Source organism: Thalia democratica, chromosome 1, assembly GCF_965202585.1.
Source record: "Thalia democratica chromosome 1, ktThaDemo2.hap1.1, whole genome shotgun sequence".
NCBI lineage: Eukaryota > Metazoa > Chordata > Thaliacea > Salpida > Salpidae > Thalia > Thalia democratica.
The window spans coordinates 36,245,196-36,317,284 of NC_139165.1; the positions used below are offsets into that span (position 1 = coordinate 36,245,196).

Here is a 72,089-nt window from a genome sequence, read left to right on the forward strand (position 1 = left end):
ACTTTTTAAATTTTAGAAATACTTAAAGTATTGCATATTGACATTAAATAATGTTGACATTGTTTTGAGACTGATTCTAAAGATTGGATTCGATTTTATATGTGCACAAAAACCAGAATTTTGGGTAGTTTTTTTTGAGATGTAAAATAAAGTGGAGTATTTAAAACTTTTTTCTTAAAATTGAAATTTTTAAATACTTTTAACGCAAAGATCTTTTTAGGTGTAATAGTTTTAAATAAAGAAACAATCGTTGAATAAACTTTTTATAGTTGGTATTGAGCACTCTAATTCAAACAATTTTCTATATTATACCTAATAAAGACATTGTGAAAGTTAATTTTGTTTGTACAAAAATCAAAACTACGAGCATATTGTTTTAGAAATAGAACAAAGCGCAATATTTGTTTTTTAATTTTGGTTTACTTCTTTTACAATTTTTTTTTTAATTGTAGTAGTTTTGTCTTAAACTTATAAAAAAATTTCAATACACCTGGAATTTTATTATTTTATTTTTCACACATTTCCCAAAACAATTTAATACGAGTTAGTAACAGTATTAGAGTGTATATCAGACTTAATTAAAGTATGTTCTTTTTGCATCATCATCACAAGTATTTAAGCAAAAATAAAAGCAGTATTTTAACATTTCACGTTCAAAAAAACTTATACGATAAAGAAAAAGTTTTACAAAACTTTTTCTTTAGTTATAACTACTGACGGTCGTGCTGTGATTACTAAAACTGTATGTTCAAAGTATACTAATTCAATTAGAACCTTTTCAACCTGAATACTAGAAATTTGCAAATTATTTTATTTGATAGTAAAAAGTGTTCGTGCTAGTCATACTAAAATTAAAGTTTGCTTTTTTTTACAAAACCTAAACTTATTTAATACATATTTTAGTATGAATTAAATTTTATGATCTAACACTTGCAACCTATGACTTTTTTCACTTTTTAATTTAGAAAATAAATATCTTACCCGATTTCACCAATCATGTAATCAGGATCTTTAGTAACAATGTTTTTTCCAAAAACGTTTTCATTGAACTCTTCTTTATACTTTTCTGTGATGGCAATTTTTTGTTGTTATAGATGAAAGAAGCTTTTACGATACATAATAAAAGTGGTAAATTCAAAATTTAAAAACAAAAAGATCTCACTTTATCAGTTAATTTGAATTTCAAGACATGACTACTATAATTAATTTTTGTCGTGTCAAAAACTAACAAAGCAAAAAAGTAGTTCATTGTAAAGATTTTTAACAGTATGCTTTAACAAAAGACACAAAACTTGGACATCTTGGATTAAGTTTTAATAAGTAATCAAGATATGCTTTTGAGGATCTTGTAGTCATGATTGAGCTTTAATACATCCATCAAATGTTTATCATCCTCATCCATTTGTTCGTACGTGGTTTGGCTGTATTGGTAAATCTTAATCGACAAGTTTGGAGGTTCTAATTTTCCAGACGGATTGTAAACACCTGGGCAGTTAAATACTTAAAGCAAGCAGAAAAGCTTTTTAAATATTCTTGAAAATTCGAAGCTTTACTTTAAGCAACAGTTGAAAATAGTATGCATTGTTAAATTTTTTATTTTTCATTATATTTAAATCAACAGGCAAGTGACTACTTTTAAATTTCGAAAGTTTGCTGCATAGATTATAGAATAAAACATGTCTAATAAAATCAATCTCACCAAACTTAAAGTGCGGTTCCTTTCGCGTTGTTGTCTACCGGAAGCTTTCCATCTACAAATATGACGTCATCAACGAGCAGCCACCCAAATGACGTCACGTCCCAATGGGGTCCGTCTTGTTTCTGTTTTTTTCACTCGCACAACTTGATGCGCCACTCAACATTGTTTCAACCGCCGATGTTCAGCTTCGAAATGGGTTGTTTCAGCAAGATTCGAGCCTTCAAAAGCCTTTTTATATTTTAGTAAAATACTTAAAATGTATACTATTTACTGTTGAGATTACAATACAAAGTTCTCGACTTAAAAGTAACTAGAATAATATAACTTAATTAACAATAATCAAACTAATTAAGAAAGTTTTTTTTTTGAGAAAAACTTTTTTATTAAATAACATCTAGGACTGTACATAAGTTTAATATTAAAACAAAAGCAAATAGTAAAAATAAAAATAGTTTTTTTTATCTCGCAAAATACCTAGTGACTGTATTCAATCTAATTTGTTATATCTAATTAGCTTAATACTTTGAGTGCAAACAGAAAACTGCAAAAAAAAACATTTATTATTTAAGTAATTTTGTTAGATTTCTGATGATGCTTTTAAACAGCATAAAACTTTTACAAAGATTCGTATTTTTAACAATTTTTTCTAAAACTTTACAATGTCTCAGCCTAAATTTCTTTTTTTTTTTGATTTTTGATATTTTTCATACAAACATAGCTTAAAACCAATTAATAATCTTCTGTATAAAAAAAAAACTGTTTACTTTGTAACCAGAAGCCTGAGAAAAACACAACACAAACTAAAGCAAACATAACCACAAAATAAAATAATTATAAAACTTATAAACTTTCAACTAAAACTACTTATTTTTGCAAACACTGGTAAATTTGTTTTTAAATTTACCTGTAGTTCTGTGGTAAACATAAGTTTCTTAAAAGCTATAATATGCAAACTCTAAACAAACTAAAGTCAAGTCTCGCTGTCGAATATAATAAAGAAAGTTCAATTTAAAAAAAATAGATATATTTCATAAACTCAAAATATAACTTGCCTGTAGCAAATCTTAAAAAGGAAGACATTAAATATATGTACTATTTCACAAACAAAGTTATCTATTTTAATTAGGCAATTGTTTATATTCCATTTCTTTTTGAAAGTTTTTAGAATAAATAAGTACTTGAACTAGTGATGAACACTTGTTAATGCAATTATTAATTTTTTCAATGGTTGAAGGTATTGTAATAGAAGACCAAAAGATATTGCAATAAACTCTCAAATCAGTTAATTCAGCTAACTAAGAAACATTAAAGTTCGACCAGAAGTATTGCAAAAAGTCTAGTTGTGAAAAATTTTATTTCCTCATCAGCATTTGTTGTAGCAACTTTTAATTTATTTAGCCAGAACTTAGTGAAATAATCAAAGACAGAAGATTTACGATAAAAATAGCAAGTTTTTTAAGAAGTCAAAATAAAACGACAAGATAAAATATTTAAAGAAAACTAACCCTTTAAAATGTTTTAAAGAAGTAACAAGCATGATTAATGCAGTTGCTCTGACAAGTTTAGAAAAAAAAACATCTTTTTATCAATAGTTTATCACTCTTTTAGTTGTAGCATAGTTTTTATCAAGTATTGAAACGCTAAAGGGCTACATGTTTATCTACAAAACTTGATGTTCAAAACTTAATTTTTACAATGAAAAACTTTAACAACTAAAAGTTGTTAAAATTATTATCACGGAAAAGTTTTTAGCAGGGTTGAGCAACTTACGGCCTGCCAAGCAAAATTGTTTAGCTTAAAAACATCATATGCAAAACAAATAGAAATATTGTTTTATTAAATTAATTATAAAAGTCCTTTTAGTTCAAATAAGAATTTCTCAAAGTGGGCCTAGTGGCCTTAGTGGGGGTCATGAGCAGTAAAGGGGCAACAGGGAAGTCATAAGGTCGTAATATGAAAACTATACTAGATATTCCTAAGTTTATAATGAAAAGTCATGGTTGTTTTATTGTTTAATTTTATCGGATTGGGCAATAGCTTTTTTAATTTCTTTAAAGGGGTCATTATTACCCCTTTAAAGTTTCGTAAACCTAGATTTAAACCTTTACACACTAGTGCTAATTAATATTTATTTTATATATACTTGGTAAAACAACAAAGCCTCCGCTAGGTATTTTCAAAACTCAGGGTTTGGTAAATCTATCTGGCTGATTAAAAAACTTGCCCATTGATAATTCAAAGGGACACGTTTAAATTATTAATCGCTTAAAGGGAAATAAACAAGCTAGTCTCAAAAAAATAGAGTTTCATGCAATTAAGGTGAGATCAAAAAGAAAACCTCTATTTTTTTAATATTAGAGTTTCACGCAAATAAGGTTAGATCAAAAAGAAAACCTCTAATATTAAATATCAATCAGATATGAAACACAGCTCACACACTATTAAGTTATCTAAATCCAGCTACTGTACCTAATGAATACTCTCAAAACAGAATACTACTTCATAAGTTACTTCATAGAGTAACTTCAGAGTACTTCATAAAGTTTTTTTTTTAAGTGACCAGCACTAGGTGTATAGATTTATAACGTAATTATTCATGTTTTTATGCACCACAAAGTTAACTGTTGATATAAATTCTTAATTAGAACTTTAATAACTTTGGAGTCGAAGAGGCGAAGTTCTTATAATAACCATGTAGTTTTAGGTACGAATTTCATGGCAGCTTTAAAGAAAACAGAACCTTTTTTGTTTTTACATTAGATAAATGCATTAACTTTTTAAGCAGAACCTTGTTGGTACAATTTTTTTACAATGCCAACAAAAAATTCACTGCTGACCTTAAAGTTATAGAAAAATAAATATAAATGTATAATAATGGGATTATGCAGCAAATGAACGAAAATGTGGCTAACGTTTACAAAACATTGTATACTGTCAGTTATCACTACTGATTTGCACGTGAATCTACTGATAGAAGATATCCACTTCTTAAGTTTTAGCTTCTCCTTTCTCAATACCTTTGATGTAAAGAACGTTGTTGCCTGAGTAAAAATTATATAATTGTGTGCACACACTTTTGTCCAGTTATTGATGTGCACAGTTTTTTTAAAGCTTGAAATCACCTGATGGATAAAAATATTTATTGTAGTTCGAAATTTGTGAGCTTAATATGCAGGATAAGCAGCCAAAACTAAATCGGCTGGCTCTTAAGCGCACACTTTTTTTCTAAACTAATTAACCTTAAGCAACTATACTATGTAATAAATAAGCAGATATTTTTGCCTTCAAGCGACCAATTAGTTTGTGTCTAATAATGTAAGTACAACGGCAATAAGCTTCTTCTTAAAAACTGATGTCAAAAAAGTTGAAACATTTTAAAGCTATAATAATTAAAACTTCAACTATCGTGGCTTTTTTTTTAATAAGTCATAAAAAAATTCGAGAACAAATTAAGATGATTCGTACTGGCATGTATGAATTCAATTGGACACTAAAACTATGATCTTGATTTTAAAGTTAGAGGTAATTCTATTAACATTGCAAAACATATCTTTATATTTAATAAAATACAACTTTAGTTGTTTTTAGTTTTTATTATTATTAGTGTTACATTTTTTTTTCAAAAATAGTTTTTATTATTATTAGTGTTACATTATTAGTGTTATTTTTAAAATTATTATAAAAAACTTTAAAGTAAATCATATAATTAAAATCAAATTAAATAATAGACTGTTTTTTTTTTCGTTTGAAATATTCTTTATCAACTAAATGATCGGATGTTAATTAAGATTTTATGTAAATATACACAACACAAAGTGGTTTTATCAAATTAGGAATAAAATGCACAAACAGTAAAAAGCTTAGAAATAAGAAATGCTTTTTAAAAATAATCAAAAGTAGTGAGTCTAAAATTTTAAAACAACAATTACTATCATGGTTTACAAAACAAAAGTATGTACCAGGGTTTTCCAAAGTGGACAATACCACCCCCTTAACTACAATTATTTGCTCTCAGGGGTAATAACTAGTAAGGCGGCTAAGTAGTAAATTAATACTTGTAGTTAATACTTTGCGATTTCTAATAAAGGGGGCAATTACTATATAATCGTGTGAATGTAGATACTATGATTTGTTTTTGAGTAATCCTGGTTTTAACGCATAAGAATTATCAAACTGAGAAAATTCACTTAAAAGTTTGTACACGCAGTTCTGTTGTTACGTCACTATGCCTGTATTATGCGATATAAAATTGTGTCGCATTTTTACTATTTACTTGCTTTAAAGTTTTTTTATTATAATTTTTTCCATTTTTCACTTACATTTAAACAACAATTTCTTTAAAAAGTATATAACAGAACCTGCCTTATTATTATTTTTAACTATATCTTACTTTAAATATGCTTTTAATATTTTTACTTAATAGTTTAGTTTTTTATTCTAAATAATTTGTATTCACCCTTTTTTAGTTACATTAAAGATAATTTGAAGTTTTTAAGCGTAAAAAATAAAATAGAAATAAAATAAGGCAAATAAAGCTTTTGCTCAAATTTTGGAAAAATTTAGAAAAGCATAGTTTACAAAATTTAATTGCTTGATGTTCGTAACAAAAATATATCAAGTAATTTAGAATGCTTAAGTGATTAAAGAAAGAAAATGTATCATATATATGTTAATTATTAATACGATTGACGATTAATCATTTTTGATATTTTTTAGTAAATAACAAAGTAAGGGTAAGAATATTAATGATGTTGTAAAAAAACAACTGGTTTATGATGATGTTTTTATTTCTATGAATTAATTTTAAACAGTTAATTAATTAATTAAATCATTTAATTTCAGTTCTATTATTTTGATTATAAGGTTATAAAAAACAATTACTTTCTTTTTATTAAAACTTGTACAGTATAATCTTAACATATAAAAAAGAAAGATTTCTTACGATTAAACTTTGAGAGCCGCTAAAAAAAACTACTTTACTTTAATAGTTATTAAACTAAATAAAGAATGTTTTTTGAAATGATAACAAAGATTAAAAAACTTAAAATTAATTGTTATTCGTTTTTTTCCATATTATAAATTGAAATAACGTAAAACTTATTATAGCTGCATATGTCAAAAAATCTTCTTAAGTGTTTACAAGACATTTTGGTCAACAAAGTTTACCGCTAACATGCTTGTTAAGCAGCTAGGTGCAACAAACTTTCATCAGCCAATACAAGTTGTAAGATGCTTGCACAAGTTTTGTGAGACATCAAGCTGTAACAGACTTGTTCAGCATGCTGAATGTTCAAGTCTATCACAGCGATTGGTTTAACTTTTAGGTAACGTTTTGTCACCTTTCAAATAATCCCACCCGAAGATGAATTACTATTTTGTACGTTATTTTTTCGTCGCTACTTTTGTTTATATACCAAAAATTTCTATGTAAATTGCTGTAAAAAGTTTACGTCACTAAACGAGAGGCTTATTTTCAAGTTTTTTTTAATTCTCTCGGGTTCATTTCAATCGTTTTGTTGAAGTATTATAATTTTCTACAGTTATTATATAAAAAAAATATTGAACCTCCATCTATAACTTTAAATTATTTTCACTTTACAATTTTTTTGTAGTTTTTACTAGGTGTGATGATTAAAACTAAATAATAATAAATATATAATAAAAGTACAGTTAACTTCGGAGTAAAACCAGAGAAAGAAACAAACTCGAAAAAATCGAATAAAATATATTGGTATGGATTCAAACAATATTTTTTATGTTCTTATTTTGCTTTAATATAATTTAAAAAGGACTGATTTATTTTTTCAGTTTTATTAAATGTTTTTACAACTTTTGTTAAATAATATTTTAAACTTTATTTACAATTTTTCACCCCAATAAGATTTTGTTAGGAATTACATGTATTATAACATTTGTAGTAGTATAAATTAATGTTGTAGTTAATTTGATGTTTTACAAGTTTATATTGGTAAATTATATATGTTTAGATAAATACTTTGTACTACTGCTAGCAAAAATATTACTTTATAACTATATATAGCAAAGAAAACCTTTTTTCATAACAATAAAAGCAACAAATATCTTTACATAAAAAGAATCTTTAATAAAAAGTCGTGTCTTATAAATAAATCTGACAACAGTTATATCTCAATGCAAGGTAATAGCATTTAACAAAATTTTTCACTGAAAATATGTAGAATTTTTATACAAAAAAACTTAAGATTGATAATTTGGATATTTTTTTAAACCAAATATAAAATTGTGATTTTTATAGAAATATGAACCTACTTACATTACAGTACCTTGGTGTAAAAAACTAACATCTTTAGTTGTTTAAACATATAATACTAGTCTAGTTTAACTCTTGCACTGAATATAATATAATCATCTTGGAAGATAATAAGCATACTTTTGTGTTGACCATATATTGTAACACTAAAATAATGTTCTCTATTACAGTTGTGTTAAATTACTTTTGACTTTATTGAAACAAGCATAAAAGTTGCAACAAAATATACTACGATAATGACTAAACTGCTATAGGAACATTTTAATTTTTGAACACTGAATAGTATCCGAAAAATAACTTAAAAGCTTTGTCGCAATATGGTAAATTGAAATAAGAAGTCAAAACAGCAATTTTAAATATATGATCAATTAAATATGCTTTGCACACTCTTCGTTCTTTTATACAAACAATTTACAAATACTACCTACCAGTGGTGACTCGTTGTATTTTGTTAGAAATAGCACAAGGTTAAAAAAAAATTCTAATTCCTACATTTCATACTTTGTAAAACTAGTTTAGTGACCCCCTGGCGGTTATTTAAAAACCAAGAATATATACATTTAGTTGCACCTTCTCTGTATGCGTTCATACAACTCAGTATAGATTGATAGTTTTGTTCTGACATCGTCAACAATAAATCGACTTCCCAGTCCTTAACGTTCGCGTTGCTAACTTGCTCTTTCTTCAGAATCTTCTTGACTATTTTGAAAACATCAACACCAACTAACGCTCCTTTTCCAAACCAATAAAAAAAAGTTCCACTTAACGAAAGAGTAACCAGTAAAAATGTTAGTAGTTTTTTTAAAGTAATTTTGTTTTTATATAAGAACTTTAGTTAACGTTTTTTTATAAACAAATATTCTAATTTTAAAAAATAATGATTTTTACTTTAATAGTCTATCTCATTAAGAAGTTTCAAAACATATATTTTTCTAGATAAAGTAATACAAAGCTAAAAAACCACTTATTGTAAAGTTGACTGATGTTTTTTTTAATCTTTTACTATTCCTAATAACTACACTTTACATAAAGCCTTCTTTTATTAAGTAGAATTAATAATTAATTAAATTAAACATTTAAAACAGCTCTTTGATTGTTTTATATGATACTCCTAGTATTATAAATAAGAAATAAAGCCAATTTCTTAAGAACAACCAAAAAATTCTTCCTAAGTGCATTCACCTCGACAAAACGGACTTTTAGAGTTCGCATCCGAGCCGCTTTCGGGAATTTTCAGCCCATTTTTCTGCGCAACACCTGCATAGGAAATGGTTGCACTGTAAATAGCATATAAAATAAGACGAAGCAATATAAAAAGATGTTTTGTCTTCAAAGTTTTCTGGCGGCCCATACTATTAAACCAGAACTCGTCAATTCTACCTAATGATACCTAAGAGTCAAAGTAATCATCAATTCTTCTGTAGCCCTAGGCCTGAGTAGGAACTACTTTTAATTTGGGGAAGCTCCCTATTTTCCCAAAAATTCCCATCAAAGCTTTTAGCTCTTAAAGCTTTTACTGAGTTTACCTTACTCATTAGGTTAAACTTAGTAATTAATAAATAAATAAAAAACTTAACATACACAATTTTTTTAATGAAGTGAGTTTATTGAAAATGTGATATTAATATGTTAAGTAGAAAGTAGAATCGATAAAGCAGCTAATGTATTACTAGAATAAAACTGCAGAAATAAGCACAACAAGTAAACACAAAGTTCTACAAATAAAAATGTTCTTAATAATGTTCTCAAAGTATCTGAACGTTACAACCTTAAATACAAAAATAGGTCTTGCTAGTAATACAGAGTCTGAATGCACATGCACAGCGATGGCTTAACTGAGCACTATACAATAATACAAACAAACATAAAGATCTTATAAAAAACCATAAAAAAAGTTCTTAAAATCATTAAGTGTCTTAAAGTCTTACAGTTGATGTGCCTTCCGCACGGTTTTCTAGCTAACTGAGAACAAAAACAAACGTTGTTAAAGTTTTATTGTGTGATTTGATAAAGAATATTCTAACGCCCCCTGGCGGTTATTTAAAAAACAACAATAAGTACATTTAGTTACACCTTCCTTGTATGCGTTCTCGCAAATCAATATAGTTTGATAATTTTGTTCTGACATCGTCAACAATAAATTGACTTCCCTATAAACCCTTAACATCCGCGTTGCTAACTAACCCTTAACGTCTGACTAAAAGGCTCCTTCTTTAACATCTTCTTGACTCTTTCAAAAATCTCATCAGTGCTCTGACGTTCCTTTCCCAAACCAATCCGCTTGTCGTTTCTTCTGACGCACATTATGAAATCATCCATCTTGTAAAACTCCCCGTGCGGATTGTTTTCTGCAAAATCGATTGAAAATTGACAAACTAATTGAAAAAGTATAAATTAATTTTCGCGAGCGTTAATAACTTTTTTAATCCATAAAAGGTTAGATTAAAAGAACTTTTTAAAATATTGTTATTATTTCCAGCTTTACATAGGGTCAAAGTAGAAAAAAATCAAAAATATGCTTACATACTGCTAAATGTGTTGCGTTCAAGTAAAAACAAGTTTGATTTAAAAAGCTTTTTTAGTAGTAAACCACTAAAATTCGGATAATAATATTGATAATATAAAATATAAACCGTCCTGTGTTTCTGCTTAGTAGTACCATATAGCAAAAATGTCTCCCTGCAATTTTATTTTCGTGCAATTTTATCCCCTCGTGCAAATGTATATTCGTGCAATTGTGTCCCCTCGTGGAAAAGTGTCTTCGTGCAAAAGTATATTCGTGCAATTTTGTCCCCTCGTGCGAACTTGACATCTATTCTTATTTTTAGCTTAATATAAGATCAAAGTAGAAAAAAAAATAAAAAATACACTTACATACTGCAAAATGCATTACGTTCTATTAAGAGCAAATTTGTTTTAAACACCTTTTTTTGGTAGTATACCTCTTAAGTTCAAATTATGCTACCTAATAAAATGTTAACCGTCCTGTTTTTATACTTAGTAATACCATTCAGCACCATTTCTCACTTGTTTAAGCGATTAAAACAATAGAAGAAATTTAGTTTGAAAAGTGTATGGTTTTTATCATACGTTTTACATAAACTGGTTCATAAGTTAATTTACACAAGTAAATTATGTTAAAAAAACGCTTTATATACGAATATTTTTACTTGAAAAGAATGACTTCCAGTGAAAAAAGTATTCAACTGAGCCAGATTATAGTGTTGACTCTGCTGAACTAAACGTAACAAATTTGACGTTTTACAAGATTAGTTTGCAGTTTTATAAAGCGTTGACTTAAAAAGTTATAATTAAAATTGCAAAAATTTCAAGACTTCAAACTTTACATAATCAAGTATGTTATTTAAGAATATTCTTTTAAAACAAATATGTATATATAATTATATATGAAACAAACTATAACTTAAATAAGTTATTTTTTAATATTATTAATAACCCATTTCACTTATAGATTAAAACTACTTACCAAAACTTTCAACTTTTTTTAAAAAACGAAATATCAGTTTTTCATTTTCCTTGTATATAAATAGGTAGGTATTAACTTGTTCAAGCTGTTAAATATTTTGTAATTTTTTTTTTGAAAATCTAGCTTTAGATAAAGCACTTTATAATTACAATTAAGAGTTTTGTTAAGACAGAAACTACCTTAAAAAATAAAACTAAACAGTTTTGTAGTAACCTAAACAAAACTATTAAAGTGCATAATTGTTTTTAATATATTATACTTACACGCTCTTTCATTTAAAAAGATATCATTTCAATAACAAATAAGCAAACAAGGACTTGTTTTGATTTAAAATAATCTCCATTTGGGGAAACCATAAGCATGTTCTTTTTAATTGAAAACATGCAATGTTGTTTTGTACTGTGAAAACATTTTAACTTTTAATTTAAAGTTAATAATGTTCGTTTTATAATATGTCTTTAGTAATATGGTTATACTTAACATCGTATTATAAACTTTACAAAAATCTAACTTACGAACTAGTTTGAAAATTAATGAACTAAATTGATTTTATGCATAATCTTAAAGTAAATATACTGTAACATAATAAGTTTTAAAAAATTCAATGAAACAAATCTCATTCTTGCTTGAAAACGTTTAAAAAAATCCGATGTTGTAAGAATAGTCAATGAAACACACTTATTTACTAAAAAACAAAACATTCTAAATAGTTTTAACTATATTTAATCGTCCCTTAAAGTTTTAATCAAGTCAATACCTAACTACGTAAATTTAATTTCTATATTTTATTTTAGCTTAAGCACTTTTTTTCTTAAAATATAGGCTCAATTTTTTCTCTTAACGTCTTTAAGCTCGTGTAAATACACATTATAAGATTATTTAATTTTAGAGTAATCAATGAACATAAATATAGTGTAAATCATGTATTAACTCATTAAAAAGTCTTCTGATTAGTTTCCTTGTAGATAAAACATAAAATCGTAACTCACAGCAGTTATTTCTACAATAAATGATAAAAAATTGTATACCGAATACTGTTTTTTAAATATCAAAATAAGTAAAGCACGTTTTCGAACCTTTTATTTAGACAAAACTTACTAATAGAATATCTAAGGCTGCGAAACCGTAATTAAGCTTTTTGCTTGCAAACATATTTAAGTCGTTTAATAAAGTTGCGTTAAAAAAACTATTTACTTGATATGAATATTATTACTTGAGTTAAATATATAGTTATAGTTACTTAAAGAAAAGATAAGTTTTAAAATATTTTTATTTTATTTGAATGTTTTTTGTTGAAACGAATTTTAACGGTATTCATTCTCAATGCGCTTTAAAATTTATTATAAAATTGCTTTGAAAATTAATTTACCAAAAAAACTAACATAATCTAATCAGTCAACCGTAACTAGTAGGTAGTTTGTTACTCGTTTGTAGTTGCAGGAAATTAAAACTACGGTATTACTTTTACTTGATAGACCAGTTTGTTTATTATTAAACTTCAATAAACAATAAATTATTAAATTAAATAAATAATACTTTCAACGCTTAATAACATAACTATAAATTAATGAATGAAGTTTACAACCATTTAAGACAATGAATTTATTAAAAAAGACAAAATATCATCATAAATAGAGCATTTATACAGCGATAACAAGTAGTGATAATACTACAATTACGAACAAAGTAAATGAAAATGAGCTGACAGATAACTAAAATGAGCTGCGCATAGCGCGAGAGCTAAAAATAAGCGAGTTAGTTTTTACTTTTGTTTACATTTCTTAAACTAGACTTTTAAGCTGAGTTATTTAATCATATATTGCTAAACATCAAGTCTTTAAAATAAAAATAAAAAGCACTTTTTGAAATTACTTATATACAAACAAAAACGTAGGCTTATTATAGTTTACAAAAATTTTAATAAAAAGAAAGCTATATGTTTAACAGTATAACCTTCAGGGTGTAAAAAACAACTGTTAGTGAAGTATATATACAAAAAAAAACGTTATCACTAAATTACATTAAATGGAATTGAGACAAAAAAAACGATAAAATCAATTAAAAGTAGTTTTAATTGTACAACTTTTAACAATAAAAATTTACTACTCATTAAAGTTTGTTTCAACAGTATAATCATTTCTAATCACATTAGCGTTTACAGATGAGCTCATTGATAAACACTCAAAGCATTTTTTCTCGAAAACGTAAATTCTAAAAACGATCAAAAGTATGCAAACTACCACTTGATAAACATGCTGAAAAAAATAAGGAGGAAATGAAAAAACAGAAATATTTTCAAAAGCATCGATTTCTACAGTCTTCATAACGTAATAATGAATAACAAAAATTGGAAGAAAAAAAAACAAGAATGCTATAAACGTCTTGATCTGCTTTTTAATGTTACGAAAAATAATATCTACTTTACTTTTTAAGCCCTTTGTCGAGATTCGCGTATTAGAAATTCTTAGTTTGTATTTAAGTCTATAAAAGTATTCCGACTTGTATTGGTTTGTACTGTAGAGAAAATAAAGTTGAACAAAAATCATAAGTATAAAAGTTACGAGCCCTGAAAGTTGCGACATTTTTTTAAGAATTTCGTAAACACCAACTTTTTTTCCAAAGCAAACACCATTTCGAAATATAAAGACGGTGTCTAAATTTATTTTGAAATGAAGTGAAACACTAAAAGCTATAAAAAAACAAGGAGCCAGTTTTAGAAAAATTTCATTAAACAAGCCTGAGTTTAAAAATTTCAACTCGTTTTGCTTAAACCAAATATACTGCATTTGAAACACGATTCCAAATGATAAAGCTTTTAAAGTCAGATGCAAGAAATGAAAAACAAAGTTGAGAGAAGAGCATTTTGTTCCAGTCAAAACATTATCAAAACTTTGAAATATACTCAAGCATACAAAAGACTGAATTACTAAAACAAGTATTAAAATAGTAAAAAGCAAGTCTAAAAACCTTGTCGTCTTCTTGTTTCCGAATATTCTGTTGTCCTTCTTGTAAACAATTCTGAAGACGAATCCAAGCAGCAGAAATACTTCAAGAAAAATAAAAAACGGAAAAATTTCCTCCATTGTTTCGTCTCTGATATCGGATTTGTTCATTTTGATTTGATTTAAAGAAAATTCTGTGAACTATTTGTAACTTAATATTGTTATTTTAAGTTAAATTGATTATTATAGCTTGCTAATAGTTGTTTCTATTTATTTATTTTTCAAATATTTTTTTTTATTTAACTTTATTTTTTTACAAGTTTAATAATGTTTATTTTTATCTTGTATATCGACTATTTTGATAACCTTTCGAAGTATTTAAAAAACTAAAGCTCTTTATTTTTGTAAGCAAATACATAAACATTTGTTTAAAAACAGAACAAACAAGTGTTCTTATGTTTAATAAAAATATTTTGTTTAACTCTAACTTTTGCTTGAAACATACGATTAAAAGAAAATAAATAGTTTGTACAGAAACTTTTGCACAAAAATACTATATTAAATGATGAACTCATTTTATCAGTTTCTACAGTTTTATTTTATGATAAAAAATAGTTTAAAAATTTTAATAATACGATTTCAGAAACTTGTAAATTTATCTAGAAAATATTAAGTAGATTAATTTCTTGTATTTCTTTATTTATGTTTGGTTATATTTTTCTTATCAAGTCATCCTAAGCTAGTTATCATACTGTATTTTTTTTTTATGAAGTGCGATTTTCTTCGTATATATTTAGGTTTTGTTAAATGAAAGACTATTAATGATAAATGATACATCTTTGTTTGTTTTATAACAACGAATCGACAAGACAAATAATTGATGTGTAGCTCAATGATCGGAAGGTCTTTTTGTACACTAAGGCCTTTGATGGAAATATCTACATTAATTGTTTACTTTGTTCAATATATAACTAATTTACTTATCTGTTTAAGTAAAAAATTAATTTTAACTTTTAAGTAGATTAAAACAAAGCAACTCAATTGTAATCCATCTAACTTACAGTCTAGTGTGTTTATTTTAAGACATATAAAAAATACTACTTTGCATTTTCATCTTTAACATAAAACTACTCTTTCAATAAAAACTAGTTTGTGCTGATTTGTAAAACTGGCTCAAGTTATTATCAAACAACAACACTTTATTAGAAGTGTGCTTCAATGAATAAAATAAATTTTTACTTCAGGCAATAACGGTTTTACCTTATAAAGAAAGAAATTCTAAACACTTTTTTGTTAGTTAAAAAAAGTAAAGTTTCATGAAACACTTCAAATACCAATAAGCAATGATTTAACGCTATAAGAATTTCAATGACAAGCTTACTCAGTAAAGTCTTTAAAAACTAGACAAAAACACTGAAAACAAAATATTTCTTTCTCATTTAACATAAAAAATAAAAACAAAGTTTTAATTAAAGTTAAACAAAGCGCACGACATAAATCAAAGTCTTTCTTATTATTTTAAATTTATAGTATAATTAACCTAGTAGAACTTAATTATAAAAATTTTATGCTCATGTAAATGCAACAAAAACCAATAAATCAGATTGTACAATTTTAAAACAGTTTTTAACAAAATTTAATAGTACAAATATGTTAAATTGATGAAATATACTTATAAAACATTTTTAATCTAAGAAAACAATTTATATGTCTTCAAATCTGTATTAACGCTAACCCTAGATATACAATAAAGAATTTGAACTACCGGTGTAGATTTGTTTACTTTTATTAAAAGCTAACTGACTTCTGAGGTAAATTCTACAAGTAAATAATAAATTTTATTTTTAATTTTAATAATATAAACCTATGTTGAATTCTGTTTTTTTTTTTAATAAGTATGTCGATACTTATAGCAGTAAAAGTTTACTTTAACAGTTTTAAAAAAAATAGTTTACCTCTCAGTTCAATCTTATTCAAATTTAAAATTTCACAAAGCATCATAAGTAACGTTAAAACATATTTTACATTGCTTTGTGACGTAGCTTACTCGAATAAAGGTAAACAATTTTGACAACATCACATGAGACTTAATAAGCTACATAGAAATGTTAGCATTAAACATGAGAGCTTTGGTAGTTTTATATCTGTAGACAACCAAACTTTGACTTAATTACCTTGTAATAACTTTATATATGTTATTTAATTACAATGAAAAAAATTTGTCAGCTTTTTGTTTACCTTACTTTACTACAATGTCGCAATTCGCTGCTCAACGAGACTAGAAATGGGAAAACTGTAACCCGCAGGCTAAATATTTCAAGCATATATCTCTGTTCCGCGTCGTATTTTTAGTATGAAAGTAACTTCATTAAAACAAAAATAAAAAAGCGTTTTAAAAATATATACTTTTGAAGTGTGCTCCGAATTTTCTTTTTTATAAACACTAGTATTTATTATAAAACTATTTTGTTACACTTTTTATTCATTGTTTATCATATCTGTATATACTTTTAAAACTACAAAACACATGAAACTAATTTTCTAGTGAGTCTTTCTCGCCGACTAGAAACATTTTTTTGAATTTAGCAAGAAAGTTCTTATAAATTGTTTTACATTTATTTTAGTAAAATGTAATTATTGAAAACGACTACTCCGAACTATCTAACTTGTTTTTATCTAAATGTAGTTTTATGCACCTGTAACGTGATTGCCATTATTAATAAAAATCACTCACATATAATAAAAGTGTTTTGTTCCAAGTAAGTTATACTTTTTACTTTTTAAAAGTAGATATACTCGTTAAAGTAAGTTCAAGTATTTAGTGATTGTTAAAAGTCTTTCTAACTGTTTATCCTTATTCATGTTGAAATTTTTCTAAATAGAAATGGGTAACGTACGGGCAGTGGATCATTTCAAAAAACGTGCGATGAATACTTTAATTCGAGAACAAGTTCAACATAAAATTTAGCTTGACACGTTTATTAATACATCTTATCTTAACTTTACTTATATTTCAAGTTACAGCTTAATAGATAAGATAAAATCTATAATTTAGAAAAAAAAACGAGACTCAACGAGACTGGACTAGTAATGGACAACCCGCAGGATTAATTCGTCATTTCAAGCATAAATCTCTGGTCTGCGACGTATTTTAGCTTGTAATTAATGTGAGCAAATAAAATAATTTTGATATTTTTATTGAATAATGTGCTACTAATTTCTCTTTTAGTTGATAATAATACTTAAAAATGATTTTCTTCAATTGTTAACTTGCTTTAAAAACAGTCCTATTTTTGTGGCCTGCAGAGATGTTTCTTAACAAGTTTGTCCCGCGAAAAACTTTGCTAGGTAAATCTACCTATAACAACTATATTAAAATAAAAACGAGACTTAACGAGACTAGAAATGGCCGAACTGCAACCCACAGGGTAAACTCGTCATTTCAACATAAATATCTGGTCTGAGACGTATTTTAGCTTGTAGTTCACTTAAGCAAATGAATTAAGTTTGAGATTTTTATTAATTTATGTGATACTAACTTAACTTTTAGTTTATATAGACGCTTACAAATGATTTTTAACCTGCTTTAAAAATAGTACTATTTTCGTTGTGGCCTGCAGAGACGTTTCTTAACACGTTTGGCGCGTAAAACTTTTAATGGTAAATCTTCCCAGCAAACTGGATCAGATGCCCGATAGAATAAAAATCCATAAAAAAGTTTTTGATATTTTATACAAGTTGTAAAACTTATGTATTTTTCCATAAAACGTTATTGTTGTGTACAGTTGACCAGTTTATAACTTTTTAAACAAAATGAAATGTTCAAGTTTGAATTTTAAAGTTTGATATTTTGTTTGTCAAGACTTTATGTTTAAGTAAAATTGTACAAACAACAAAGATTGATGATCTTCAATTGTTTTTTAAAAAGTTTTTTGTTTAAAGTCATCAGATGAAGTAGAACTACAGGTGTTTTTTAAGTTGTAACATAAAAAAAGTTTGTTAATGTGCAATTACAATTATTTTATTGAAAAACTGTTTGTAACAGTAAGTTTAAATTTAAAACTATCTACACAAGTTGTAAACTTTTATTTAATCACAAATAAAAAGTTAATAACTTTGTTTTTTTTTATAATTTTAACTAAGTAGCACTATTCATCTATCAAATACAACGCCAGTTTTATAATTTAACTGTAATTAATCACTTTTTAATTATAAAAAGACTCAATAGTGAATTTCTATGTAAAAAAGTTATTTATTTTACTAATTATTTAATTAAAAGGTAATAAGTTAGAAAAGTTTAAGGTTCACTAATAGTTTTTAAAATTAAAGCTCTTATAACAGTTTTAATTATTTTATTAGTATTTGGATTAAATACAAGCTGTATTCAAGACTTTTACTATTGAAGTCAACATTCTGAAAGTAAGGTATGCTTTTTATATAATAGTAAAAATCTTTTTTTAAAAAGTTTTCAAATACTTGAATACTTTATATCATAACGTTGATGAGTTAGTATCATATGTTTATCTGCTTGGAAACTTTTATAAAACAATTTATGTAAAGTAGCTTTTACCATTAAAAAATTTACAATATCAATATTTTCTTATAAAAGTATTTGCTTCAGTCTAAATAACAATTTAATTTACTTAACAGTTGGTAAAAAATTTAACGTTATCTAACTTGGTGTTATTTTAAACTCGGTCAAAGTTTTAGACAGTAGAAAGCTATTTGCTTCTATTTTTGATATAAAACTTTATCAAAATAATTTTTTTGGTATGCAGATATGAAGTTCCATGCACATAAGATGCGTCCATCTCAACACTTTTACCATCAAAACATGCAACTCATGTATGAGAGCACTTCAATTCTCAACATGAGTTATGATGAATGCTGCAGAATAGCACCCGACCTCGTATTCAAAAACATCAACCAAATCGAAGTGTCGGCAGATCAGCTGTTCAAAAAAGTCGGAGATGGTGTGATTGTTAGTTTTGTTTTCATATTATGATAATAAACATTTTGTTGGAATACCAATATTATTATTTTAAGCATATAATTATAGTATGTAAGTTTAAGCTCGTACGTATGATGGGTACTTTAGTTAGCATAAAACTAACATTCACTTTTTGAAATAACTTTTGAATTAAGTATTCAAATCAAAATGATAAAAAAAATCTATTTTAAGTGTACTTAAAATGTTATTTTAAATATCAGTTTGAAAATAACAATGTTAGTTTTATGTTTTTGTTAACCTTTTTTAAGACTTGAATAAAAAATATTTTTGATAGTTCTTTATTTCAAATAATTAATTAGTTTATTTATTTCTCGGTAATTAAGTCACTATTTTTATCAAACTTTATCGGCAGTTTTAACTAACAAGTTGTTAAGTAATAAGCCATAACTGTTACATGTTTTATATTTAAAGAGACAGTTTTTTTATTGATTTAAAGTTATATTTAAAGCTATATATAGTAAATTTTATAAACTTCAATCTAAATTACAGGTGGAACTTATGCACAAAGAGAGCTGGGTTCAACTGAAAGACATTGGAATAATAGAGCAAATCACCAACGCAAAAGCAAGACAACTTTATCCTAAAGTTGCTATAAAGTTGCACAATTTGGATGAAGATAGTAAATATTATGTTTACTTGACGCTTGAAGACAAGGACAATAAAGTGTAAGCAACTTATCATATATGTCTAATTTGTTTGTAAAAACTAGTTTTATTTACTGTTTTGTACTAGATAAAGTTTAAAGCTTATTTTAATAAACTGATGGGAGTTAATTTTTTTATAGTTAAGTAATTAAATAATACGCCTTTAAAAAACTCTGAAATAGCTTAGAAAAAATAAGAAGTGTTTAAATTCATACAACCGTTAACTACTTTATGTGATCAATTTAAGATTTTTCATTTGAATTGTACTACCTTGTTTCAACGACATAAATGAAGATAACATTTAAATGATATATATACTTACTTGAGCAATGCCCAGAAAAGTGATATATTTTTTGAATAAAGAAAAATAAAAACTTTTAATGCAAGACTTCCTGTTTTTTTTTTTTTGTTACATGTGACCTAAATTTAAACTTAAAAAATTTTAGTATACAAAAATGCTAAACTATAAATCATTTTTATAAATCTATAAGCATGAGATAAAATAAAAAGCTAGAAAAAAGTTTTATATAAATATAAGCATCTAAACTAAGTTCCGTATGCATCTTCGAAAAGTTATAAGTTGTTACATTAAATTAAAACCAGTTCGTTTTTTATCTATTAACGATAAGCATTAAAATAAACCACCATCAAGCTCAGATCATCGTGAAAACGAGTTTATTTTTAACATTTTCAGTTTTTATATTAGTTTAAGTACATACCTAAACATATATTAAAAACAAAGCGCATAGTAAATTTAAACATTTTTCTTACATTTAATTTAAATCATCGGGTAAAATAATACAAGCTATTGTGTTATACAACCTATTAAAAAATTACAATTTTATTTCAAACAGGCGCACTTTCAGCAACTTCAATAACGAATGGAAGGTTATTGACGTCACACCGCACAAAAGTACAAGCAATATACAAATAATGGAGGCGACAGTGGAGAGCAATAGTGGTAAATATTTGGAGGGAAGAGAGATCAGTTTCACCAAGATGACCATCGTTAACAACCATCGAAAATGCCAGCCCTCCGGTACTATTTCTAAGGAAAATGTGAGTCATTTTTTAAAGTTTGTATAATGAATGTATAGTTATCATGTTTTTTTTTTGACACATACTTTAACAAAACCTTAAATTTATTATTTTTGAATATTTTCATCTTGATAAACAAATAAAAAATAATTGTGTTTAAACATGTTTTATCAAATTAAATCTATGATTTTGTTAGAAATATTGCCAAATCGAAATGGTATGTTTTTAATAAAAATGTTTTTTATAAGAACATTTTTCTCCGTAAAAAAATTTCCAAATTTTAACGTGGAAACATTTCAAATATTATTTTTGTCTCAAACGATTGCTAAATTAACCATACTTTAATGTTTAAACCATGTCCAATCAAAAATAATTTTTAATCAGAATATGTTACCGGTCGAGCAAAGAAGAATATACAAACCAAAATAACTTAATTACTAAATTATTTAAAAAATTTTTAAAAATTATTGCCAAATTATAAATATATTTTTAATAAAAACTTTTATTATAAGACTATTTTTTATTAGTAAAAACCTTTCATTTTTTAAAATGAGAAACACTTCAAATTAAATATCTTGTTTCTAATTAAAAACAGTACTTAAAACCACGTTCAAACAAAAATAATTCTAAAACAGATTATGTTTCCGGTCGAGCAAAGGAGAATGTACAAACCAGTAGTTATTATTACTAAGAACGAAAAGCTAACAACAGTAGAACAACTAAACAACATTAACCACTATAAATGCGAGTTTAAAATACTCGAGTTTATAGCTACTGTTAATGCTAAGAAAACTCAGGTTAAATTATTTGTACTTATATAACATTAGAGAATAAACCTTTTTAACAATAGTGTTACTTTTAGGAATAAAAAAAATACTAATGAAATATACAGTAAAAGGGTACTTTTAGTTAAAGATTTCATTTCACTTAAAAATTCCAGTTAAAGGTTTTTAAAATTAGTTGCAAAGTTGTTTTATTTATAATTTGTCAAATTAACTTTTCTCTTAAACAGCTATATACTTACTTTTGTTTTTAGTTTTGAATATCGAAAAAGTTTTGACTACCATAAGCTTAATGAAAAAGAAAATAGAAGTTATCAAAACTTGCTACTTGTATTAGTATTTTTTTTATAAAGTATTATTTCTCAATAAAAATATATTTGTAAACTTCAACAGACTAAACTATATTTGCTTGAAACTAATTTATTATATTTACATTTATCAAAACTTACATTGTAACCAAATCTTTAAAAAAAATTATTCTAAATTTTCGAAGTTTTAATAGCCTAGTTAAACTTTATAAAAGTAATAAACTGTTACTATTTTCAGATGAAGGAGATGAAAACCTCACTAAATACTAAAGCTAAGGGACAGTTGAATGGAAGGTAAGGTTGTTTTATTTATTGTTTTAATAAGTTTTACGTATTATAACTGATTAACAGAAACAAGAACCGTGGCGTCCATCGTGACTTTCAAGGATATAAACAAGAAACATGGACTGGTAAGATTTTTTTTAAATAAGTAAAAGTATATCAGTAACACTTTTGTATAAAAGTGTAAGCATTTACAACCCATTAATTTATATTTTTTTGTTTGATTTGTCGTAGCATTTTTGTTTTGTCTTTATCAAAAACAATCATAAAGTTAACTTATTGTTTTTATTATACAGCTTTCTTGATACATAAAACTTACAAAAATAATTTTAAATTAAAATATATTTATTTTACAGTTTGGTCCAAAATGGTCGACGGTTGGTTTAAACAAATTATGAGCGGAAGTGTAGATGACTTTTCAACACTTGTTCACAGTAAGTTTTCTTTTGTTTGATTATTTTATTAAAACTCATTTCTAAATAAAATTTTAATTTTTAAGAGCCATCAATTAACAAAAGCGATGGTTCAAAAGAAAATTCTAAAAATGTAGCTGATTTACCAAGCAATGGTTTTATCTACCCCCCACAAAGTTGTGTAAACTACCAACAAGTTCAAAGCTCAAACGGTTTTAACAACTTTAGTGACTACAAACTGAACTCAAATATGGGCCACCATCAAGTCAACGCTTACCAAGCACCTAACACTCAAGTACTTCCACAAGCACCAGGATTCAATTACCAATGTGGTAACGTAAAGACCGATGTTTTGTACCAAAACCAAACAAATGCACCCGGTAAGATATTAAACAAGAGACTTAGAGGGGACTTAAAACCGAACTTGCATACTTACCGTGAGTTTTGGCTTTTGTTTTTAAACTATAGTAAGTGGAAAGAGTATTTAACGAGTATTATAAAACTAGAGTGTAATATTATATTTTTTATGTTTTTGGTATAATAAAGCTTTATTGAATTAGGCTTTTGCTTACTTAGACTGAAATGCATGTGTTTTGTATTAAACTTAAATTTATAGAATTCCTTTATTCTTTTAGTAAAAAAAGCTTATAAGCAAATGATTTTTTGTCTTTTTAGAAAAGTAAAATGTTAGCGTTTTTTCTAAGTAATATTAAAAGTATAGATTTGAGTAAAAGCTTAACGTTGTTGGGAAAAGTGTTCTTGTTTAAAACTAGTTAGTAATCATCTATTAAACTTAAAGTAAAAACATATTCTTGTAAGGTAAATTTTTATATATGTCACTATAAAACCCTCTACAACAAACTATTTTCACAGACCCATACGTTACGTCTCATGATGATTATCATTATTTTAAACTGCATGGTACCACTAGCCTCAATCAACATCTACCTCAACACAAATTTTTTAATGTTGGACAGCCTTATGCAAACGGTATACCTTTAACACCTTTATATTTTTTACTAAAACTATTATATAATAATACGTAAAAAAAAGAAGGTATATAATAAGCGAAAACTTTTGTTTGAAACTAATTATCTTGTAATTTAAATCACTGTTTCTAAAAAAATAGTTATAGATTTAACCAGGAAAAAGATTAAAAAAGTTTGTTTATATCAAAACTAACTGTTTCTTGATGTTACTTTTGAAATTCTGGAAATGCAAATATGTAATTTTTTTTTATTTTAACCTTAATAGTTGAGAAGTTTTATGAAATTTAAACATATATTAAACTTCTAGCTTCTTTAGTATTTTTTATACGACATATAAACAATCTAAAGTGAATATACATTTAATTCAAAATTTTGTTTGCACGTCTTTATAAAATTGTTTTAATGAAAATAACTTATAAAAGAATTTTTTTTATTGAAAATTTTTATAACATACGATAAACTTCATGTAAATACAAAATAATACTAATAAAATATCAACAAACCACAAACTAACAAACATAATTTTCAACAGCTCAGCAATACGTGATGCCCAATACTAACAACAATGTGACAAGTTTCAACACTCAGTACAAAGTAATATTTTTATCTTTTTATCGCTTTTAATTTTTTGTGTTTTAGTTTTTATAACTTAGTTTTTATTTACCAAAAAATAAAAAGTTCTAAAATAAATCCCATAAACCAAAAGTAAACTTCTGAGCTAATGTTTTTTTTACATATCAATCTTGCTAACTACTTAACTACTTAGGTCATTTAAATTTAACTTTCTTATTTTTATACTCGTTAAGTTTGAAAAAAAAGTTTTTTTTTTAATTTTAGATTCCAGCAGCGCCTAGTCAGAGTTATCAGTTTGTTCACAACATGAATGCTAATTACAATGGAAACAACTTGAATCATTCACACCAGGTATTTTATGAAAGTGTTTGTCTTTTTTTTTTATTTGATTACCAGTTAATAGATCAATAGTATAACTGTTTTAGTTGTATGAACCATCTCTTTTTTAAGCATAAAATTATTTATCAACTTTCTTAGATTAAAAGTGTGTTGTATAAAAATTTAAAAAAATATATATTATACACTTTATTATAATACAGTATTTCTTTTGCTTTACATTTTATTTCAATTAAAGTTATATAGCCTTCTTTAAAAGTATATTACAAGCATTACTTAACCCAATTAAGTTAATTAATGTAAAAACCAAAAATATTTAGTGCACATAAGTCGTTATAAGCAAATATTTTGATGAATGTTAATAAATGACTGTTTTAATTTTTTATGTTTTAGAATGGTGATGTAGAATATATTTTAACCAATTTAATATAAATATATAAATATAACTTTTTTATTACACTTAAGTAGTAATAAGCAAATTTTAGTTTGTTAAAGTTAATAACTGTTATTTTTACATAATTAAAATTAACTTCTTATTTTAAAGTGGTAATAAATGTTAACCAATTTAGATGGCACCCCAGTCAAGTCACATGGTGAGCGCTCAACCAAATTATGACGTCACACAAGGAGGTATGAACAATGTCTACAACCCAAGTTTTGCTAACACCGTGATCAACGCTGACAACAACGGGAACTATATGAACAGGAGAAACTATTAATTTTTTTATAAATTCAGAGTAATAAAATGATGCATTTACTTTAGTTCGTTATAAAGGTTAAGATAAAGAAACTTTTTTCTAAACTCAAAAAGTACAATAAAATGTTACATGAACAAAATAGTAGTTTTTTTATATAAAGTTTGTAACATCTTTAACTTAAAATTACAAATAAAATTACATTAATGGTTTGTAAAATAGTAATGCTAAATTTAAACGAAAAGTTAGTATAGTTCATAAAAATATCAAAAAACAGTATTCAAAATGCGACATTATCTTAACTATTTTAAGTAGATTTTTTTCTTAATATTTTGTTTGAAATTATAGTTAAAGTCCACAATAAATGAATTGCAATTTAAAAACCAGTTTTATAAATTAAAATTGTTTAAAAAATAAGATGTTGATTTAGATATTTAAACTTATGGAGATTTTTTGAGTTATATTCTTTCTACATTCTTAAACCAAACAAAATGAAATGTTTTTTACTAACATGAAATAAATGTTTATTAATAGTTTTATATATAAGTAATACAAAAGAATTAAGGTAATTTTTCAGTTTCCGTTAAGATGATCAAAACTTTTCAAACTTCAATAATGAAACTCTGGACACTTGTTTTAGATAAGAAATGTGTAGAGACAAAATAAATCATTTAAAGTTAAACTAATTTGTTCAAAATAATTAAGATTTGAAACTTTTTTAGTACAGATAACTAAAATTACACTAATAAAGGTTTAGAATATAGTTATAATTTAAATAACAAATATCGATTAACAGTTTAGGTACTAAGGATTTTAGTGTTGTTTATATTTCTAATACAACTAGATTGTAAAATTATGTTAAGGAAGAAGTATATGAGCTTTTAGAGTCATTACAAACATATACTTGTACAACAAATCAAAATAAAAGTAGTCGCTACAAAAGTTGTCGCTGTAAACAAGTTTGATTCAAAAAATACTCAAGAATAGCATATAAAAATAGTAAACTAAAAATTGGGGTCAAGATGAGATTGACATTTTTGGTAACCAGAAAGTAAAAAAAAGCTGTGTACATAGTTTTATGAAACTGAACTTAAAGTTTTTATTTTTTATTTTATTTCAGCTTCAAATATTTTAAAAAACATGTAAGTTTTAATTCAATGATATTATATATTTTTAGCTAAAATATAACTTAAAATGCTTATTAGTTTTTTGCACGAAGTGCTTAGAAAAACTGTACAGAGTACTTGAAATACTTTTTTATAAATATCATTGTCTATATTTTACATTAATATAGTATATAGTTAAAATCAAAAAATCGATGAGTAGTTTAAGAATTTCAAGTTTTAGAATTTTAATTGTTGACCGCTGTCTTTTTATTAGAATAATTTTCTTAGGAGGCTTTGAAATAATGCTTGCAAAAACCTTTAGAAATAGTTTTGTTCGAATAAAAAGATTTTTTTAGATTCAGCAATTACACCATCGATTATAATGTTTGAAACTGCCTGAAAAAATCAGTTTAGACTAATTTTTGAAACTTATAGAGACTCAATATACTTTTAAATTGCCTTAAAAGCACCCTAAATGTTTTAAATAAAACTTATTTATTTCAAAGAAGTAAAAATATCAAAGGTTTTAAATTTTTAAATAAGTTTCATAGTTTTCACAAATTTTAAACCTTATCAGTGGTTAAAAGTATCTCATTTTATATAAATGTTTTAAGTACTTTTATCATTTCTAAAATTTGTAGTAAAATTGTGCAAAACTATTCTATATATTTTAACTTGCAAAAATAAAATTATCGACACTTTAATTGATTGAAAGTAACCTCTTACATATTTACGCACTCGTGACGTTACGCTATCTCGTGTACTTACGCATTTTAGAATTCTAAAAAATTCAAAAAATATAGATTTCAATTTTTTTAATATTGCACAAATTATGTTTAATGTATATTTTTAACTTAAAATATGTTTTTAAATGCTAACTCACCTATCTAAATCCATAGACTTCGTAAACTTATTTTCCTTAACTAATTGATAAACATTTAGTTATACCTCAGTATATCAGAATTTTTTTTTACAGTAAGAGATTAAATTTAAATTTCGAAAGAAATATGACTGCGTTAAATAATATAATTATAATGGAACAATGAGAGTTTAAAACACAAATAAATAATACCGCACTTATGCCTTGTATATGAATAAACATCTATAAAATAAATCTAATGACACTTCTAAGCAAATAGTTGCAGTGATACTTAATAAATACAAAGCTTACACTTAACACAAATCTCAATTGTTTTTTTCAGAAAACAAAACACTAATTTTCATTTGACGTTTTTTTAATTTAAATTCTTCTTCTGCTTTGCACAGCAAGCGTTAAAACTTTTCGCACGTTGCCTTTAATTCTTCGTAATGCTCATAGGCACCCTTTTTAATATATGTATATTTTTATCTTTTGTTTTCATATTCATAAATAAAGTAAACAAATTGTTGATAGTGGAAAAGTCCCCAGTCTGCTTGTAATTAGAAGCAATATCAAAAAACAGTCTTATAGTAAATATATTTGGTACATCTCGTATCTTTACGATCTCTCGTATCTATACGCATTTTTTCTGTGACTTTTTAATCATTAAAAATGTTGGTGTCCACCAACCAGCCCACTGTGTGTGAACTTAAACGAAAAAAGATATTTTAAAGTTTAATTTTAAAACTTTTTGTCTATTAAAAACCTGGGTATTAGTTCCGAGCTTTCTCAACTCAAGCAGATTAAAATCACTGTGCGTTACAAATTATTACTTATGCTACATATATATTTTTAAAATTCAATTTAAACGTATAAATAAAATATGTATAAATAAAAAGAATACAAATACGTTTTGTTCTAAATTAATTGTATTGTCACACAATCTAAACATATAATCAGTTAGCATTGTTTTCTTGATGATTGATAAGTCGAAAATTAGCGGGACCATGATCTAAAACAGGGGTCGGCAAACTGCGGCCCGCGGGCCAACTGCGGCCTTCGAAGTGTATATATGCGGCCCGCGAGCATGTTTTTTATTTAAATGGAATGCGGCCCGCGAAAGAAAAAGCTGCGGCCCGCGAGCACTTATATGTGGCATTCGAGCATGTAAATTTTGCTCGCTAAACAAAACTGTATTTTAAATTGATGTTTTCAAAAAAACACAGTATTTTAAAAAGTTTTGTTTCTAACTTCCTTGATATCATTAAAAAACCAAAAACCATTAATCATCTTCACTGCTTAAGCTTAAATATGTGAAAAAATACATACAGTAGTTTAAGTATTTTTCTATTTTAAGTTTAGATGTTTCTTTTACTTTTAAACAACAACTTCTTGAAGTGTTTACAAAAGCTTACGTACAAGGATTCGAGTGTTTTTTAGATTCAGTAAGATGACATTGCAATAATTATTGTTTAGTATAAAGATTTTTATGTGTACAAACACTGTGCAAACATTACAGTGCTTTACTAACTGTGAATTCTTTATCATTTAGGTCTTTGGTTTGACATGAGATTATAAAAATGCTTCTTTCATAAATGTTTTATCACTAAGTTGAAATTTGAAAAAAAAAAACATTTTTAAAAAAATCAAAAAATATTTAATAAACTAAAATATTTTTTAATTTAGAAATTATTTTCTTGAAATGGCAAAGATTTTAATCTTTGATTTTTTTATTTTTTAGCTTCTAAATACACTTACTGGTTTGATGTAATTGATTGTAACTTTTTTGTTTCAAAAGAAAATTAAACCATGAAACTTTAAATAGATTATTAAAGTATTTAAGGGTCTTAAAAGAAAAACTTGCACTATTTAAAATGAAAATGATAATATATGTTTTTTTTGTACTTTAGTTAACTTAACAAAAAAAACTAAAATTTTAAGTATGTGATTGCAGTGTATTGAATATATAAGATTATTTTTAACAACTTAAAATAAAATAATAACTAAATAAACAGAAGTTGATTATATTAAAAGTGTCCAAAGTGATCCAAATCAGTTTTTTAAGCTAATTTTTTTTTCAGATGTCAGTAAAAGTTGCTTGTAAATGACTACGTGAAATGGATATCTACAAAATGCAAAATACTGGAAGAAAGAGAAAAAAACAACACTTAATGATTCCGAACTAAAGAGGAAATGGATATCAAATTTTATTAATAATTTTATTTCACCACTGTATTTGTAAGTCGATCTTTTATTGTTGTGTAATTTTTTTTCAAACACAAAACGTCTAAAAGATTGCTTATTTAATTGTTAAAGAGTTAGGTGGAAATTAAAAGAACAAAACGGTTATTTTAATAAAATAATTTATAAAAATGATAAAAATAACATTGGGGCATATGTATTTTATTAAGTATAAACTTTAGACTCTTAAATTAAAAATACATTCTAAGTAGGACCCCTATAAGTCGCTATATGTGACTAAAATCGATTATAAATAAAAACTGACTAAAACAAAAACTGCGCCCTGCGGAAACTTTTGAAACTTGAAACTTTGCCCGCGAGAACCAATTGCCTGCCGACCCCTGTTCAAACAACTAGTTTTAAAAGACATTTTTTTACCGTTTTTATATTTTAGTTTTATAACTTTTGGTAATTAAATGGCTAAAATAATTAAACTTTAAAGTTCGGCTAGATTATTTTGTAAAATTTTCAGAACTCATAATGTATAAATAAATGAAAAAAAAAAACGATTAATTTTTACAATGAATGTTTTTAGTTAAAACTATCTATTAAGTTAGCAATATTCTTAATACCGTTAGTTTTAATTAAAAGTACAAGGTTTAATAAATCAACTGCAGAAAGTTTTGACTGAAAATATATAAACACTAAACTTAATTGAACAACTAGAAACTTTATTTTCATAAGTTCAGCCTTTATAATAATTGCAGTTTTGAATAGACACCATTTGCAACTTTAGAACTATTGGACATTTATGTGAAACTATACTTATTTCACTTCAATTGTTCATACATCGATGCAACCATTAGAATAAATTTTAAAACTTATTTAATTTATTTTTAAAAGACAAGTTTCAAAAAAATATTAACAACGGTTCTCTAATTTATATTTTAAATTCTACTCGATATTTTTTGATTGACAAAGGCAAAATAAATACAAATTTGTATTCATTAATTGCCATGTTCAAAGCCAGGTGAGTATTTAAAACCGTGCCGAGACACCTGCAGATTCCAACATGCATATTCCAACATGCCAAAACACTTGCAGCCTCAACATGCCAACACACCTGCAATTGTCAACATGTCAAGCAACCTGCAAAAGAGAGAGTAAACATGTTTATAAACGATAAAGCACATCTACAGACAGGTTATTATACCTCAACTACCCTTCGGAGCGGACCTAGGCCGCTTCAACGGGGCGACTCTTCCTTCGTGGAACTAGTTGCAGCTTTTCACGTGAGACTTCGAGGCCGGAGACGTGAATGGCAGTACGATACAAAATAGTTGGCAGTACAAAACTGCACGGCCGCAGAGGTTAACTAGATAACGATATAAAACAGCTTACGTAAGACTTCGAGGTCGAAGATGTACGCTGTGGTACGATATGAAACAACTTTGATAGGATTTATACGTTCATAAATTTGTATTTTCAACCTTTATCGATATTGAAGTTCGTATAAGATTAATGTGTGAAAACTGAAGCGTCGCGCACCACTTTGTAATGTTTGTTTGTGAAAGCAATAAATTTTACAGAGTTTTTTTTGTTTTTTTTTTAACTAAATTAAGTTGCTATACCTATTTATTTCCGTTAAACATAGAGATATAATAATATCATTTGATTTACCAGTTAAATAAATATGGTATGCAATAGTACCAAAGGCATTTTTATAATTGAACTATACCGTTTTATGAGTAATTAAAAGCTTTATTATTTTTATCAGTCGGTAATGGATATATATATTGAAATCATTTAAAAAAAGTTAGCACTTTTTTTTTGTGATTTATAAAGTACAGACATAGAGTATTTGATAAAAGCCAAAGCTTTAATTTATCCAGGGGTCGGCTCAACAAGTCATGGGCCAATTTTATAGAAAAATTATTCTAGGGCCGCTTTGTATAAAAAAATCTTAACTGGTCAGAGTCATTAAAAAAGTAACTAATCCCAAATAATATGTTAACCTATAACAAAACTACCATTACAAAATAGCACAAATAAAGAACAATTATCTAATTTTTAATTGTTGATTTTTATTATAGAACTTTATTTTCCTAATCTTAAAAAAAGTATGTTTTTGACAAAAATATACCTAGAGGGCCACAAGTAAGTTTTTCTTTGAGGGCGGCAGTTTGCCAACTTCTGTGTTAAAAACAGTTTTTTTGTAATAAGTCTGATACTTGTAAAGTCAGTTAACTTTAAACTTCTAATATAAGTTACTGAAAAGTACATAACTAGTCAACAAGTACTTTTATAACAAATAAACTTCAAAATCCTAGAATATTTAAGCTTAAAATTACCTTTTTGTTAATTACACAATAACTTATCATTAGTATCTAAACGTTTATTTTTAAAAACTGAAAACTTATAAGTTCTATGTTTTAAATTTTTATTATCCTACGATTTGTATTGATTTATTATATAATACAAAATTTTAGATCCATTAGATTTTAGAAAATAGGTTTACAACCCCTTAAGTTAAGTAAATAGTGTGTAAGTAAATAGGTATTTACTTAACAAAAAAAAAAGTAAACTTGATGTCCAATTGCAACTACGGTGATAAATAAAACAAATTAATTTTATAAGTAAATTGTTTTTAGCTTTATTGTATAATTTTTCTTATTCTAAACTAAATAAAAGCTCCAAATTAGTATTTAAATAAAAATATGGTTAATAATAAAAAAATTGTTATTTAACAAATCTCAAGTTACACAAAAACAAAACAACAGTTTACATTCAAGTAAAAAAAATCATAACCGAAAAAATATAATAATATGTAATAAGTATTTTTTTAAAGCATTAGAAAATGTTTATGTATAGGGCGAAGTTGTCTTTCTCAAAAAGTTAGCTTTGCTTGCTGTATACACCAACATAAATTACGAGCATAAAGTTATTGTTATAGGAAAATTTATTAATTTTTCAAAAAACATAAAACTTTAATGTCAATTATTTTCCTTATCTTAAAAGCTATCTAAAAAAATTTTTTTTATTATAGAAAACGCACCTTTGCCTTTAATTTAAAAAAAAATTATTTAATTTGGGGTTGGAATTATTTCATGGGGTCCCTCCAAAAATAAAAGTTTTTTTTCGTTTTTTTTTCATCAAATGGTATTAAAACCAAAAATAAATATTTTTTTTTTAATTTTCTTTTTTGATTTCCCTTAGTTTGCATGTTATTAAAACTCGTAAATAGTTATTTTATAAATAATATTAATATCTTTTACGATTTGGCCCAAAATCAAAATGTAGTATATTACACTATCATTTGCCTTGGCCATTTCCTAGATAAAAAATTGAAAAAAGGAAAAAAAAAAGTTAATAAGAATGTGAATTACATCAAACTAAATTAAAATAAAATAATTTAATTAAATTTGTTCTATATTCACATTCTTATTAACTTTTTTTTTCCTTTTATCAATTTTTTATCTAGGAAATGGCCAAGGCAAATGATAGTGTAATATACTACATTTTGATTTTGGGCCAAATTTATAATAAAATAAGATCAAAAACCAAAAAAGGGTGTTTACCCCCCCCCCCCCCCATGCCCTTAACAATTAAAATTAAAGCAAATGGTGCTGACAATATCTCTTTCGAGTTTTAAAATTGAATAATTTCCATGTAGCCACAATAATTAGTAATCTAATAAATTTGGCATTTCAATGAGATAGATACCCTAGTTGTTTAAAATAAGCCAAAATATTACCAATGATTAAATCAGTTATGAAAATAGTTCCTGAAAATTACAGACCAATTTAACTTTTGTCAAAAATAAATAAGATTATTGAAAAAGCTTTATATAGACATTTATATAATATTTTTATCAACTTTAATGTACTTAAAATTCCCAGTTTGAATTCAGAGAGCAACATTCTACTACCCTAGCTTTATCAGAGTTTGTAGAAAGTACACTGTCCTCTTTTGATGGATGTAATGCTGTTTGTGCACTTTTGTTAGATTTGAGTAAGAGATTTGATTGTGTAGGTAGAAAAATATTGTTATACAAATTAGAGTATTAAGGAATAAGAGGGCAAATGCTTAAACTATTCGAATAATACCTATCTGTAAGAAAAAGTTTGTAGATTTTGCTGGGTATGTATCAACTTGTAAAAGTATAGACATAGGAGTGGGACAAGGCCCAGTTTTGGGTCCCTTATTGTTTTTAGTTGACGTTAATAATTTACAAAACAATACAACCCTATGTTAATGACACTCTGTTATATAATACTCTAAAATATAAAACAGTCCTTTTACCTACCTAGCTCTGAAGATCCTTTTTTAGGTGAAACCGGGTTAGCAAGGTTGTAATTTTGACAATAAATTATTAATTAAAATATAAAACATATATCCAAGAGATAATGTATACTAAAACTCACAGTTTGAAAATGTATCAAAATGGTTATTGACAACAGGCTTAAAATTAATGTAAATAAAACAAGGTACATGCTCTTTCAGAGGTAAAACAGAAGTATAAAAAAAAACACAAATTTAGCTATATTAATAGGTAATTCGTCTATATTAACTGTAGAAAATTATAAGTAGCTCAGTGTCACAATTGATAGTAACCTCAGTTGGTCTGACCTTATTGAAGCAGTAAAATCTAAGTTATTGAAGACAATAGGTATTTTATACAAAACAAGGTACTTTTAAATTCTTTGTATTATATCTTTAAATCACTTCTGATGAGTCAGTAAGATATAGTTTGTTGGGGTAGGGCAAGTAAAACTAAAATTACTGAGATTGATAAACTTACAAATAGAGCATTAAGGTGCATTAATTTTAAAGGTTGGAAAGAAAGTGTTAACAGTTTGAAAATTAAAAAGTAAATATTAGATGTTAAAAATGTGTTTAAGTATGAGCTAGGAGTTTTTATCCACAAATTTTAAAGAGATACTTTGCCAGTTAACTTTTAGCCCTACTTTACAAAAGTAAATTAAATTCACAATCATTCAAATTGATTTTCAGAGACAAATTATTATATCCCTCGAGTAAATAGTCTTTATGGTTCTAAAACCTTATCTTATCTTGGATGTCATGTATGAGGGGAAATTTTAGGAACCTAAACGATTAGAGCTACCTTGGAGCATTTCAATCTAGACTAAAATTTGTTTTACTTAAAAGTCAATTAAATAGAATTCAAACTTAATTTTATATTTTTTTGAACAATTAAGATAACTTTTTGGTGTTGGTTTATTTTTAATATATTATTGGGCTGATTAATGGTAGTTTGACTGGGTGTGGGCAGAGATGGCTTGATTTTGTTTTTTTAACTTGGAATTCAGTATTATTCTTTTGTCTCCATTGACAATGTGCCTAAAAACAGGTTTGTTTAGTGTTTATTATAGTCAATTTTAAACCTTATACCAATACATGAAATAAGATATTAGATTTTTTTACAGAGATGCAATATTATATTTAACTATCTTTAATAATTACAAATATATTTACTTTTTAGATAATGATTTCTTATTTGTAATGTGTTTTAATTTATTAATAACAATAAAAAAGAACAGCTGATGAGTCCACTATACAATTATTCAAAATTTTTAAGTATGTACAGTAAAATTTAATAGCCTATTTTATTTTAATTTTTTGTTTTTATTGTGATTTTTTTTACTAATATAATTTTTTCCCTTAATCCATTATTAAGTTAACTCTATAAATTAAGTATTACTTTTTAATTTGTTTTTATGTAAAGTTTATTATATATTAATTAAGTTTTCTTCAAAATCTATTTTACATTTAAATTTAGTATGATTTCTTTTACGTAGATATTTACATTGCCTTAAGTTTTTACAACAATTATAGTTATGAGAGTTAGCAATCATAATTGATTTATAACATATACTAGAAGTACTAGACCTTTTTTTCTAATATATTTAAGCACATATATAGAAAATTAACAGATTTTATTGAAGTATAGTACGATTTGCAGTTTTCGTTTTATACTTATGTTTGTTCTTATTTTTATGTTTAAAGAAAATATATATGAATTTATTTTTTACAGCATCTTTACTACTTCTCCCTTTTTCTATTATTATGGAGCCTTATATTATATTTTTCGTGGTTGTTCTTGTAAAGAGGGCAACAAGAGAAATTTGAACATACATGATCGTAAAAATTTTAATCTAAGGGAGGAAACGAAGTGGTGCCCAAGGTAGATTACAGTTTTTATAGTCAATATTGGCAGAAATGGGAATGAAAATAGTGCACACAATTTTAATTGTTTTCAAATAATTTTGTTTTAAGTTAATTTGAATAATAATACTTAAAAAAACTATTCATTAATAATAATTTTGATTTTTCATAAATTTTAGTTTATTTTTTATTGTTTTAACTAAAACTGCTAAAATTTTTTTATAAAACGTTTGGTGTGAGGCTCAATGACCAAAGGATCTTTTTTTACACCAACCAATTGACCATAATTGTGAGTGTTCACAGTTTTCTTTCTCAAAAGTTTAAAAATCTTTTTTTTTAATAAAATTTAAAAATAATGAATAAAATCTTATCTGTTAATAAAAAAAAAAAAATTAAATGAAATACTTTTTTGATAGAACAACACATATTTTTTTTATTTAATTTGACATTTTACAGAAACTATCAAAGAGAGTTACCAGCCAAAGTCATCACAGCCAAACTCATTTTCTGCCTTGAGAGAAGCTTAAACTAACAAAAAGTTTGGATGATCTTACGACAAGCTCTTAGTAGGCTGAAACTCCATGGTTAGTAGCAAAATTTCAATTTAATAAACCATGGTATCATAGTATTTTTTTGCTTTTTAGTTATAAAATTTTACAGTTTTTCAACAAAACTAAAATTTGTAAAATTTGTCCAGATAATATAGTGTTTTTGTATAATGAGGATATAATGGTATATAAATTTATTATCTATTACATAGATATATTTAATATTAAAGCTATTAGTTATTTATTATTCTTTAGATTAATAGGTAAATTACAAAATGCTTTGAAGCTTTCTTTTGCACATATAATTTTTTAACATGCTTCACAATATACACTATGTTTTTATCTGTTTAGAAGTTTTATAGTGTCCATTTTGAAATTATTTATAAACAATACATATATTGTTTATATATATGATTTTTTTTTTTTTTATGTCATAACTTTCTAACATTAACAAATTATCTTGTCCTTTAGTTTTTTAGCCATCTATCCCAAATTTTTTAGTTTAATTTAACTACATTAACTCAATCCTTATGTAGAAATTTTGTAAGTTAGACTTTTTTTCTTTGAAAAATCAAATTTTTTTCTTTTGGTAATATATTTTTTTTAATTGTTACAATAAGGTTTCTTTTTGTACTGCCACAAATTTTTTCTGAAAATTTAAGGCCAAAAAAAAGCTATATTTTTAGAAAATTTTTCAAAGTTTATAGAAAATCAGCTTTGGAGATCTTTAATTTTATACAGTTGTATTAGATTGTCTGTACAAAATGAGTTATATCACAAAAATTAACGAATTTTTTTTTGTTTCGAAAAAAAAATCTTATAGTGTATACTTTAAGCTTTTTAACATAAGTCATGTTAGTATTTGTAAAAAAAATAAAATGTTGTATTTCCTTGAAGTAAGTATTTAACTCATACTAAAATATATATGCATACACTTGAGTTTTCTACTTTTTATAAGTAGTTTTGCTTCTTTTCTGCTTCAAAAGATACATATAATTTTAAGTAGTTTTTGTCATATATGGTTTGCAAAAATTTCAAAAAATACCAAAAATTTTACCAGTATTTTACCATTATTCTTTGCTTTTCATTATAAAACATTTTAGTTATTAAAAAAAAATCTTTATTTTGAAGAAAACCAATTAAAAAAAAAGAGTTTTAGTTCTTTGAATCAAAATGTAAATTTTTAAAAATTTTTATTGTATGAGTGATAGTCTGAGAAAATAGTTAAGTAAGGTTTTTTGAAAGCCTTATGGATCATGTGACCCAAAATGTTTCCTAAAGATAACCTTTACAGGTTCCATGAGTTTAAAATAAAAAAGAAATTTTAAGAATAATAAAGAATAAATCAGTTTTTGAGTTTTCAACAACATATGTTATTTTTCAATAAGAACTATATCGTAAAGTATGTATAAGTATTTTAGGTATTTGTGTGTTATTGTTGCAAACTTAATTTTGATGTAAAATAAAAAGTAATTTGGGTAATTTTTGAACAGCAAATTAAGAAAAAAGCTGCACTAAATAAATTTACATAATTTATAAATTTGTTTGAAGCAGAAAATAAACAAAAAAGTTTCTAAAACAGTCAACTTAGTCTTAATTAACAATATTTAAATTTTAGTTAAATTTTCTAATAACCAAAAAGGTTTATTACTACTTGCCAGTCCATTGTAAGTAATCAGTAGAACAGTAATCAGTATTTATTTTTAGTTTTTTTTTTTAGATTTCATAGGAAAAGTTTTGAACTTCAAGCAAAAAAAGTAATACTTATGTATTTTTTGAAAAAAAAAACACATGTATTAGATTCAGGGTTGCATATTTACCTGGAAAAACCTGGAATTTTACAATTTAGGCAGAAAAACCTAGAATTCAAGAAATAAAAAAAATCTGGATTTTTGAACAAAAAAACCTGAATTTTAGCAACTTCAACATGTTCAGTAGTAAAATTTCGATTTGACTCAAAAAATCTATCATATAGATAAAAAATCTTTTGTCATCATCAAACATTTTTTTAAAAACACATTTAAAGTAGCTTTACAGTATCTTTACAATGTTTTTATACTACAAAGTTTCTTACCTTAAAATTAACTTTACTGTTTTATTGATTACTATTTTTATTACTGTTTAACTGATTACTTACAATGGGCTAGCTAGCAACCAGTTATTGACTTTTTTGGTTATTAGAAAATTTAACAAAAATTGAAACATTGCTAATTAGGATTGAGTTGACTTTTTTTGCAACTTTTTTGATTATTTTCTGCTTCAAATAAATTTGTAAGTTATACAAATTTAAATAGTGCAGTTTTTAACTTAATTTTCTGCTCAAAAATAACTCAAATTACTTTCTATTATATCTATTTAATGATATCTATCAAAATTAAGTTTGCAACGATCTAAAATACTTATACATCTTTTACGGTATAGTTCTTTATTAAAGAAGTTGCACAAAATCTGTGGTTAGTGGTAAAAGTACTTTTTGAAATTGTATTTATTGTATGAATTTATTTTCAAAAACTTCACCTTCATAACTTTTCAAATTTATTACACTTTGTGTAGTAAGAAAAAAGCTATAACTTAAGTACTACTTATACGATCTGAAATACAATCAAAAAAACTAAAATAAAGACAAAATAAAAATCTTAAAATATATCCTTATTTTTCTATCATTGACAATTTTAAAATTAATAACTAATTCAAAACATATCATTATCTATTATATATAATATATAAATGTTTGAATTAAACATATTACATACTATTTTATTTAATTTTTTCATATATTAAAAAAACAAAATTTGAAAACCTCATTAGTTAAAAGTAGTATAGTAATTAACCCTATTTAAAACATGATATTGAATTATTACAATTTGGATGGTAAAAAACTTTTAATGTACAATAAAAATGGTGTTACCAGCTAAAAAAAAGCTTTTGTGCTTTTATAAATTTTTGAATGTTATTAAGTTGAATATTTTTTTGAATTTTTTTACAATTATTTTCTAGTATAAGGGGAGGCCTATAATTTGCTGTTGTAATATTTTAATAAACAATATGGTTAAACTTTATTTTTTTCAAAAAAATTAGGTCCTAGGCAGTCCCGCATTGTTTTTCCAAAAAAGAACATTGGCCATTCTTATAGATTTTTTAGAATATACTATGAGATAATTTTAAAATAACTGAAAATTTTCAATAAACTATGAAACATAACCCAGTCTATAAAAGAAATCTTATACAACTGAATGTAAAAAAAAAAATTCAAGGTTGACTTTCTCTGAATTTTGAAATAATCATTAAAAGTGTATATCCTCCTTGAGTTTTAAAGCAATTTACTTCAAAATTTAAGGAAATGTTCTTTTTTATATTACAAAAAATTTTTTAGAATGTTTACTAAAAGTTTAATAATAAGTTTTATTAGTAAAAAAAAAATTATAATGGGAAAAATTATTGAAATTATTAAAATTTTCAAGTTGTTCAAAATATTTTATAGTTTAGACTGAAAAATTTTAAAACAAAACTGAAGGAGGGTATAGATTTTTAGTGAAATAGTCTATTTTTGCTATTTTTATAATGCACATTTACATAAGGAAACTATTAAACTGTCTATCTTTAATATTTTGTCATTTAAAAACTACTTTGAATTTTTAAAGACGGTAAAAAACAACTAGTAGCTTAGTATTTATGTAAAAAATAAGATTAATTTTTCATAAAAGTAATGTGTAAAAAAAACTTTTACTTAAATAGTCTTTTGTCGGTCTTTTAGAGTTGCGCCTTTCACTAGAATCTATTGAACTCAATAAATTTGACTCCTTAAATGTTGAATATAACTTTGATTAACCATAAAGAGTTTATGATAACTAACATAATATTTAAAGTAGTAAAAATATCAAGGGAAAACTTTTGTAAAAAACATAGTGAACTCGTTTGTCCTAAAGTGCTTTATGTTTAATGTTTAAATTGAATCAAGGTATAGAAACTTTATTTATGATCAATTAAATATAATTGATCTTAGAATATACTTAAAGTTAAGTCTGATTTGAATATTTGCTGAGTCACCGAAAGTTATCAAGTTGAAGTTTTTGAAAATAAGTTCATACAAAAATATAAGTTTGATAGTACTTTTACCACTAACCACAATTTCTGTGCAACTTCTTGGAAAAGGCCGGCTTTAGCCACAAAACACAAGCTGATTGTTTGAAAAACTTAAGTGCAGTTATACAAAGTCTAAGCACTAAAGTGTGACAACTATGTTATTTTATTTTTGTTTAGGATCATGTATTTATGATAAGATAGTAAAATGCAAATTTATTTTTCGTTTGTTATTTTCATAAGGCAATCTAAAACTCAAACAATGAAAAGTAACCTAATTCAAAAGTTTTCTTTTAATTTTTATCCAATGTTAAGATCTGTTGCGTTTTGTAACAGTGTTGTCAATATTGTCAAATGTATAAAAAATGCGAAAAATTCAACAAAACTGTAAATGCAAATTATAATCTTTTTTAGGGCAAAGTATTAAAAATTAAGAAAAATAGTTATGTATTTCTTTTCCACTGTGTTTATTTTAACGTTTTCCTATTCATTTAACAAGAAATTAATTTTTTACTGATATTAGTTTTGTTTTGCTCAATTTTTAATCTTTAATTTTTTTTAAATGAGCAAATTTAATTATAACCAAATAACCATACTAAAAAGGTAATACACATAGTTAAAATTTGATATCAAGTATTTAAAATTAGTAAAATTATATCATTAATGATATTTCTTTTTATAGTTAAGTAAAAAATGTTATATTATGCAAAGTATATATATATATATATATAAAACACGCAGGTCGCACTCAAACCTTGAGAGGTTGTACGACTTCTTCCCGGCTTCCTCATGCCCGTCTACTTTGCCGCGCACATAGTTGCCAACAACAGCCGCAAAATCCCCAAATCAGAGTGCGAGATGCGGTACGTGTACAAGAGCAATCGGCCGCGGATCCCGCGCTGCCCCTGGAAGAGCTTACTAAGAGATGAGAAAATACTTAGCAAACCAAAATATGTTAGTTGTATTTTTTATTAATTTTTCATTTTGAGCCTTTTAAGTTCTCAATTATTTCTAAGATTTTTTCGCCCTTTCCTAAAAATTATCATATTTGTCAGGAATTTATGTCATTTTCTACTTGTAGAAATTTTATTTATTTACCAGCTCTAAAGATTATGATGACAAACTTTAAAATAATTGCTTGGTAAATTAACACTATTGGAATTATCATTATAGTGCTTTACTTTAGCAATTAATTAAGTTGATTAGTATTCCATGATTTTGTTTCTATAAAATACAACCTAACTAATTTTTTTAAAGTTTCAATGAACCAGCAATATTTGTTTTTTTTTTCAAAACAATTTAAACAAATCATTATTTTAGGGTTGCCACAAAACCTGGAATTTGAGAATTTTTTAGAAAAACCTGGAATTTTGAACAAAAAGTTTGTCAAAAATCACTAAAAAACATGAAATTTAAAACAGTTTTTACATTTTAATTAATCAAGTTTTGGTTTGACACAACAATCTATCATACTGACAAAAGTTTTTTGTCATCATCAAAATGTTTCTAATTTTAAAGAGCACATTTAAAGTATATTTAAAGTTTCATTTCAATGCTTTAATGTCACTTATTAATGTTTTTAACCTTAAACTTAATTTTAAACTAAAAATAAATAAAAAACGTCTACTTTCAAAACCTGGAAAAATTTCTCAAAACCTGGAAAAATTTCTCAAAACCAGTGGCAACCCTTTTATTTTATTAAAAATGTCAGGAATATTGATTGAAAGGTGTTTTAACAGCCCTGTTTAATAAATATTAAGTTATATATTTTTCTTAATTTCTACTTATAACTTCTTTGTTTTTAAAGTTTTAGGTTGACCAAAACTATGTGCAAGTTTAAAAGCTAAAAACAAGTTTTCAAAACTTGAAAATTATTTCTAAAATATTAAAATCAATTGTTACTTTTATTACTATAAAACTTTGTTATTTAACATGCTTGTTTATAGATTTTTAGGTGTTAAATCAAATTTAATAATTCATTTTTAATACCTAGTATAAAATGACCTGGTACTTTTTAAAACTTAAAATTAAGTGGTATAGAATAATAGCTGGACAAAGAACAAAGAGTATTTTTGTCGAAGTTATAATAAAAGTTTTCAGTTAAAATTGATTTTGAAGTTTGGATTTCAGTTCATCTGGTAAATTCAAGTTTATGACATCAAGTTTTTAATAAAAATTAATTCTTGAGACTATTATTAACTTTTTTATTTATTAATTTTATTTTTTTTACTTTTCTTATTAAGTTTTCTTAACTTTTTTATATAATGGTAAAATTCTTCTACTACTAAGTTATGTAATTAATGAAAATAATACTTAAAATTTGTTTATAGCATAAATAAATTGATATTTTTTACATTTAAAAGTTATTTATAATAGATTAAGTTAAGTAAATGCAAAAAACTTGTAGTATTTCTTTTAGATTCAGAAAGTAGAAACAAATATATTGGAGAAACAATCTTATCAACCGAAGGAGGTTTCAAAAACAGGTGTATTTTTTGAATTATGTATATTTGTATTACTATTGTGTTTTAAAACTTTTTAGTAAATGTTTTTAGCAGAACCTTCCACATCTAAAAGTTGGAAAAGATTATGTTTTATTAAAGCTAAATGAATGTTTTGGTTTAATCTTTTATGTATTTAAACTCAAATTTTGTAAATTTAATCTAGAAAAAAATTTAACATCAATTTATTGGTGATTAATTACAAAAAAAAAGCTTAGTTATATTTTTTGTTTACGAGCTTAAAACTTAAGGTTTCCCGTTTTATTAATTTAATTAATCTTATATTTTGAAATAAACTTTAGAATTTATGTTTTTATAATTTTGTCTTTTCTTTTAAAACTTCAGCTACAATACAGCATATTTTGTTTGTATTCTATTAAAAAAATATCTTCAACTATTTCTAATCAGATATTATTTCGAATAAATCAGCTAAAAAGCCACTAAATATACAACTAGTATTACAACTTTATGTTATCATTTTCAAGTAAATTTTTTTTTTTAAATGTTCAAATGTTTAATCAACTAAAAGTTTTTTATTATTTTTATTGATTTGATTCTACTTCTATTTGAAGATTATTTATTGTAGTATTTAAATACGTAATAATATTGTAAACTTATGTTTTTATTCTGAATAAATTTAAAGCTTCATTCAAACTTACCTCTTTTTTTAAGTAATATTAAGATTCTATATTTTTTTCTGAGTTTTTTTGTTTTTCTGTAAAAATATACATATTCACTATAGTTGTTTTGTTTACTATAGCTGCATTAACAGTTGATCTTTTTTTTTAAATATTTTTGATAATTTTTGTGAACTATAATGTAGAAACACTTAATGTTATTGCATAAAAAGAGATTTTATTAAAATTTTGTTTTTAATTTTATAGTTTTAATTTTCCTAGTTGTTTTAAAACACTAGATTTTTATTACAACATAAGTGTTTACAACTATTCTTTTTACTTTTCTATTTTCTTTATGATATCCAGGGTTGCCGAAAAAACTTAGAAAACCTGGAATTAAAAAATTTAAGCTAAAAATCCTTGAATTTGATAAATTTTGAAAAAAAAAAACCTGGAATTTTGAATAAAGATCACTAAAAAAACTGGAACGTTTTTAACATGTTAAGTAGTAAAATTTCGATTTTACACAAATAGTTTATCATATAGATAAAAACACTTTTGTCATCTATAAAATTTTATTTATTAAAAAACATATATCAAGTAGCTTAACAGTATCTTTTGAATGTTGTTGTACTATTTAACACAGTTTCTTACCTTACTCAACTTTAACTTAAAATCGACCCAAAAACGTGTACTTTTAATAACCTGGAGGAAATTTTGAAAACGTTGAGAAAATTTTGAAAAAAATTTGGCAACCCTGTATATCAGTATTCTAATTGTGTACATTTTAAAAGTAAAAAAAAAAGTTTTATACTAGGCATTTCAAAAGTTTTTAAATTATCAAAACTATATATAAATACAACGATTATTTATTTAAAGTTAATAAGTTATAATTAATTGCCAATAAAACTAAGTTACCTTATTCCTAAGATGTAGAAACAGTTAAATTAAGTTTCTTAAATTTTTCTTCATCTCGGAGTTGAACTATTTAATAATTTTTCTCAGAACTAGCTGTAAAAAATATATGCATAATATTTAATATAAAATTTGAATATAAAATTAATAACTATCTAGTTAAAACTAAATTAGTGATTTGGTTTTGACTACGTACCCAACACAGTGGGCTGGCAAGTGGCCATTGACTATTTTCGCGACTAAAAAGTTAAAGCAAGATTTTTATTTAAATGTTTAGAGCGGGGTTTCGTCTTTTAAAAACTGCGTTTGTTTCTGTTCTGCTTAAAGTATACTAAAAATTATGTAAGCTTAATTGTAGCCGAAGTTCGCTTTTTTTAAGTTTAAAAAATGCTTAAATTTTTGTCAAAGCTAAGGTCTACATCTACTGTTAAAAAACACCTTAAAAGCTTTTATACAAATACTTTTTTTAAAGTTTTTTCATTTGTTTGGTTTAGTGTTAATTAAAAAAAGTTAAAATTCTTTGAGTATTTAAATGTAAAAGTATATTATTTCTCATTTAAAAAATCTTCTATTCTCGCCGAAAATTCGTTGATGATTTTCTGGCAATTTAGGGTATTCTTCAGGGTTAATTTTCTCAATTTGCCACCGTAGAACCAACATAATTTAGTAAAAATGACAAGGAATCTAAATACAAATTTACAGACAAATCTATTATTTGGAATATAACTATTTTTTAGGTTTTGAAAACCGATATTTTTGTTAAAAAAATTGATATAACATCCTATCCCTGGTTTTTCACTGTGACAAAAAAGACCATTGTGTATGTTCTAGAAGGTTCTTAATGTGTATAGATTTACTTACTTTTGTTTACAGATCATTTAAGCTCTAAGAATGATGAGAACAGTTAGTATTGGTTAAAACATGGTAGCTTAGTATATGTTTTAGTTATTGAAATAGTTTATTTTTACTATTTTAGTAAATTAAAGGTTTTCTTGAAAAACCGTATCCCACAGGCCATGGTGGAACTTCTACAACAGGTAACGTAGTCAAAACTTTGCTAAACACTAATAATAGGACTCTGCTGACGAAGCATATTTCTAATGTTAGATTAAAAGAAAACATTAACAAAATTATTATGTATGTTTCCATTATTTTATGGCCTATAAATTCTAACAGAAAGATTATTGTAGAGAAATACTCAGTTTTATGTCAAAAAACAATGATGCTGGTCATGTTGGTTAAATGGATTCGCTTTACACTAACTGCGCATACTGTTCTTGCACATAGTGCTGAACTTATTGAGCAAAAAACGGTAGAGGTTTGCTAAATTACATCGAAAGTGGATGGAAAGCTAACAACAAGTTTCTAAGACAGTACAGAATGAACTTTTCAAGGAAAACTTTTCAGTATGAAAATTTAATGATTCTGTTTCAATCGATTGTGGGACAAGACTGACTACGATATTAACAACACTTTAGACAGAATGAATTGCACTTATTGTAAAGAAGTCGAACATACTGCGCGAAGTTGTTTGCAGCTAAATATAAAAATTTCATCATGTAGTTCAGAATGGGAAACGTTGTTATATATGCTTTGTGCTACTGAATAGAGTGTTTTATTTATTTGAGAAACTTAATCTCAAAGAAGTTTGAAGAACCTACTGTTTTACTTATATTTTCTAGTAAATTTATAGTGCTTTTTTTTATCAGAGGCTAAATTATTTTGTTTTTTGCACTGTTTCGCAACGAATAAATGTTTTTATTGTTCAAAATGTTTACGGATTTTTTCTTTTGATAAATTAGTACAAATGTAAGGTTATTAATAATACAAACTTTGATATACAAAGATCAGCCTTAAATTAAAAATAAACTGTATTTATAGTATAGTTTCACCCGGCTTGATATTGAAAATTCATTCATATTTAAACTAAAATGGAAGTAAATGTGACTCTCTTGAGGTAGCCAATTATAATTTTCTTTTTTTCTAAGTTTCTTTCTTTAAAGTTTTATTAAAAATTAAAATTTAAACTATTTTTTAAATAAAAACAAACATTATTCTTATTGTAACACTAAGTGTAACTTTAAATTGTATTATAGTGCTTCTTATGACAGTTTTATGTCAATGGCCGCTTGATCCCCGTTTTCAGCCCACTGTGCCCAACTTGGTCAGATTTAAGGTATGATTAAAACGCACACGTAAGTGTTATTCAAAGTTGTGCTATTTAAAAATAATCAATACGTTGTTATTTAACTATTCATTTAAAATACCAAGTCTATCACCGGGTTTCCCCAATTGGGGCGGTACCGCCCCCCTGAAGGCAATTTTAGTAAGGGGAGGGGGGAGCGATTATGAAACTTTCACTAGATGTTCTTTAGTTACAGATGAAGAGAAACAAATTAAAGGTCTTAGATGTTTTAAATAGTAGTCTTTTTTGAGGGGCAATAGACTTTTTAATCTCTTAAAAGGGGGCAATTTGAAAAAAAAAAGTTTGGGAAACCCTGGTCTAGCAAATATAAATATATAATTAAAAAAAAGTCTTTTCCATCAATATTCAGCTTTTTTAAAATACTCTGAGTAAGGAACTAAGTTTACTAAAAAACTTTATTATATAGTTATAACCTAACAGAATGAATTTTTTACATTTATTAATTATTACTAAACTACAATTTTTTATATAAGTTTACTAAAAAAGCTTCGGGTTGTTCAACAATTGTACTAATAATTTACTTCAGTTATACAAGGACTTAGTTGGAAGTTTAAAAAAAAAGGGGTTTGGTTTTTTATTTATTCAAAAGTAGCGTTCAATTTATTTAAGCCAACAAATTGTAATTTTGATAACTTTTTTTTTTTTTATTGTTATCATTTTAACATAACTGTCGTCAACTTAATTAAAAAATCTTACTGTACTTTATACTGTTTTTATGTTAAAAATGCTTTTTTTTTGGTTTGATAGTTTTAAGAGTGTAAGCTTTATTATTACGCTTTGCAATTGTTTAATTCATGGTTTTATGATTAATATCAAAAACAAATAAATTTTAAGCCCGAACGTTTTCTAAAAATTCTCATTGAGTTTTATAATCTTCAACAAAGAATCTAAATCAGGGTTTCCCTAAAAAGGCCATGCCGTCCCCCTGGGGCCAATTTTAGTAAGTCGAGAGGCAACAACTAGTAAAGGAGCGAAAGAGGGGGAGGGTTTTTTTTAAATTTGGGCAGTCATAAAGTTTTTTGCTTGCTATTTTACTAACTTTAGCTGAGGTAAAACCCTGAGGTCGTAATTTAAAACTTAAACAAGATGTTTTTGAGTTGCAGATGAAGAGCAAGGAAAACAGGTCTTAGGTATTTGTAATGGTAGTTTTTTGAGTAGTCTTGTTTGAGGGGGCCATGGCTTCTCAATTTTTTTAAAGAGGCTGTTGGCTGTAATAATTGGAAAACTCTGATCTTTATTTATCTAATCATAAAAATTTTGGAAAATACCACAGGTAAAATAGTAAAATAAGCACTTTATGTTTAGCAGGAGTCGGAAGCTTTTTATGATACAGGGATTCTAGATTTACTAATAAAAGTTCTCTGGGAGCTACATTAAAAGGTTTTTAAGAAACATAACTGTAGTTTGATAAATATTTATAAGAGAAAATGCGTTAAAAAATAAACCTCTGAGTTAATTCACTAATAATAAACCAAACATATTTATAAACTATTACCATTAAGTATAGAATAATAAAATTCAGGGCTTCTTTATCTAAAATGCACATTGCAAGCTTAATAATTTTGATTGTCACTTGTTGTCGAACCGTGCTTAAAGGTTTTCTAAACTGAACTATATTGGTTATTGGGGTCATTTATTAGTAATAGTTGAAGCGTATGTGTAAAAAAGATGAGTAAAAAGATAGTCGACATTTAAAAAAGTAGGCTATTTTTTCTGAAATTTCTTCTAAGGTGATTAGAAAACCCTGATTTGAAAGTGCTGGTTGTATTTCAAAAAATTGATGTGTGTGTGTTATTACTGGGTTGTATGATGAGATGTAATTTTAGTAAACCTTGTATTGGTCTCATACAAAGTTTATATTGAGCAAAAAACACATTGTTGATCAAAAGTTTCTTTTTACAGCCAAAAAAAGTTACAAGCAGTAGTAAAAATATCTGAATATATTGTTTATTGAACGACAAAAAATGCGCTCAAAATATTTGGTCTTAGGACCTGGTGTACGATAATATTTCGGTTAGCGAGCCGCACACCACAGATACCTTTCAACCTCACTACAGGACAGAATAAGCGTATTTTTAAACTGAAATTATTGTGCTCATGTACTTTTAGACTATACAAAAACATTTATTCTACCAGGCTTGGTATGGCAATTGAGAAGACAAGGTGTTAGTGTGAAGCATATTCGCAATATAAACAATGTTTTTAATAATAAAGAACGAATGCTAACATAAAGTTGGCTTTTTACTCAACGCATGAGCACAACTTAAAAAATTTTTTTGTCTAAATTGGAGAGACACTGTGCTTAATAAAACTAGACAACTTGTTTTTATTTAAAAAGATCTCAAAATGATCAACAGTGTTATTTAGGAGCTATTTTGTTTTTGCCTTTGTTTACATTTAAATTAAAGTTTAATTTTTTAATAGTTTTGACCAAGTCAAAGTTGATTTGTTAATATATTAACATTTAAGATAAACTTAATTGCAGTTTTTTTTTTACCATTTTTCCATATATACTTAATTTTGAAATAATTAAAGATAACTAACAACAAATAAGAATTATTACGATTAAACTTTTGCTGAGTTTTATATTTTATTAGTCTATAAAAATTTTATTATTTACAAAACAGAATGAGTTTGTTGAACAAGTCATATAAGCTTGTTGAGCAAAATTTTAAAGCTTTTCTAAACTTTAGAAATAATAATGTATAAAGAAGGCTTGTAATTTAGTTTAAAAAGTGGTTAACAAAAATTAAATTCTCTATTTTATACACTTATTAACTCGAAAGGAAAAAGTAAGTCTACTGAACAAAACAAAGATGCTTAAAATTTATTGTATGTATGAAAATATTACTCGGTAATCGAATTTGATGTAAATGGATTAAGCTGTTTCTTATCTATCTAACATATTGTAAGATCAGTAAAATATTATTTAGCTAATTGTTAAGACAATAAGACTTAATCCAAGTATTAACAAATCACATTTCAGTATGAAAGCTGTATAGGAAATATTTCTAACCTTTAAGTTCTATATCAGAAAAAATATATAGTTCAAACTGTTAAAAGAAGAAAATATCTTCGATAGTTTAAAAACTATCTGACTCAAGTTAAATTCTATCTCAATAAATTACCAAGCACCAAAAAACTTTTAATTTTTTTAAATAAGATAGAAATAATTAAGTAAAGATTATAAACTGTTGTACATAAAATCAATAAAAAAGTAAATTTGTTACAAACTTTCAAAATATTATAAATGCAAATATACAAGATTACCAAATAAAGTTTACAAAAAAAATGTTAATATTTTAAAAAATTGTATAAGCTAAACTAACTTTACAAGTTATAAGGCCAAAAATAAAATTAATTTACCAATAACTAAAAGTATGATTTCAATTTTACAAGAATGTGCAAATTAAATATTTTATTTACAACCAAGTTTCGGTGACAAGTATTACTTTATAATCAAGTTACGCAAGTAAATTGCGACCTCTTCAAATATAATAAAATAGTAAACTGTAAATAGAGGTCGCAATTTTTTGTCACCGAAACCAGGTTGTAAATATAATTATCAGTTTGCACACCTCTATTCAAATAAGCTCTTTACATTTCAGAAAATTGAGCAATCTTTTTAAGTTAAGACAGATATTTATATAGTTTTAATTTGTGAAAATAGATGTTATAAGACTTGCCTCCCAAAATAATTATCATGTTCAATTTAAAGAGCAGTCAAACGCTATTTTACTAGTTGGCTACCCATTTTCGTCTACACTAATTAATATCCCCTAGTAAGCAGAATTGTTCCCTGTTTTAGGAATTCGAGGATAAGACAATATAAAAAACTATTATAACTTCAAAATTATATTTTCATAAATGATATAGAGTAAGATACAGGACAAATAAACTAACTGATATTAAAAGAAATGTTACAATATATTATATTTACAAACTTAAACAAAACAAGAAATGAAACAGTTAAACAAAGTTTGAAACAAAGTTCAATGTAATTAAAAACACTTTCTTAAAAAGAAACAAAAAGTATTGCCTTTTTTATAAAAACTACAAAATGCTTAATATCTTATATTATTGGGCAATACCTAGTCAACAACTAAAAATGTGGTTGAAATTTAAAGTCAAATTTCAAATGAGACTAGACTGTAAAACCATTTAGTTGTAAAGGTTTCATAAGCATTGCAAAAAAAAACTGAATTTGTTTAAACAGGATAAAGTTGTCAATCTAGGAGACAAAAAGCGTTATATTTTCGATAAAACTTAAAAATAAAAGGTAAATTAACTTATCTTGGTGATATAATCGAAAAATAATTTTATCAAAAGATATTAAGACTAAATAACAAGTGGAATGTATTTACAACTTTATGTAATTATTAAGAATTAATTCGATTGTCTGAGTTTTATTCATTTTATCTACTAACAACAAGATTAAAATATTTTATATTTAGGACAACTGTTATAAAACAATATTATAGCTTATCAGTTATAATTATGTTCTTTTTCAAATAGAACAACGGTTTAATTTTAAATAAAATGTTTTTTATTAATCTCCGTAGTTGAGAACTTTAATTGTTAGATTTTAAACCAGTTTATTGGTACAAAGAAACATTTTAATTGATTAATCCCTTTTTATAGTTTATTTTTATAACCGGCCAATGAAGCATAAATGTTTTCATCAAAAAAGTATGAACTAGTAACAGAAGAAAATCTAATAAGAAAACAGTTACTAACCTCAATGAGCTATTTCCTTAATTAGAAAAACTAATAAAGCTTATCGTTAAGATATAGTATACAGCTAAATCGTTGCTGACATTACACTGATTCCTGTAAAACAATTGCATAAGTAGACAAAAAGGGTTTCGTAGTACAATAATAATAAATAATGTAGTTTTTAACATTCATAAAACGTTTATGTAAACACAAAAAGTTAGTACCGTTACTAAGCTAAAAACAAATTTAATTTAACATTTGCATAATGAACACGTTTGTTCTTAAAAATGGTATTTCAAATAAAACATACAAAAATATACATAAAGTGTTTTAATAGTATAGTAAATAAGACCTTTAATTCGAAACTATTTTTATCTTTATTTAGAGTTCTATGACACCGACAAGAATATAAAGCATATTTTAATAAGTTTAATTTAAATAACCTATTAAAAGGCTGATAAAAAGTTTACCTAAAAAATAAAACTGTTTTTTTTTTGTTTAGAAGCATTTTATCCCTTTTAGAAATTCAGTATCAAACTACTTTGATAGAAATTTTTAAAAGAAAAATGTTTGATATGGTAAAATTGTTTAAAAATTTCAGAAACGGTTTAAAAGTTCTGTTCAAAAAAATAAAAAAGCTACTACAACAGAAACTGTGTGTAAGCATAAAACGTTAAGTGCTAATTATTATTTCTTACAAACATAAGTAAAATAAGTTTTTGAAAAATACTTTAAAATAAAAATGATGTTAATCAAAAGATTTTTCTTAACTTAGACTGTTAAAGTATTGTAAGTACTGATTTAATTAATAAGTTATTACATTTCCAGAAGAACTACAAATTTCGGTAAATATTAGTTATGAAAATATTTTCTTTTGTAAACAAAAAATGGCAAATATTATTTAGAAAAACACAAAATAAAAAACAAAACAGTTTTTCGATGCAAAAAAAAATCACAAACTAAAAAAGTAGAACACTTAGAAACTTGGAGGTTCATAAAAAAAAATTTTTGACTTTTAGCTGAAAATACCTAAAGCAGTAAAAACAATTTGAAAATTTTTACAACTCAAGTTTACAAAAATTCCAATTTTGCCTTTAAGTAAACTGCTGCTACATGTTTAAAAATTATTTAAAAACTGATTTTATTTATTATATGTTTTTCCTTGAAAGTAAAGTATAAGAAGTACTTTGATTTTCCAGGGACTTGTTTATCTTATTTTTGCATGAAAAGAACTTCTTCAGTAACTTGTTGCAACAGTTGCATAGTTTTTAGGTTGCTTTATGAAAACAAATGATGTTATAAATTGAAACTCTTTATTTGACTGCTTCAAAAACCTCATCAGTTACAGTCATTTTCTTCTTTTACCCACATACTGCGTGTTTGAGCTTGATTTTTGGGGTGTTTTCAAATTACGTCCTTGACCTATTGATGTTCGGTCGCGATCCCTTCTCGGCCGTTCCGTAGACCCTCTAATCTAAACCGTCGCGCTCGAGAAATTCCATTCTCGAAGCTTTTCATCGTCTCTGTCGTTCTTCACCAGGCTCCTAGAACCCCGTTGGCCTGCCAACATGTGGCTTTTGAGCACGTTTCGGCCCTTGCCGTTTCCGAGCAACCGCTACCAGCACCGTCACCGACCGTTCCACAGACATTATTGAATTTAACTTTTCCATTATATTAACCAATTCTGAAAATAAATAGTTATATAGATAATATGAAACAAAAACTTATGAAACAAGTGTTGTATTTGCAACCTTCCTCTATTGCTTTGTCATAACTCCTTTTCTATAATAAACTTTTAATTAAGTCTTTTACTCCTCTACTATGTACTAAAAACCTAAATTATCGAACTCTGTCTAATACAAAATTAATTACACCCTAATAAAAGTCACATAAGGGAAAGTTTCACCTACTATTACAATTAAACAAGGTAGGAAATAGCCTTTCAGTTCTGAAGTATGTGTACAATCTAAAATTTATTGCTCTAGACTTTTATATGTCATTCGATTATTAAAGTAAATAAATTAAAACCATTTTAATAATTTTTTAGGGTTCAAATCAGGGTTTCCAAAACATTTTTGCAAATGGCCTACTTTAAATAATTTGAAAATGCCATGGCCCCCTTCAACAAGATCACTCATAAACGACCATAAAAACACCTTAGACCTTTTATTTTTTTTTTCACTTCATCTGCAACTCAAGAATATCTAGAGTAAGTTTCTAAACTACCATAAAAAAAATCACCTAAGACCTTTTTTTAGCTCTTGATCTGCATTTCGAAAATATCTAGTGTAAGTTTCCAACTTACTATAAAAAACACCTAAGACTTTTTTTTTTTTTTACGCTCTTCATCTGCAACTCAAGAGTATCTAGTGTAAGTTTCAAATTATGACCTCATGGCCCCCCTCTTACCCCTTTGCTGCTTTAGCCCACTATAGGAAATCCTGGTCTAAATAGACTTATACTTCATAAATTATTTAAAGTAACTATCTAATTTAATTACAATCAACTAGTTAAATTTGAATATTAATAACCAAGAAAGTCTAAAACGGTTTGATTTATTTGTTATAATTAATAAACTGAGTTATGTGTTAAACGTGCACAAAGGGACACTTTTACACGAAGGGTGACTTTGCACGAGTTGAATTGATTTTTTTTTTATGTCGGGCGAAAGTATCTTCGTGCATATTTAAACTTTCCCCGTCCACAATAGACTGATAAATATTTCCCTACATTTGGTCTTTTTTTTTAATATTACAACAACGGTTGTATCCGTAAATAATTTCTAGCCTTTGAAAATAAATTCTTAGGTCATTGAAGTTCAGATCAACTGTTTTACGTTGTTAAGAATTAAGAACTACAATCAAGATATTGTATACCTAGTCTAAAAACTTTTTCATCAAATTAGAATAGAAATAATTTATTATTTCATACACGTAAAAAGTTTTTTATATCGTTTGGAAGCTTTTAATTTGATGAGCGTACTTTTAATAATAAAACTAGTGTTTCGTAAGTTTAGTTTTGTTCTTAAAAGTTATGTTAACACAACTTAACTGCGCATCTTTAAATAAAAAAGTCTCAAATTTATTTTTTAAACTCAATATGAATTCAATTAAGCTTTATTATTCTTAGATTTTCTAAAACTCGTTTTTATAAAATTAACAATACTATAAGCCTCTTACAAATTTATAGTTTGCAAAGTACTTTTTGAATAACTATAAAAAATGCTTTATTATGTTTAAAACTTTTGTTGATTAATTACAAAAGCTTAATATATAAGATTATAATTAAAACACAGACAAAATTATAAGTTCTTATTAATTTATGTTCTACAGCAGGGTTTCCCAAATTGTTTTTTCAAAATGCCCCTTTAAAGAAATTATAAAAGCTATAGCCCCTTCCGACAAAGATTCTCAAGTAACTGCAAATAAAAACGCCTAAGACTTTTTTTCTCATCATCATCAACAACAGAATATCTAGTATAAGTTTCAAACTATGAACTGATGGTTCCCTTTTGGCCCCAAAGTCTCCAAACCACTTGGCTCAGTTTTGGAGACTTTTTTCTAGAGAAAGACCAGTGGCTCCCAAAATTTTCAAAACATGTCCAAAAAATAAAGGAAAATAGGTTTGTGAACACGATAACTTAAGTAGTATAAAAATAATGTCATTTCTTTTATAATTTTAGTGTTTTAATGTATGAATGATGTGTTGATAACTATAAATTTTTCCTAAAAGCATTTTTTTTTGAAAAGTAAAAATTGAACACTAGTTTTAAGATAATGTTAAATATTTATATTTTTTGCGCACAATTAGCTGAAGTTTTTAGTTGCATACACAAAAAAAAAGTGTTTTTATAAGATTTCAAATAGTTTTATTCTAAAAATTAAAGATTAATAAAAAGTAGCCAAAGAGACACTAATTTTAAAACAAATGTAAAAAATCATTCATAATTTTTGCATACTTTAATATTAAAATAAAAAACTTTCTTTCAATAAACAGTATTAGTCTTTAGCTCTTGTGAACTTTACAGTGTACACAATCAGGAATAACTAGAAATTTAAGATTACAAAGATTCAATTCATTAAACAAATAGTTTAAAAATTAAAGTATTTATTTTAGTATCTAATAGATTAAGTCAGGAAAAGAAAATAACTATCAACTAAAAATATATGGGACTTAAGCCAAATAGTTTTTTATCATTGCTTTATTTAATTCTGGTAATGGATTACAAGAAATTTTAACACTGACAAATGTTTTAAATTAATTTTTAACTAAAATTTGGTAGTGCAGTTTCGAATACCTATTCTATTTATTGCAACATTATAATAAAAAATTTATATGAAAGAAAAATTTTAATGCTACTTACACTATTCTTTATTCGGCTTTTATTTTATAAGTAGTGAAAACATTTATGTCTCTTTAAGCTAAATTTTTCTTGCTTAAAATTTTGTAATCTAATAAGTTTAGACTTCTAATAAAGTGTTGTCACTCTTTGGAACCAACATTTAAGTCTGAGTTTCATCAAGCGAGATAGAGTTTATGATATACTTAAAAAAAATTCTCATAAGCCATAGACTGATAAAAAGTGTCCAACGTAAAGAATAATACAAGTTAATACCGAAATAATAACAAATAATCAAAACTTAGTTTCAAGTCAAATTAAAAAAAAAAAATTCAAAACCTGACATTTATGAAAAAATATCCAAGCTAGGCTGAGTTAAAAAAAAAACAAGCCTAAGTTATTCAATAAAGTATAACCTAAGTAAATATACCAATTATTTTGCATCCCCATTAGACAAACTTGTTTTCATTAAAATAACTACTAATTTTAGTACTTGATACAGGGTTGTCACTCTTTGAGGCAAAGAAAAACTTAAACTGTCATTAGTCACCCTCAGTTTTTTCAAATCTTAATTTTTTTTTTTTTCAAAATCAATAAAATCAAGTTCTTCAACAAAATTTGATATAAACAGGGTTTTCACTTTATAAGTCAATAAAAAATGTCCTGAGTACTATAAACTGTCTTGAGTCATCCTGAGTTTTTAAGTTTGTTTAAGATTTCAAAAAAAAAAGTTCTTCAACAAAATTAGTTATTAACTAATAAACTGTTGCACCTTAACCTTATGCTAAATCAATAAAAAAACTTTTTTAAGATTACAAAAAAAAATCTTAAAATTGTGAGTTTTTTAAATGAGTTATTTAAATTTTAGTTTAAAAACATTTATTTTATTAACAAAGTTATCTTGAGTCAGCCTGAGTTGAAAAAGGCTCAAAATATTTTGAGATTTTTAGAAACATCAAAAGGTCTTGAGTTATTTTTAGTGCCATGAAAGTGTGGCAACCCTGTAAAAATTACAAAATATTGAAACTAAATAACATCCAAATCTATAAAAAAAATTTACCTGAAAAAAATTAAAATTCTAGTATTATCCCTAGCTTTTTATAAACAAATAAAGCTATATTAAGTATTCAGCCTGATTTTGGAAAGAATATTAAAACAAAACAAAAAAAAAACTTCAAAGTATTTTGAGTTATCCTGAGGGTGTGGCAACCCTGTAACTGAGCTAATATTGGTTTTAATGTTTAATAAATTGCTTTTGTTATTTAAACATAAAATATTGGTCTAATTTTGACATGATAAACTACTTTTTTAGAGTTAAACAAGAAGCATTGTTATTATTAGTAAAAGTATATGATTCAGAACTTTGTATTGCTAAAATTAAGGGCATAGGGGGGTTTCACCTTGATTTTTACAAGTTGATCTTATTTTATCGAGTTTTATCTGAGCTATCAGACATTTATAACCGCTTGAAAAAATTTAAAATATTTTTTTAAGATATGAGCGATGAAAGTCGGTGATCTCAATAGGTTCCTAATGGAAGGCGCAAACTAAAAATGTGAAAAAGACCATTTCACTAAAAATCTATCTCCTCCTTCATTTTATAAGCAATCTTCTTAAAATTATTACAGAAAGTGTATTACTAAATTTTTAAGAGATTTAATGCAGGAGTTTTTTTCAATTTTGAAAAATAAAAATTCTATTAAAAAATTACCACCTATTTTTTTGTTTTTTTTATGTAAAATTTTTATTTTTTAATATTTTCAAAATTCAAACAAACAAAGTCTATTAAATTACAAAAGGAACTTTTCCTGAAAGTTTGAGGTCTCTAGCTCAAAAAAATGAAGGAGGAGATAGGTTTTTAGTGATTTTATAAATTTCCAAGAAAATTGACCTCGAAAAATTTGCGGCCCATACGTTTATACGTTTGTATCGGAAACTTTTTATAAAAATTACAATATCTCAAAATTTAAATAATATTTTTTAAATCTATAAAAACTGGCTTGTAGTTTAATTTTAGGCTTTCATTTCAGACACAATATTATTTTTAGTAAAAAAAAATGTCAGACCCCCCTTATGCCCTTAAGTAAATCAATAACAGCAGAAACACAAATTAAAATTATGTAATAACTATTGTAGAATAACCAAGCTACTTTGCTAATTGACTATATTTTGAGGTTTTTAGAAATTTATAGCAACCTAATCATTAATAAAAGTTATATTGCCTTTAAAATTCCTATTATAACAATATCTCTGCTATAAATTTTTGAAATTCACAAAACTCACAAACTGTAAAAATTATTTAAAAAGTATATTTAATATACTGAAATAAAACATAAAAACTTTTGTCCCTGCTTTTGGTCACAAAAATAATTAAATCAGTTAGATCTCGAACAAACTTAAAACTGCAAATAAAATATTTAAAAATAAATGAATTCAATATGATAAAAAAGTGTTTACTAATACAAATAAACATATGTAACTGTATGAACAAAAAGAAAGTTAAACATTTATAAGAAATTATAAAATATGTAAAACATTCATTTACACATGTAATTATAACTGAATTGTTTTTTTTATTACCAAGTTGTGCAGCAAAATTATATTCACACACTTTATACACTATTTACTTATGTTAGGGGAGGCTTTTAAACTCAAATTGATTTTCAAACTGCAATTAAAAGGTAAATAAAACATGACAATCAGGGTCTAAAGTTTTGATTAAAAAGTTTAAGTAAAGACGTTGTAAAATATGATAACATTTTAAACATGCAATAAAATATTTTTGTAGAAAAATTATTTAACTTAAAGGTCACTGCAGTTTTCTTCAGCGTTCTGCAATGTTGAAACATCCTGAAAAAAATAACTCTGATTAAAATATTAGTTATAATTCAAACAGTTAAAAAGTTTTAGTTTACATTTAATTAACAATTAGATTATTAAATATTTGTTATGTCATTAAAAAAATTACATAAAAAACTATATTATGTTTTTTGTTTCTAAATACTACATTTTTATTTAAACAACTATTTAGAACTAATATATCTTTCAATAACATTTAAAATCAAAGAATTTAAAGGATTACATCTGGAACAGTTTTTACTGTAATTTCAATATACACAAGTAAGAGTACTAATATGCCGTTTTGACACATTAATATACACTTTGAAAAGCTTGAGAGAAATTATACAAACACTAGGGTGCATCTGTTGCCCCGAACTGTGAGGTTCCCTATGATTTTTTTTTAAGTGGGAAATCGCCTAAATAAACAAAAAAAATTAGCCTCTTAGCTTTTACCACTGTTACGCACTTTAAGTTTTTCTGTAAACTACCCCAATGTAAATTTTATAGGACCTTAAAAATTTAATTTAAAACGTTTTAGCTGCAATTATTTTTACATGTAGAAATCACCATAAAAAAAATATTCTTGACGTTTTAGAACGATCTGAAAAATGTTTCACGGAGGAATTTGTTTAGTTGCTTAAAAAAATTTATAATAACAATAAATTATATAAATACAGAAGACAAAAAAATGTCTTCTTGAATTTTTTTAAATCGTCTTTAAACGCGTAAAATTTGTTTTCGTGATTTTTGCTACATGTAAAAATATTTTCAGCCAAAAACTTGAAAAAATAATTTTCAAGGTCCCGTATAATTTACATTGGGGTTGTTTTTAGAAAATTTTCAGGTTTGCCACGGTTGTAAAAGCTTAAAAGGTAATATTTTTGGTGTTTTTTTTTCATGTGAATCCCCACGCTTGAAAAACAGTTAATTAGTAATAAGTATTTATAAATAATAAAATGAACTAAAAATATTTGCAGGTTCTTTAACAGGCAATTTTTTTTCTTATAACTTACATTAATAATGTGACTCAAGTTCTTTAGTCATAATAAAATGCAATAAAATTAATAGAAACATATAATTAATTTTTTCAATTAAAGTAGTTTAACAATGTTTATTAAATAAACTAGTATAAAACAACTTTTTTTTATTGGAAGTAACTGTTATTTATTGGTATTTTCCCAAAAATGAGTTATATATTCCAAATCAAAATTTTTACTGATTTTAGAAATGTCAGACACAAAATAAAATTGTGTAGATAATTTATAACATGTATATGTATTTCGAACAAAGCTTGTTTGTCAGTTTAGTTATAACATTTTTGACTATATATTGACACAGCTTTAAACAAAGTTTAAAACTAGTTTGTAAACTTTTAGCATTCTTAAAAATTTTAGGCTTTTAAAATTAAGTTACAAAATCAATACTCTTAAAAGTTTACAAGGTTTCTAAATTTTAAAATAAAAACAGCAAGCTCAAAGAAATTTTAATGATTAACATTTTGTATATAAAATATTTTGTAAATAAAAAATTATTCAAAATTAACCAAACCCAGTTTTACAATTTATAACCGTTAAATGAGGTTCTTTAAAAAAAATTACAAAAAAAAAATATTGAGTTTTTCTATTTTTAAAACTACTAGGCTTTACAGATTCAACAATTAAAGCACAATGAAGTACCTTTTAAAATTTTAAAGTTAATAGTTTATTAAACAACAAAAAATGATACTCAAAAATTTGGTTCAAAGACCTGGACTAAAAACTTTCGGTTATCGAGTCGTAAACCTCGGATACAGTTTAACGTCATTGTGTAAGGCTTATAAAACAAATTAAATATAGCTATTAGTTTTGATATGTATTAATAACATTACTAGCTATTCTTCTTATGTTCTCTTAATATAACATGCAAAAAAATTATGACAAGTAGATAGAAAAAAGTTAAGAGCATTTTATTACTTATTTTATTGTTTCAGTTTTTATATAAAGTACTCTTTTTAATAATTTAAGCAGGATCAGTATTTTTAAATTTTAAAACTTTATTTTAGAATTTAATAATTTATTTTAAAAAAAATATCAATAGTAGACAATTAAAAAAGTTAAAAACCTTAGAAGGAAAAATAGCTGCTAGTATCCAACACACATCTTTGTATCTATATGCAGCATAATTCTGTTAAAATAAAATAGTTGTTAAAGTAATTTTTAAAACAAAAGTAAGTTCAATTACATAAATATGTAATGTTTTATGTTATAAAAAAACTTGAGATTTAGTAACTAGTATATTATATAAAGTTATCTAAAAATGCTTCATGCATTGAACACGAAAAAAGTAATTACGTTTTAATAGAAATATAAATTATATTTAGAAAACATATGATATTTAAAAATTTGTAAACTCTTATTTAAATGATATACATACAAATAGTGCCCAACAAAAAACATAAAAAATAAATGTTTTTGTTTCGTTTATAAACAAAACAAGCTTGTGATAAAAATTTTTCACAGTTATTTATATAGTTATATGGGGAATTTATTTTTTCTTGCAAAAGTCAGAAAATAAACGTACATTTTAAATTTTACTGGTCCTTAACTTCAAAAGATTTTTAAATTTGGTAATAAAAACGGCAAATAGGAATTCTATAATGGTATATGCGATTTACTAAATATATTCTAATGAAATAATTAACATAAAAACTTAAAAATGCGATTTTTCTTTTGAAACAATACTTTTATTTTCATTATGTGGTTGTGCATTTCCCACCCAATTGAGAACCGCTAGCCGACCAAGAATAAGGGTCAGGGTAACAGTGATAGCAAAAAATAAAACAAAATAATCAAAAAACAAACAATGGAAAAAAAACATGTGGAAAATGAGCGCAGTTGGGAATTGTGAGTTTAATAAAATAATTTAGCGCATTTGTCACAAAATCAATTTCATTATTTGTTATAAGTATCGCCTTTGACCTAATTCCCCGTTACAAGAAAATGAATTTATTTGTTTGAAATTTTGAAAATTATCAAAACTTTCCGTGATGAAAAACGATATAGTACTACAAAATGGATAAGCATTTTATAAAGTTATGCAAGAACAAATATGCTTATTAAAAAAAGAGAAAAAAAGAGCTTCGGAAAAAACCAGTGAAGCGTCAATTGTGATGCTGAGCATGTACAGAGAGATAAATAGAGCATGTAGTAATTGTAATGGACGTCCAGATAGCTATTATTACGTATAACACTTTATAAAATTTCCGGGTACATTTTAGCTTTACTTTCGATATAAATTAAAAACATTTATTATTTTACAAACTTAGAAATAATATAGTTTCCTGTTTAGCGCGGTTGGGTTCCTTCTGATAAACATAATTTTTGTAATTGTATATTGAACAATAAAAAGCGCTTAATAGGTTTGGTCTAAAGACCTAGTGTAAAATAAAAATCGTTCAGTCATAAATAACAATAAATGTTAAGTTTGCAGCTGATGGCAAATGTATACACTGATAAGCATAATAAACTGACAATAGTTAGTTAAAATTTCTTTTTTAAATTGTTAAGAATTCAAAATTTATAATATTGTTGACTAAAAAGAGAGAGTGAAAATTCAAACAACATATTTTTTAGTTAATAACTTAGAAAACACGTATATTTGAACAACATAAAATTTTGTTTATAAGGTAAATCAAGTACATGTCAGTTAAAGCTTAGTGACAATGCAAAAGATAATATAGGTAGAAGTTTTGTTGAGCATATGTACAAAGTTATGGCTTCTTTTAGACTAATAAGTTAAAACTATCAAAATTATATTAATCAAAGATTTGTTTACTAAAATAAATTTTGTGAAAGAAAAACAAGTATAGCGTTCTGTCTAGGCAAAGAGTTCATTATTATAATGCTCAATAATTAAATAATAAAAGTTGTTATTTTTATTGAAAGAAATTTTACTTTAAAACGAGTTTTTTATGCGTATACTTTAGCCTTATGACCAAAATGATATTTGCTTAACTTATAATTTATACAGCAGTTAAAGGACCAAATAACGCTGAATTGGAGGTAGAAAGTTGATATTTGAAATTTTGTAAACAACCAAAACTTCTGTGACAAAAAAGTAATAGTAATGGACACACAATTTTATAAAGCTGTGCAAGGTTAAATATTTTTAAAAGAAGAGAAAGGAAAGAGCTCTGAGAAAATCAGTGGAGCGTTAATTGTTATAGTGAGCATGCAGGAGAAATAAGCAGAGCATACTGTAATCGCCATTTACATTTACATTTTGTAAAATTTTTTGATTACTAATCAATTTATTACTTCACAAAATTCACTTAAATAGCAAAGATATTTAATAAATTAACAGCAGATGGCTAATTTTTACCGATAAACATCGCAAACTAACAAAAGTGGCTTAAAACATTTTTTTTTAATTATTTGATACAAAGTTGTTAAATATGTCGAGTACAAAAAGTCAGCTAAAATTAAAAAAAAGAACTTTAAAGTTCATTAATTTGAAAAAAAAAGTATATACTTGCCAAATACTTAAAATTTTGCAAAATGTTAATTAGGTTAATTTAAGTGAAATATTACTAACAATGCAAAACGTTTTAAATCTAGTCTTAAACAGTAAAACTATATTCATTTAAGCTATCGACGATGTCAGATTAAGAAATCCGAAACTTTTAAACTAAATTAAAATAAAAATCATAAGAAATATTATAATCTAAAAATAAGTATAATATTTTGTATTTGTATGAGAGTGTAAACAAAGTGATTAGTTCTCAATAATTTGAATTTAATAAATAACTACTATAATATGTACTTTAGTAAATTCTAAATTTATACAGAGTTTCGAATCTAACCGCTTTAATATTTAATTAACCTTTCTAAATTTTTGTCGTTTCATTTATATAGTTTCAAAGTTTAACGAACAAAACTGATTGTAGCTTATAAAATATAGTCAATAACCAAAACGTAAAAACCAAAACATATAATGTTAATGACATAAAATCAAGTTACATTAAAGTTCAATATAACTTAATCTCATGGTTTAAAAGTTTTTGATTAAGTTTTATTTTTTCAAATTGAAAAAAATTAGCGCTTTTTAAACAAAGTTGAATTCCTTTTTAAGCTTTTCCTAGTTCTTCTGATAAATTTGTTACATATTTATTTTAGAAAGGCATTCTTAAACTTACATTTAAATCTTAACTTCGTGTACTTTTATCAAACACGATTTCTTGCATGTTCATTTAAATAAATGATTAATAAAATACAATGCATACATTTTAAATTGTTTTTTAATCTTCAACAAGTTTACAAATCATCAGTTAGAAGATCAATTAAGAAAGTTTAGACTTGATTTTAAATATTAGACTAACAAAAACTCAATATTTGATATTTATGAATTAGATAATTGAAAAAAAATGAACCTATTTAGAAGATATTTGTTTTAAACATGATATTTTCGTACAAAAAATTTAAAACTTGTGCTTTATTTTTCAATAAAATAAAATGCTTAATATAATATTTATTAATATTAATATAGTGTTTTTGAGTCTCAAGGATTTAATAAAATTATTTAAAGCTACCATAGTTAAAGCATTTAATTGATCATTAGGTTAACTAATCAATTTATAAATTATAAGAAAAATTAGTAAACATGAATTGGCATAGAAAAGTAATTTTAAATTTAAACAAAACCAAAGTAAATGTTAATAATTAGTTACTTAAAAAAAATTAAATTATTTTTTACATTACAGTCACCTCTCGTAAATCTACCTACTTGATTGCTTACGCACTAGCATTTAAGAACTTTTAAAAAACATTAAAAAAGAATTTGAAGTTATCTTAAACAATGAAAACGTTTTGTATGTACTTAATCAGTAATGTAAAATTTCTTGCATATCATTTTAAATACTAATATATGAGGCCAAAGATTAACAATAAAATTGTTTTTTTTTTCTACTTTTGTCGTTCATAAAGAGCTTATTGAACTCTATGGCTTTGTTATTTTTATGTAAGGTGTCTAAACCCTCCCCCCTTTATACCTTTAAGTAAAAAAAGGTAAAGTTATTAATTTACTAATAATATTTATGGTATAAAATTTCATTTGAACGTTAATATCTTAGTTTTTTAAGTAATTTGTTGCTTGTCAAACTCTAACTAAACTTGTCTTACATGGTGTCTGAGAATTATTTTTTCTAATACCATTCAATACAAATTTAGTCTTAAGTGAGCAAGGAACAAAGTACAAAAAATACTTTATGCACACATAAATAATTAAAAAACTAAAACTTTTCACATATATGTACTGTACAACTTAAATTAAAACTACTTTTGTAAACAAAAGAAAGTTGAAAAGTCCATAAACTTTATTTAAACAATTACATAATAAGTAAAAAACCAATACTATTTGCATATTACCTACCTCTCGTTTAGTTACGTTCTCTCGTTTAGTTACGCAATTTTTCTGTGAACACAACGTGCGTAGCTTTGCGGGAGGTGACTGTACCTGCAAAAATATTTTCTATGTTATACATTAGTATCAATAAAGATTAAACCAACAAAACTTTATTTTCTTTAGATTAGGGCTAGTGTTCTAACCGTTAGTCTATAATAACAAAAAACAGAATAAAGTAGTTTATGAGAAAATGTACAGTATATTTTAAAAACAATAAAATTTTCGCGGCTTAAAAATTTTTTTAGACAGATGCGGCCTGCTGGCTAAAAGTTACTCAACCCAAAGTTATGTTGTTGTAGTAAGTCATAATGATGTGATTGCTTCCTTATTAAATAATGCAAGTATTATATATTATATATGATACATATGTGCTCAATAACATGGTAGTTTATAAATTGTACAAAATTACTTTGTTTCTTTCTTTCTGTATGTTCTTTTCTTTGTTTGTGTTTTTTATTAAATAAACCATTAACAGACAATCGTTAAAAATTTGTAATTAAGAATGATTTAATACTTTCTTTGTACAAAAAAAAATCAATTTCTCTTCAGTATTAACAGTAAAGTAGTTACTACTCATAAAAGTATGTTAGACTTTAACATAAGTTTGTTAAAAACTTAATAACAATTAAAAATTGTTTGAACCAATTTAGAATAAGTTGCGAGAAAAGTTACAAACTGGTGTACAGTTACTATTTTATTTGAAGTAGTAACTTTTCCAACTTAACATAAAATTTTTTTACACGTTAAATGTTATTGTCTTTTTTGTACCTAAATATGTAGAAAACTTTAAGAATAAGTAAAAAATGAATAAAAATTGCAACCTTTTATTAGGTATCGCATGCATTATTATTTAAATATTCTTATCTAGTTGTTTTTGTCTTCTAATGTCAGGAAGCTTTGTGAAAACCTACTCAAACTCTTACTTTAGGAAATATGAAAACAAGGCTAAAAACAAAAATTCTATGATTGCCCAAAATTTCAAAATTTACCCTTCCCTACTTGCACCTTTTATTAGTTATGGATCCCTGATTTACCGAAATTACTTACAAGGAGGAGAGATGGTCTTTTTTTAGAAATCCTGGTTTAGAGGTTATTGTTGCCAAACAAGCTAATTAGACAAAGTTAGTAGTTTTACAACTTTAGTTTCACAAGCTTATATTCCCACGGCAATATTAAATTAGAAACTCATTTCCAACATTTACTGAGAAGTAGTATTTAAAGGTTCGAGGTACTTGATAACATTTGTAATATATAGAGCTCTAAACTCTTGAAAGTAATTGGTTCATGTTTATCTTATAAAAACTTTGATATAAGGTTACTTTGGTTTTGCAGTATTAATGAAATTTGAACTTAGCATGGTAGGAAGGAGATATCTTAGTATAAAAACCATAAAGGTACCTCAACTTTTTTTAATTATAATAAAATTGAATATTTTAAAGCTTTATTTACTAACTTTAAAAAATTTACATAATATTACAAATACAGAAGGGACAAAGATAAGGTACGCACCTTAGAATTAGCCAAAAGAGCGTACCTTACGTTTAATACGTGTCTTAAAGTTTTAAGACACGTTCTACCCTTAATATACAAAAAGTAGTTAATTTCTAATGGTTTTAAATAACTACATTTTATTTAAAAATAAGAATTAATCACATAACGTAATTTTTTGTTTGTTTTGTTTAGATTTTTTAATAAATTATCAAACCTCTACTTTTCAAAACATTTCCATTCCGTCCTTTTTTTGTGCATGTCCTATGCGGGTCAGTACCTTATCCATGTTCAAATTGAAATCGTTTTATATCATTGCTTACTTAAATATATACTTCAAGTTCTGCAAAAAAAAAGCAATAACAAATGTTTAAGTTTTTAACAGTTTGTAAAATACTTTACTTGTAATATTTTTATTTTCAGTTTTTGTTTTTAAACTTTTATGCCATCTTTTCTTGAAAATTTTACTTGATATAAAGGCATTTATTTGATAAATTTTTTAGCACATAAAACTTTCATTGATGCTGAAATAAGATAGAAAAACAAATAATTAAGTAAAAACAGTTGGAATGTTAAAAAATTATCCTTTTTAAGTTAATTTTAAAATGAAAATTAGAAAAACACTAGTGCTTAAACGCAGTTATATAACAAAATAATTATTAATATACATCTTAGACTCCATTAATAAAACAAGCTCTTTCTAAAATGATAGTAATATATTTATTTTAAACAGTTAAGATTAAAGGTACTTTGTGCTGAACTTGATAAAAGTTATGAGTTCAAACAAAATAGTGACATCAACTACATTATATTGTAGTTGTTTCAATGTGAGACAAAAACTAACTGGTAGTTTAACCAGTGGTAAAGATTTCATAAGGCAATGTAGCTGCTTGATGACTTGATTGTTTAGTAAACATAAAGCATTTGGTAAATAAATATACATCATAGGCAAACAGTCAATAGTTAAATAAGATCAATAGATGTTTTTCTTTCAAGACTGTGTTGTGCAAACTAAGTATGAAAGAAAATATTATTTCTCTTCTAGTAGTTGAGATCTATTTATTTGTTTTCAAACAATCAGAAAACATAGTAAGGTCGATATACTTAACTAATTATAAATTATTTATCATAGTTTCTAAGGTTTGTTTTTTTTTTTTTGAAAACAAGTCATTACAGAGAAAATTAGTGAACCATTAAAACATAGCTTATTGCTTTTTTTCCACAAACTGATCATTGGATAAGTGTTTTAACAATAGAAAATAAAAATTCATTAAGATAAATACAACTCGAGCAGATTCAATAGTTCTAATTGTAAACAACTTAATTAACTAAATATATTTTATTACATTGTCTTTTGTAAACGTTTTGGGACTTATAAACTAAGTTTCTTTGCAGCAAAAAAAAATCACTACATACAACAAAATAAAACTACTTACATACTTTAAAACTACTTAAAATCTTTAAACTTACAAATAAATAATAAATTTACAGACCTTGAACAAATACTTTATTCAAATACTTAGTTTTCAACAAAAACATTAACCTGTGTGAGTAAACTTTGGGCATATACACAATTATGCTCTTTTTCGTTTTACTTTGACAATGCTCTTATACAGCGCAGCTAGTAACGAAATTAATCGGGTAGTTGATGTGATGTATGTTAATTATTTTAGATTTGAAAAAGTTAAACCAGATTTAAATGGATAAAAAAATATTTATAAACCCTATAAATGCAACAAGTGATTAAACATTAGATCGCAACTTGAAAATGTAAAATGTAATATAATAATTATTTATTGAACGACTAAAAAAGACGCTCAAAATATTTGGTCCTAGGACCTGGTGCACGAAGAACCTTTCGGTTATCGATAGTCACAACTCTTGGATAGCTTTTAACGTCTTGTCCAGGACATTACAACTACTTGATTCAAGACAGCTAACGGCAGATTATACTGTATTTATTTATGGTAGAATAAATTAAAATTTGTTTTTTTATTAGTTTATAGATATAAAAGTAGTTTTTAAAATTTTGTCTTTAAGTTATTTATACGTGTTTTTCTATTTATTTTGCCATTTATTAAATCATTTTCATAATGAATTAATATTTAACTTTATTTATAACGTAATTAAATATATTTTGTCAAAAAGATTTTAAACATAAATATAACTTTATATATTTTCTACGAAAGCTAATACCAGCTTTCAATGATCCAACGTTTTATTTTGATATAAATAATAAAATACAATTTGAAAAGCTGTAGTAGATTACTTAAAGGAAAATGACATTTTTATAACATTCTAACTCTCAAGCTTAGTCGAATTTTAAAAAAGTCCAAAAGTGCAAAATCCGTCAGTGCAAACTCACCAAAAAAATGAGATTTTTTAATAAACTCTGTATTATATCAGGTATTTTAAATAAGTAAAATTGATTTAGATCAGGGGAGTAAACATATTTTATGTGACGTTTTTCACAAACCTCTTTTTTCGAAAAAAAAAAGTTGTACTATAAATTAAAAATAAGCTTTAGACATTAAAATGCAGTGAGATTGTTTTTAAACAACAAGTACTTTTTACTAAAATTTGGTATATAGCATGTTTTAAAACTATATTACTGAATCCTAAATTTGCTCGTTTTTCAGATGTCTTTTAACAAGTATCAAACAACCACAATTTTCTACTATGCAGATTGCGGGCTGTAGTTTGTCGACTCTGATTTAGACTTTCTTGAAAGTTGTAGTTAAGTTTTTTGTATGTTTTGCTGTATCTTTATAATTTCATTAAAAAAAACTAGATAAGAATCCGATAATCTCGCATGGTGAGCTCTTCGTCAATGGTTTTCTAAATTTGTTTCCAAAAACTTTTTTTTTATCTTTTAGTAAGTTTAAAGCATTGTTTGCTTAAAACTGTTCAGATAAACTATTATTCAGATAGATTAAACGTCAAAAAGTTATACCTAGCTGTTCAGATCGAACAGTGCATTGTTGCCAATAGTTTAAACCTTTTAGTAAACATCGCTGTTGTAAATGATATGGTTTCTGACGCTTAAATTTGTCGCAGAACCCTGACTAATTTAGTTTAAAAATAAATCTTTTTTATAACTGTTAGATTTAAATAAGCTTCTTCTATAACGACTCTACTGTAAACATAGACGTTTTTACAAATCGAACAGGATTTTTAAGTGGTTACTATGAAACAAATGTAGTTTTTTTAGTACTATAATGTGTACAAACTGTTTATAAATTCAATTGAAAAAGGTTTCAAAAAATATCAAGAAATAAAATTCAAATTTACTAGATTTAGGTTAACTAGCAATGAATTAATCAAGGGGCGTGTTTTAAATGATTTCCTATTCCCTGTGCGACCCCGAAAAAAATAGAAAAAACCAAAAAGCGAATAAATATGGTTTTATCTAAAAATACTTTACAAAGAATTCAAATCTATGTGTTAAATTTATGCCCTCAAGTTTAATTTAGTTTATACTTTTTAAAGAAATTTTCAAAAATGACGTAACTTTAAAATAAAGTTGTAGTAAAAATTGTATAAGCTTGTATAACAGTTTTATAATTATAAAGTTGCACCATTTGAATTAGGAAATTTTTTCCTCAAAATTAACCAATCAAACTAATTGAAAATATATATTTTGAAAGATTTTACAACTCAAAGTGTCTATTTTTAACTTCCGAAACTTTTGACTTAATCAAATTTAGAACAAAACATTAGAAATTAGCTACACCATTAGAAAAACTGTAGTTTTGCAATTCTTTTTATCAAGTTGTTAAATAGTTTTTTACCTCCGCTATTCGTTGGTTTTTAAAAATATATTTTGTTTTGAGTTTAAATTAAATTTTTAGTTAAGTTTTTTTAACTGGAACTGTTCGAAAAAGTAGTTTATTTACGTCTCGCTGAATTCTTTTTTGTATGTAAACATAATTCAATTACAAGTTTTAAATACTAATTACCTACTTATGTTTAAAATACTTTGCTATTGATGTTAGTTTCAAAATGTAAGGCAAAATGTTTACATTGTCATGAAAAACTTAAGTTTATATTTGAAGTATTTTAACAAAAAAATTAAAAAAAAAACAGATTACTTATTAAAATTTTGCATTCTGTTTTACTTGTATTATCAAATTATTTAAAAATTAAACATAAAATTTGAGACGATAAATTGATAAATTTGAGACAGTTATGATGTAGACAATTGTGAAATTAAAAATAGTGTATTATTAAAAGCTACTACCGAAGTTACTATTGAACAAAAACAAAATGTGCAAAACCACTGAAAAAAGTCTAGACTTGCTTCTGGAACTAGTTTTTAGGCTCGTGAAGCATGATCATAACTTTGTTTTAAACTTGTCACATTTTAACAACACTTTACAATGTATTTTTACTAAAGCAAAAAAGTTACAGTTCTTGAATGAAAATGTATATGAAAACTTTGATAGAACTTTTTTTTCGAACTATTAAGGTAAAAGTATATTAGTTGTGGGTTATATTGTTAGGCTCATCAATGTATTACTTAAATGTATGCTATTCAAAGTATAATGAAATTTATGCGAATTTAATTTTTTAACGTTAATTATAGTTATGTAAAAAGAAAAATAAGTGTACAAAGATCATTCGATCTAACAAAACTGTAAAAACTCAGTACACAACATAACTCAGTAACTATCTATACTTATAAAATAGCTATATGATAAACTATTTAATCTGCCCTGGGCATAACATTAAAATGTTCTGGTGTACAACTTGATAAATAAATTTTTTTTGTACGTCAAGTTCTTGGACCAAACTTTTTAAGCGTATTTTTTGTTGTACAATAAGCAATACTAATCCGAACAATCGAGAGTTTAAAAAAACGATTGCAGTTTTGTTTCAAGTACTTATTTTTAATAATTCAAAAAGTAAAAACAAACTTAAATTTTTGATTGCTTTATTTTAAATCATAAAAACGTTTAGTTAGTATTATATGTCCAAGCTTCATGTTTTGTTAGTTAAAATTCTATTAGACTAGAATTCTACAAACGAGGAATAATTTCATTTATTTTAGCTTTTAGTTAGGGTGGGTATCACTTTTGCACGAGGGGACACTTTTACGGAAAGTACGAACCCACTTAAAGTACGCACCCGCGTAAAGTTTATTTCTCATAGATTATTTCAAGATCTAGTGCCCACGTAATGAGTAGGCACCCACGTAAAGTACGCACCAACGTTAAGTACTAACCCGCGTAAAGTACGTTATAAACATTTTCAGCTTCGTTTATTTTTAGATTTAGTGCTTGCTTAGCGCGTACTTAAGGCGTACTACCGCGGGTGCGCATTGCACCTCTAAAAGTTTGCAAAATAAAAGACACTGTGCACAAGTGACGTCGCCGTGCAAAAATGTCCTTTTGCACTAAAGTAACGCTCGTGCAAAAGAGTCACCGTGCAAAGTTGTCCACTCGTGTAAAAGTGTCATCGTGAAAAAGTTTACCCTACAGCAAATGTGACCCTGAAACTGTAACCTGTATTAGAGTTATCCATGTTAGGCGATTTGTCCGTTTTGTCCTTGGACCGCAAAACTCGTTGAAGGGAAAGTTT

The 72,089-nt window shown here is 25.4% G+C and overlaps 1 long non-coding RNA gene across 1 annotated transcript; it reads left to right on the top strand.

The window, feature by feature from the left end:
• Positions 1–34,660: 34,660 nt before the first annotated feature.
• LOC145845110 (uncharacterized) lies at positions 34,661–43,299 on the top strand. The gene is made up of 5 exons (XR_014370308.1): positions 34,661–35,005; positions 35,690–35,839; positions 36,277–36,404; positions 41,190–41,402; positions 42,868–43,299. It is a non-coding gene; the product is annotated as an uncharacterized LOC145845110 (long non-coding RNA).
• Positions 43,300–72,089: the final 28,790 nt, after the last annotated feature.